The 72,089-nt window shown below is 32.7% G+C and overlaps 6 protein-coding genes and 1 non-coding gene across 8 annotated transcripts; 3 read left to right on the plus strand and 4 right to left on the minus strand.

The window, feature by feature from the left end:
* Window positions 1-2,623: 2,623 nt before the first annotated feature.
* LOC108337903 (uncharacterized) lies at window positions 2,624-3,410 on the plus strand. Its single transcript, XM_017574494.2, has one exon. The coding sequence runs from the start codon at window positions 2,778-2,780 to the stop codon at window positions 3,201-3,203; it is 426 nt and encodes a 141-aa protein (XP_017429983.1). The 5' UTR covers window positions 2,624-2,777; the 3' UTR covers window positions 3,204-3,410.
* A 5,703-nt stretch (window positions 3,411-9,113) lies between these two features.
* Window positions 9,114-13,968, minus strand: LOC108336975 (uncharacterized). The gene is made up of 8 exons (XM_052880629.1): window positions 12,780-13,968; window positions 12,553-12,665; window positions 11,809-12,456; window positions 11,233-11,700; window positions 10,646-11,043; window positions 10,072-10,369; window positions 9,402-9,957; window positions 9,114-9,280 (listed from the first exon to the last, which is right to left on the minus strand). Exons 1-8 carry the CDS (start codon window positions 13,966-13,968, stop codon window positions 9,114-9,116), a joined length of 3,837 nt encoding a protein of 1,278 aa, XP_052736589.1.
* An 11,286-nt stretch (window positions 13,969-25,254) lies between these two features.
* Window positions 25,255-34,298, minus strand: LOC108338126 (trafficking protein particle complex II-specific subunit 120 homolog). The gene is made up of 10 exons (XM_017574848.2): window positions 33,772-34,298; window positions 32,775-32,981; window positions 32,440-32,622; window positions 31,473-31,576; window positions 31,254-31,313; window positions 30,606-30,894; window positions 29,303-29,598; window positions 27,795-28,672; window positions 26,473-27,414; window positions 25,255-25,791 (listed from the first exon to the last, which is right to left on the minus strand). The coding sequence occupies exons 1-10, from the start codon at window positions 34,180-34,182 to the stop codon at window positions 25,571-25,573; spliced, it is 3,591 nt and encodes a 1,196-aa protein (XP_017430337.2). The 5' UTR covers window positions 34,183-34,298; the 3' UTR covers window positions 25,255-25,570.
* A 143-nt stretch (window positions 34,299-34,441) lies between these two features.
* Window positions 34,442-40,416, plus strand: LOC108336349 (aberrant root formation protein 4). 2 transcript variants are annotated; one of them, XM_017572769.2, is made up of 14 exons: window positions 34,448-34,654; window positions 34,898-35,074; window positions 35,739-35,888; window positions 36,397-36,469; window positions 37,448-37,620; window positions 37,727-37,786; window positions 37,917-38,067; window positions 38,161-38,217; window positions 38,311-38,582; window positions 38,707-38,778; window positions 38,901-38,978; window positions 39,074-39,277; window positions 39,662-39,713; window positions 39,993-40,416. In XM_017572769.2, exons 1-14 carry the CDS (start codon window positions 34,565-34,567, stop codon window positions 40,211-40,213), a joined length of 1,830 nt encoding a protein of 609 aa, XP_017428258.1. In that variant the 5' UTR covers window positions 34,448-34,564; the 3' UTR covers window positions 40,214-40,416. The 2 variants fall into 2 exon arrangements, with proteins under 2 accessions (XP_017428261.1, XP_017428258.1); XM_017572772.2 differs by lacking the exon at window positions 39,662-39,713 and having other exon boundaries at window positions 34,442-34,654.
* A 4,602-nt stretch (window positions 40,417-45,018) lies between these two features.
* LOC108338161 (probable receptor-like protein kinase At1g80640) lies at window positions 45,019-49,946 on the plus strand. Its single transcript, XM_017574897.2, has 10 exons — window positions 45,019-45,442; window positions 45,873-46,043; window positions 46,404-46,654; window positions 46,729-46,861; window positions 46,952-47,015; window positions 47,701-47,797; window positions 47,913-48,015; window positions 48,873-48,991; window positions 49,073-49,162; window positions 49,462-49,946. The coding sequence occupies exons 1-10, from the start codon at window positions 45,292-45,294 to the stop codon at window positions 49,636-49,638; spliced, it is 1,356 nt and encodes a 451-aa protein (XP_017430386.1). The 5' UTR covers window positions 45,019-45,291; the 3' UTR covers window positions 49,639-49,946.
* A 495-nt stretch (window positions 49,947-50,441) lies between these two features.
* Window positions 50,442-55,392, minus strand: LOC108338160 (aspartate aminotransferase P2, mitochondrial). The gene is made up of 12 exons (XM_017574896.2): window positions 55,175-55,392; window positions 55,021-55,102; window positions 54,878-54,946; window positions 53,991-54,185; window positions 53,564-53,602; window positions 53,388-53,477; window positions 53,176-53,284; window positions 52,979-53,088; window positions 52,469-52,612; window positions 52,154-52,320; window positions 51,039-51,303; window positions 50,442-50,870 (listed from the first exon to the last, which is right to left on the minus strand). Exons 2-12 carry the CDS (start codon window positions 55,096-55,098, stop codon window positions 50,739-50,741), a joined length of 1,398 nt encoding a protein of 465 aa, XP_017430385.1. The 5' UTR covers window positions 55,099-55,102; window positions 55,175-55,392; the 3' UTR covers window positions 50,442-50,738.
* Window positions 55,393-64,691: 9,299 nt separating this feature from the next.
* TRNAI-UAU (transfer RNA isoleucine (anticodon UAU)) lies at window positions 64,692-64,765 on the minus strand. The gene has a single exon. It is a non-coding gene; the product is annotated as a tRNA-Ile (tRNA).
* Between the last annotated feature and the right edge of the window lie 7,324 nt (window positions 64,766-72,089).

Raw genomic sequence — 72,089 nt, forward strand, 5'->3', positions numbered from 1 at the left:
AATCCTATCAGCTTTGTGTGTCAACATGTCAGAACTATCTAAAATTTACATTTTGTTTCTGCTGAATGGGACTGGGGAAAACTTCTGCTACCTCCGTCCGGAAACACTCCTCCTCGCCCGATCGGTCCTTCTCCTTTCGCTCTTCTCACACTTGTTCTCCACGCAAATGGGTTGACCTGCAGCAAACACTCCGACGCTCAAGTCAGAATGGGCTCTTGCAAGTCTATATAATTATCAAAGAACAGAGAGTTTACCTTCTCCCTTGACTGCTATTTATATGTTTTTTTAGAGAATCTTACCCATTAATTTACCTTTTAATGGCTTTCAATGCACATCTTAAATACTCGACAACGACCGTTACCTCATTAACATACTCGACAACGACCGTTACCTCATTAACCACACATTCATGAGCCTTCAACTGCTGCCTACAGCCCAGTTTTAGAAGTCTGTCCGACCGGACATATCGTACTTGATATATCTGATCGGACATATTGGGTTGAGTTTTCCCGATCGAACATTTCAGCCTTGCTTCTATCCGCTCGAGATTGTCTAAACCTTCCCAATCGGCTACACGCCGTCGGTAGTAACACATTTCAAATTATTCTTTTTTTTATTATTTCTCTAATTCTTATTTAATAAGAAAAATAATACTTTCATATACATAAATTTTTTACATTCATATTCACATGACACTATTCTTTCTTATTTTTTATTTTTTTTAAATATAAAAATTTACTTTTTGTGAATATTTTATTCTTGTTGTACTGTATGTTAAATAAATATAAAAGTGTTTCGGTGTATCATTATTTAATTTAATAGAATATCTAGAGTTTATTAAAAGGTTTAAAAACCTATTACATCTCATTCTTCCGCAAAATGCACACTGATTTGGACGTTGGGAACCTTCGTCTCTTCCATTCTACTTCTTTCCCTCTTTGCATTGACCACTGATTTCATCTATTTGAAAGAAACCATCTTATCTTTCATTTCTTTTATCACCATAGAGAAACATGATCTCATATCTCACAACAAAAAACATAATTTCTGAATCACGTGTGCTTCCGTCACAAACCATATAATTTTTACTGTAATCATCACGAAATTCATTTAAAATGTTTTGTTAATTTGTGATTAGATCCTGCAAAGCATGATTAATTAACATATATATATATATATATACATATATATATATATATATTTTCCTAATACAAGGGTTTTTCTATTTTATTTACTTACAACATTAAAACATGTGTGACGTTGTCGGTCAAACCTTAATCACAACGGGAGAGTAAAATTATGTTTACCAAATTGACTAAGAAAGCTACAAAATTAATTAAGAAATATATTATATGAAAACTTTTCTAAGATACAAATTATATCATATGAGAGAAACTATAAAATAAAAAATTATAGTTTACAAAATTATAAATATAAATTAATTTATGTTCAAATTAAAATAAAAAACTTGAAAAAATTATATAAATAAATTTTATAAACGAGCTTATGAATAAATTAAATTTTGTCCATAAAGAAGTTAATTTTTTATATTCATTTCTAGATTTTCTTACTGAAAAATACTTTCAAGTAAACCATAAATAACTCAGAATTATTAAGATCATTAATGAATCACACCCAAGAGATATATTAGTATAAGTTAAATCAATAGGATGAGTTTTAGTAAAAATAAATATAAAATTATTGTACTAATTTATATTATGCAAGTAAAAATAAATGTAATTTTTTTTTTAATTTCTAATTTAAATTACTTTGTTTATTTTTTTTCTTAATCATATACCCTTTTCTTAATTCTCTTTATAGTTTCTCAAAATATCACCAAAACACTGTGAAATGATTTTGGAGAGAAAAAGAGTACACGAGATAATGACATGCTTTTATTTTTGATTGAAATGAAAAAGGAAGAAAAAGAGGGAAAGGTTAGAGGAGAGAAAAGGGGCAATATTTACATAGAAGAAGTTATTTATGTTTGAGAGAGAACCATTAGAAAAATTGTACCGAAGTCAAATCTTTTGCAAGCTGTAATGATGAATCTAATGTTTGGTTTTAGGCTACCTAACTACGTAATTAAATTACATGAATCACTTGTTTTTTTGTTTCATTCGATTTATTTACAAAGAATAAAAACTATTAACATAAAATAAGAATTTTGTTAGAAAAAGATTACATTAATCTGAGTACAATTTATATAAAAAAATGAACATTACTTTTAACTAAAATTTAGATTTAATTTTTGATTTTGATTTAATGTAAAATTTAAGCTTACAGTTAGAGTGATAGAAGAAAGGATAGTAGAAGACAGTTAATGAGAAAGTAAAAAAAGAAAAACACAGAGCTGTTAAGATACAACGAAATCTTTCACCAGCTTAAGGATCCCCATTGATTATTGAACAGAAACTCAACACCACATCTTTTAGTTTTACGAAAAAAAAGGTTAAAATCGTGAGGGCATAAATTGGCACACATTTACTAAATATAGTAAAAAAAATAAAAGAAGAAAAAGAAAAGAAAAAAAGGTTTGAACAAAAAAATAGGAACCACGTTCATCCCACGGATTCTTCGGACTTTCCGAACACAAACAATTCCGAAGATATATATACCCAAACAATCTCAAAAATCAAAACCCCCCAACACATATATACATCTTTCCATTCCAAAGCAAAAACCAAAAAGAATTTCCCTTTTCTTAAAAAAACTATCTTCTATTTGTGTTTCACCATAATTTTGTTGCTATTGTTATTGTTAACAAAGCAACAATAATGCAAAGTGGAATTAACCGGCAACATTCTCTGAGGGAGAAGTTCAAATCTTCCATATGTTGTTTCTCAGGAACATCGCACAATGATTCCCTAGAACACGGAGAAGGGTTTTACAGCAAATTTCATATACCTAGGACGCCAATTTCTCCGGCTGGCTCCACCTCATCTTTTTCGTGGTTCAAACTAAAGTCACCCACAACCACTGATTTCGGGAATGACCCGCATTCACGTGTGAGGGGACGGAGTCTGAAGTCCCGCATGAGTCGGAAGCTCCTCCATAACCGTCAGTCACAGTCCGCGGACTTTAGCTACGACCCTTCCAGCTACGCCCTCAACTTCGAGAGCGAAAGCCCCGAAGAGTTTCCGTTCAGAAACTTCAGCTCCCGGTTGCCGCCGTCTCCGCCGGTGGAATATTCCGGCCACTGATTAATGATTTAATGTTGTGATTGATTGATTAATTAAACGATTGTTGAATTTAAGGGTGGCGCGGGGATTAGCGAGGTAAAGGTTGGAATGAAAACGGAAAATGTAAATGGTTATGTGGTGAATTGTGAAGGTTGTGGTGTTGTGTGGCGAAATATGGGTGGAGACTACTTCCCCTTGTATACAAGACATTTATTCTTATATATAATTATTTTACAGCTTTTAAATCAACTTCTCATCTTGTAATAATTACTCACTAACGTTTTTATTCATTTCAACAAATCACTCTTTTTCTTCTTTTTTATGCAATTCGTGTTTATTGCTTCCTTTAAATTTGATTAGGGTAAACACCGATCGAGGTTGAAAATTTTAGGTAGATATAATATTGAATTGGTAGATTTTTGAGAGAAATTTTTTGAAGGGATTACTAAAATAACAAAAATACTGTCACATAAAATAATACAATAGATTAATCAACTACTAATGAATTAAAGTATTAACAGTACAGTTATCCAAAATAACCATAAAATTAAAACTTTACAAAAAACGCCTAACAACCAAAAACTATTATCAACTCTTTTCATGACCGATCGATCCTAATCTACACCGTTGGATCCTCTCCGTTCAGCGTCTGCTCCACCGAAACTTCACAATCCTTTGCTCACATCCACCGGATGATCATTGCACAAAAGAAAATATCGAACGGCGACATAACAAAACAAAAAGTAAGGGTAAGCTAATGTAATAATAAAATCATATTATCATACAATTCAAAACACACCAAACAGATAAAATAATTAAACACAAGTAGACAAACATATAACACATATTGATAGACCACTTTAATCGATCGTCCAAACTAGTATGAATATGTAGCTTTGGCCGTTCGTGCACTCGTGGGTGTAGTAACTGGAAACCCATCAACTGCCACACGAGGTTAACCCGTTATTACTCATCGTAGGACCCCCTCCTCGGCTAGGACCTCTTGCTATTCTCACGACATGACTTACTCCTCTCTACTTAAGACTTGGTAATCATCAGAATGTTAGGATGAACGCCGTAGATTTCACTATCTATATTCATATTATACCACCACTCTTGCTTATCCAATCATTGAGACATTCCTCCTTAGAATTCTCTTTTCACACCATTTTAAACATCATACTTTATTTGAATTCCAATACAATAGCTCATACAAGATACATCAAAGCAACTCTAATAATTGAACCGAACCAACCAATGAAATCAACAGTAAAGACCGAATAACATTTCATAGAACTGAACCGACAACATGCAACCTTTGAGTACGACCGAACGGAAAACTCAACATAACCTAGGAATATGACCGAACAGAATAACACTCACAACATGTAATCATGACCGAACGGTCCTTTAACAAGAAATACTCGAATATTATCCTAAAACAATTGAAAAGTCAAAAGCTAGAATAATCGAACACTATTAGCTTAGATCGAACACATAAAACTTAAACCGAAAACTAAGAACTTAGACCGGATACTCAGATAAAACCAATCACTAAAACGTAACCGAATGGTCATTAAGAGGTAAGACCCATAGGATGACAATCATAGTTAATACCGAACACCGGTACAATGTTGAACAATAGCGCGAGGCCAAACACTAGTGAGAGAACAAATTTTATAGATAAATCGTATACTAGTACGAAACGAACTTATAACTAAACCGAATACTACTAAAACCGAACATTAATATAACCCTGACTCCTACACAAATGGAACACGAATACAACACCAAACACTATTAAGACCGAACGAAAATACAAAACATAACCATATTACAAAACCTAGTAATACTAACTCGAACGCTATTATCAAATCAAATACTGCGAAGGCCGAAAATGAACATTAGTACGACGCCGAACGATCCTAAGACCGAATACTACTATGAAAATGAATATTGTTAAGACTGAATACCTAAACTTGACCGAGCGGTCAACAATGAATGCTCAACATTCTGCATAATTCTACAGAATGAAATACACTCTAGAAATTACCAAAACTGAATGTTTTTCAACCCAGAATTCTTTCTGAGATAGATATAATCTACAAGTCAACAATCACAACATTTAACATGTCAAACAAAACAAGTCGATCACTCAAACATTCAACTTCTCCCACATGCAAAACCATCAAACCACATTTTCATACATCATCAATCAAACAAATAAATTAACTAGCTTCTCTTACCTTAGAAATTCTGAACAGCTTAATCCCAAAACTCCCAACTTGAATCTTGCACCGAAAGAAACTCTATGAACACCTATAGATCACTGTTTGGTGAGAAAAGACCAAACATAGGACCAAAAATGAAGTTAGAAACCGGAAAAGAAATCTGATGAACACATGCAACTCGAGACTTGGATTGCATGTAACAGAAACCAGAATTTCTGAGAAGAGGATGAACTTACCAATTCAAAGACTGTTTTTGATTGCTGAAGAAAGAAGCTTCTGTCACCAAGAAAGCTCAGGCATGACCTGATTAATGATCAGAGGAAGAAAAGTGAAAATTTTCTAGAGAGAATTTGTAGAGAGAAAGAAGAGAAAATGAAACTCAAAAACTTGGATATAAGAAGTGCATGCAGAGAAGAGTGGCACGAAATTTTGAAAAGTTTTTTTATATACTACCATCAAAACCGATCGGTCCAATCAACTACGTACACTTGTCTTCCACTCTGAATTTCTGAATCCTTACAATTGGAGACTTTGTTTTTTACTTTCATTCATTTTTTTTCACCCATTTTATACTATATATTTTATATAACATTTTTTAATTATGATACAAAATAAACATACGGTAAGAGCTTTTGTTATTACTATACATTTTTATTGATAAAAATAAATCTATTCATAAATTTAAATACTCAATCATCATTTTAATCTGTGATTAAAATCTATTGGTAATTATTAACAAATATGTTATCAACATATATTTACTAACAAATTTATGATAGTGAGTAATTATTACAAATCGCAAAAATTTGTTTATCTATCAACAAGATAATTTTTTTACCATTAATCATATATTGATAAAATCAAACTATTCACATTTTTTTTTGTTATTATCGACAAATTATATTCGTCAATAATTTTTTATAATGATCATCTTACATAAACTAGATTAAAGTATAAAAAAATAACTATTTAATTATAATAACTAATGAAATTTGCAAAATAAAGACCGTTGATGCTTCGAGCACTTTTATTTTACTTTTGCCGTTGGACTTTCATCTGAAAAGAATATTTTTATTGATTGAAAAAGACATCATGAAAAACTGGCTTAAAAAGTGTATGTCAATATAAAATAAACCATTCATTAGGATCTTTTCATCCTGAGATTATTTTTCTCTGTGTTTTCTTTATATGTACGATATAAATAAATTTACCGTTCTTAAGAAGTTAATTTGTTTTAAATTTTATCAAATAAATAATTTTCTTCATTGATTATCATTAGTTTGTGATGTATTTAAATACGTTTTTTCTTTTCATTTCTCTTTTTGAAGACTATTGGTCGATTAATTGTCTCCAAAATTTTTAGAGACTTATTTGCTAATGATAAATGTAACATCCCAAAATACAGTAATTACCATAAATCAGAATAAATTACAATTAACAGTAATAATGCAGTCTTTAAATACATAACAGAGGTTCCAGAGCCGAACGGCTTCAATACAAATACCGAGCGTACCAAAACAACAGGAAATAAACTGGAACGAACGGTTTTTACAAAAGAATTGACCGAACGTCCGCATAAGCTGACATTTACCATCTATATATCTACGATCGCTCTAAACAAAATGAAAGACGGACGTCCTACTGTTCCGCTTTCACTTCCACTTCAACTAAGTTCTCTTCCTCAATAACGTCCTCCAGGGTAGCCTCGCCTTCTGCTCACATCCACACGGATGATCATTGCAAGACAGGACGAACGTACATAGACAGTATGACAACACAAGGAAAACGAAAGGGTAAGCTTATAATATTTAAATTCATACAATTAACACATACATTTAACATTTTCAATCACACGTACAACATGTAACTTAACATAGAACATCATAGAAATAAATATATATATATATATATATATAAGACAGACCGTCCGGACTGTATGATCTGTGTAGTTACAAGCGTCCTTGCACCCGAGTGATGTAGTAACTGGGATACACCAAACAGCTGCCACTCGAGGTTAGTCCGTTCTTACATCGCCCATGTTAACTTATGGACTAAGGACCTCCTGCCGTTCCCACACATGAACTACCCTCTTCTACGTGAAGACGAGCATCACGGAACATCAGGATGGACAGCGAGTCTTAACTTATCCACAGTCATACTTTACCAAATTTAATATTTAACATATCTGAGACGTTCCTCCTTGGAACGCTCGTTCAAATTCCATAATCGTATAACCATTTAATATAGTGCTCAAACATCTTAACCTTTCATATTTATAACATTTTCATTCTATGTTCCATTCTCTTAAAAAGACGAACGTTTAACTTTCTGAAGGAATAGGACGAACGTTAAAACCAGATTTAGCAGAACCCTTTAACAATCAGAAAGACTCCAAAAGAATAAAACAATTTCAGAATATTTTAAGTACCAAGAGGTAAGATTGACTCAACTTGGACGAAGATACATCAAGAGGAATACTTAATTACATTGGGAACTTTTTGTTTAAAATGGGACGACTGCCAGTCAATGACCGAACGCGCCAATATACAATTACTAGCCATTTAGGACGAACGCTATTTACGTTCGTTAAAAAAAATCAATTATAAGGACGAGCGTTCAATCTAAGACCGAACGCTTCATTAATGCGAACGCTAGGTAGATGACCGAGCCCCAATCATGACGAACGCTTGGTATAAGACCGAGCGCTATTTAGGACGAACGCTTCGGTATAAGACCGAACGATATTTAGGACGAACGTTCAGTATAAGACCGAACGCTACTTAATGCAATATTATTAAATTTAAGGCGTACGACAACTCTGTGTGGAGCCGAACGCTCAAACATAGTAATTCAAATAAAGACGCTCGTTCTCAAACCGAACCCTTCCCAAATGAAAGAATTCAACTCTAAGTCTTTTTCAGGGAAACCGAACGGTGTAAGACCATTCGATGACGATCTTAATTTATCATAGGGAATTTATCAGATCCTGATTTTCTACTAAGTTAACTCACTATTTCTCATGTGATTCTTACTTCGTAATTTTCATATCCAGGATTAATTCTCATACTATACAGATTTCATCAAATTAATAAATTCAACCATACTATAGTCATACATCTTTCATACGAATCCGATTCAACATGCATTTCAACCAACAGAAAATATATTCATACAGCACAACAGGGTTCGTTCATGCAGATCCAGAACAGCACATATACATATATTTCATACAAACAACCCATATCATGCCTTCATGCAATCATACAAGTATAAATTAAATATATAAGCTTCCCTTACCCGGATCGATGAAGGAAACGTCCTAACACAAGATTTTTGGTTCGTCCAGCTAACGGTATTCTACCCTCAATGCCTCTTGACTCTTCTTAAAACAAATCTAACCACAGAAAATGAATCCTTTAGACTACACATTTGTATGCAGCCCACAACCTGGTTTCCAGAAAACCTAAGGACGAGCTACTGAAGGAGAACTTACCAATTCCAGTTCTTGAAACTGTTCGGTCCAATGTGTAGCTCTCGGTTCAGCGAACGTTCCTACGGTGCTGAAACGTGATCGGAGAAAAGCTTGGTGAGTTACAGTAGAGAGAAGTTGGGAGGTTTTAGAGAGAAGTTGGAGAGAAATAAAGGGGTGAGTTCAGAGGTAGAAGATGAGTGCGTGCAGGTGAGAGAGATTTCCGAAAAACTAAAGTTTTGTTAATTTCCACGCCCCACAGACGAGCGTCTCTTCTGCTGACACCTGCACACCCACTTCTGAATTGGAAACTTCTCTCGTGACACGTGGCGTGCGTGCATGTGGTGCAAAGTGCGTTTTTAATGCACTGGACGTGTGGCGCGGTGCATTTAAGGAAGCTGCCAGGTGACTCAGCAGTGCAATAATTACAGATTTGACATTTAATTATGGTTTAAATTTTTGAGATCTCACATTCCACCTATCTACAAAAATTTTCGACCTCGAAAATTAAAGACTCACCCGGAAATAGATTAGGGTATAAGTCCTTCATGGCGCTCTCAACCTCCCACGTTGAATCACCAGTCTTAGCGTCCCACACCATCTTCACCAAACGAACGTCCTTGCCTTTGTAGTACTTGGTGCGGCTATCTTCTATACGGACTGGATGTAGTTCCAACGTTCGGTCGGGACGAAGCTGAATGTCTTCCAACTCCAGTACATGTGATGGATTCGCTATATACTTCCGAAGTTGAGAGACGTGGAAAACGGGGTGAAGGTTTGACAACTGAGGCGGCAATGCAAGCTCGTACGCTACTGGTCCGATCTTTCTTAGAATCTGATATGGTCCAATGAACTTGGGAGACAGCTTCTTTGGACGAACGGCTCGTCCTACACCAGTGACTGGATTGAGTCGAAGGAACACATGATCTCCTGCGGTGAAATCCAACGGTCTTCTCCTCTTATCAGCGTAAGACTTCTGCCTACTCAAAGACGTCTTCAGCCTCTCCTGGATTTGCTTGACTTTCTCGGTCGTTTGTTGGATAAGCTCAGGTCCAGTTAGCACGTTCTCTCCTTCCTTGAACCAACAAAGTGGCGTTCGGCATTTCCTCCCATAGAGTGCTTCAAACGGTGCCATTCCAATGCTCGCCTGGAAACTGTTGTTATACGTGAACTCCACTAGCGGCAGGACCTCATCCCAGGCGCCTAAGTGATCTAGGACGCACGTCCTCAGTAAATCTTCCAGCGTCTGTATGGTCCGTTCAGACTGGCCGTCCGTCTGAGGGTGATAGGCTGAACTCATTTGCAACTTACTACCGAGCTCACTTTGAAGTGACTGCCAAAACCGTGAAGTGAACCTTGTGTCTCGATCGGAAATGATGCTCGAAGGTACTCCATGTAAGCGAACGATCTCCTGGATATACAACTTAGCCAAGTTGGTCATCGACATCTTCAAGTTTACGGCCAGGAAGTGGGCGCTCTTCGTTAGCCTATCCACAATCACCCAGATTGAATCATGATTCCTGACCGTGCGTGGTAGATGAGTCACGAAGTCCATGGATATGCTATCCCACTTCCATTCGGGAATTTCCAGCTGCTGAAGTAATCCGCCAGGTCTTTGGTGTTCAGCCTTTGCACGTTGACAAGTCAAGCATGAAGCCACAAAACGAGCGACATCACCCTTCAATCCAGGCCACCAGAACGAACGTCAAAGGTCTTGATACATCTTAGTCATACCAGGATGTATGCTAAGACGACTATGATGCCCTTCCTCCAAGATAATCCTCTTCAGCTCGCCATCATTAGGAACGCACGTCCGACCCATGTAACGTAACATGTCGTCCGTTCCAGTGTTCAAAAATCTAGCCTGATCTGTACCGAGCGCGCTTAAAATCTTCACCAGTTCTTCATCCTCTCGTTGCTTCATCTTGATACGGTCAAACACGTTACTGGATATCCTAAGGTTACAACATTTGATGATGTTCGGTTCCAACTCGAACTGTAACCTTAAATCTCTAAAGCTTTCCACCAAACTGAGTTCTTTCACCATCATCACCGAGACATGCACTGCCTTCCTGCTTAGAGCGTCTGCTACCACGTTCGCTTTCCCGGGGTGATACAGCAGTTCGAAATCATAGTCTTTCAAAAACTCTAGCCAACGCCTCTGCCTCATGTTCAACTCCTTCTGATCAAATAAATATTTGAGGCTCTTGTGATCACTGAAGACTTGGAACGTGGATCCGTACAAGAAATGCCTCCAAATCTTCAGCGCAAAAACGACCGCTGCCAATTCCAGGTCGTGCGTTGGGTAATTCCTTTCGTGAATCCTCAACTGACGAGACGCATAAGCTACCACTCGCTTCTCTTGCATCAAAACACAACCCAGACCTTGGTGAGAAGCGTCGCAATATACCTCGAACGGTTTAGACGTGTCCGGAATAACTAACACTGGAGCGCTCGTCAATTTCACCTTCAACTCCTGAAAACTGGCCTCACAACGATCGGTCCAAGCGAACGGCTGATCTTTACGAGTCAACTGAGTTAGCGGCGCCACTATCTTAGCAAAACCTTCAATGAAACGTCTGTAGTAGCCCGCCAGTCCAACAAAACTACGCACCTCAGTGACCGAACACGGACTCTCCCATTCCAGTACCGCTCGCACTTTCGCTGGATCTACCGAGATGCCTCCAGCCGACACCACATGACCCAAAAACTGAATCTCCTTCATCCAGAATTCACACTTAGACAACTTGGCATATAACTCCTTCTCCCGCAACACTCCAAGTACAAGTCTAAGATGCTCTTCATGCTCGTCTTCGGTCTTGGAATAGATGAGAATATCATCTATGAAGACGACCACAAACTTATCCAAATAAGGCCTGAATATGCGATTCATATACTCCATGAACACGGCTGGAGCGTTCGTTACTCCAAAAGGCATCACCACGTATTCATAATGCCCATAGCGAGACCTGAATGCTGTCTTCTGAATGTCGTCTTCCTTAACCCTGATTTGATGATACCCGGATCTCAAATCAATCTTCGAGAACACAGCAGCCCCATGTAATTGATCCAGCAGGTCATCTATCCTTGGTAATGGGTACTTGTTCTTGATGGTCAGCTTATTTAATTGCCTGTAGTCTATACATAACCGAGAGCTGCCATCCTTCTTCCTTACTAACAGCACGGGCGCTCCCCAAGGTGATACGCTCGGCCTAATGAATTCCTTCTCTATCAACTCTTCAATCTGTTCTTTAAGTTCAGCTAACTCCGCAGGCGACATTCGATATGGCTGAACCGAGATAGGAGCCGCTGTCGTCACCAAATCAATGGTGAACTCCACTTCACGCTGAGGGGGAAGTCCAGGTATTTCTTCCGGGAAGACGTCCGCAAACTCATCCACAACCGATCGTCCATTGCTGCCACTAGTGGACGATCGTCCCAAATTCGCATTCCTAACTTCTCCGTCTTCATGCGTTATAATGAGAAAACAGTTGGCGCCCTCCATAATGTCTTCTTTCAACTGACCGAGCGTCACTGAAAGAACTTCTTCTTCTTCACCAGGGAAGATCAATTCCTTCGCTCCACAATCAATAAGAATGCGATTGGCAGCCAACCAATCCATTCCTAAAATCACCTCCAAACCTTGAAGAGGTAAGCAGATGAGGCTAACCTTAAACTTACGCCCTTCCACTTCTATAGGACACTTGACGCACATAGTGGACGTCCTAACCTCGCCAGCTGCTGGGGTAGACACCACCAGATCAAACTGCATCTCGCTCACTTCTAATCCCAGCTTTTCAACACACGCCTTCGAGATGAAGGAGTGTGTTGCCCCCGAATCATACAAGGCACAGCACGATCTACCAAACAGCATGCATTCACCAATTATAAGATTACCTGAGCTCGCTGCCTCAACGCTCGTTATAGCATACACTCGCCCACTCGCTTGGGCTCGTCCTCCTCTTGGCTGATTTCTTCCAGCATTGGGCGGCCTCATCACTGCACGCCCACTCATATTGCACTCGTGATCCAAGTGCCCGTTCCTTCCGCAACGGTTGCAGTGCTTTACTCCCACCAACAGAGGGCATGAAGACCTATAATGCGGTCCTCCACACCGAAAACAAACTACACTTCCCTGTCCAGACTGTCCGACTGGGACTACTGCTTGAGATCCGCTCGTCTGAGAAGGCTGGTTTGGACGAGCATAAGGAGGTCTCCTCTGAACAGCTCCTCCCCTGGACACGATCGGTCCCCTACTCACTTGCTGCTGCCTCTTCAGCCGTTCCGCCTCTGCCATATTCTTCTCCAAAACCTTGGCTCGCTCAACCATAGCAGGAAACGACCGGATGCACAAACTGGAAATCAAGACCTTCAAATCACTCCGCAGTCCGTTCTCAAATTTCCTGCACTGCCACTCCTCACTGGTGGCCATCGTGTTGAACCTCAGGAGGTGTTTAAATGTGTTGGTGTACTCCGACACAGACTTTGCTCCTTGCGCTAGTTGAAGAAACTCGACTTCCTTAGCGTAACGAACGTTGTCTGGGAAGTATTCCTCATAAAATTTGCCTCTGAAAACCGCCCAGGTGATGGGATTCTGAGCGTCCGTTAAGATGGCTTTCATACTCGTCCACCAGTGGCTAGCTTCACCAGTCAGTAAGTACTCTGTAAAAGCCAAGCGGCTTTCATCTGGACACCTCTTAGCATTGTAAATACGTTCCATGTCTCTCAGCCACTGGTCCGCCTCATCAGGAAGGCATTTTCCACTGAATTTGGCCGGATGGTGTTGGAGGAAGCTCTCCAAGCTCCACTCGGCAGCAGGTTGGGCAGCGTTGGAAGAGGACGCTCCAGGCGCACCTCTGGTTGCAGCAAGAATTTCCATTAACTGTCGCTGAGTCGTTTCAGAGTTGACTCGAGAAGCCTCCAAACCCTGCATGGCGTTCTGATTCTGTTGCATCAGAGTAGCGTTATGCTCCAGTAAGGTAGTGTTCTGTTGCTGTAACCTATCTATCACCGATTCCAACAACCTGGTGTTGTTGGACGTATCGGGTTCACTTGGTTGTGGTGGAGGAGGGAGTCTAGGCGCCATTAGTTCTCTGTACCAGAGAAAACGAACGTTAATAAGGTTCAAGAGTTAAAAACAATAACTCATTAACCACACAATAAGCACACAGCAAAAACACAGTGCACTCATAACCTACAGTGTCCTTAAAAGAACAAAACTGCTCTGATACCACTAATGTAACATCCCAAAATACAGTAATTACCATAAATCAGAATAAATTACAATTAACAGTAATAATGCAGTCTTTAAATACATAACAGAGGTTCCAGAGCCGAACGGCTTCAATACAAATACCGAGCGTACCAAAACAACAGGAAATAAACTGGAACGAACGGTTTTTACAAAAGAATTGACCGAACGTCCGCATAAGCTGACATTTACCATCTATATATCTACGATCGCTCTAAACAAAATGAAAGACGGACGTCCTACTGTTCCGCTTTCACTTCCACTTCAACTAAGTTCTCTTCCTCAATAACGTCCTCCAGGGTAGCCTCGCCTTCTGCTCACATCCACACGGATGATCATTGCAAGACAGGACGAACGTACATAGACAGTATGACAACACAAGGAAAACGAAAGGGTAAGCTTATAATATTTAAATTCATACAATTAACACATACATTTAACATTTTCAATCACACGTACAACATGTAACTTAACATAGAACATCATAGAAATAAATATATATATATATATATAAGACAGACCGTCCGGACTGTATGATCTGTGTAGTTACAAGCGTCCTTGCACCCGAGTGATGTAGTAACTGGGATACACCAAACAGCTGCCACTCGAGGTTAGTCCGTTCTTACATCGCCCATGTTAACTTATGGACTAAGGACCTCCTGCCGTTCCCACACATGAACTACCCTCTTCTACGTGAAGACGAGCATCACGGAACATCAGGATGGACAGCGAGTCTTAACTTATCCACAGTCATACTTTACCAAATTTAATATTTAACATATCTGAGACGTTCCTCCTTGGAACGCTCGTTCAAATTCCATAATCGTATAACCATTTAATATAGTGCTCAAACATCTTAACCTTTCATATTTATAACATTTTCATTCTATGTTCCATTCTCTTAAAAAGACGAACGTTTAACTTTCTGAAGGAATAGGACGAACATTAAAACCAGATTTAGCAGAACCCTTTAACAATCAGAAAGACTCGAAAAGAATAAAACAATTTCAGAATATTTTAAGTACCAAGAGGTAAGATTGACTCAACTTGGACGAAGATACATCAAGAGGAATACTTAATTACATTGGGAACTTTTTGTTTAAAATGGGACGACTGCCAGTCAATGACCGAACGCGCCAATATACAATTACTAGCCATTTAGGACGAACGCTATTTACGTTCGTTAAAAAAAATCAATTATAAGGACGAGCGTTCAATCTAAGACCGAACGCTTCATTAATGCGAACGCTAGGTAGATGACCGAGCCCCAATCATGACGAACGCTTGGTATAAGACCGAACGCTATTTAGGACGAACGCTTCGGTATAAGACCGAACGATATTTAGGACGAACGTTCAGTATAAGACCGAACGCTACTTAATGCAATATTATTAAATTTAAGGCGTACGACAACTCTATGTGGAGCCGAACGCTCAAACATAGTAATTCAAATAAAGACGCTCGTTCTCAAACCGAACCCTTCCCAAATGAAAGAATTCAACTCTAAGTCTTTTTCAGGGAAACCGAACGGTGTAAGACCATTCGATGACGATCGTAATTTATCATAGGGAATTTATCAGATCCAGATTTTCTACTAAGTTAACTCACTATTTCTCATGTGATTCTTACTTCGTAATTTTCATATCCAGGATTAATTCTCATACTATACAGATTTCATCAAATTAATAAATTCAACCATACTATAGTCATACATCTTTCATACGAATCCGATTCAACATGCATTTCAACCAACAGAAAATATATTCATACAGCACAACAGGGTTCGTTCATGCAGATCCAGAACAGCACATATACATATATTTCATACAAACAACCCATATCATGCCTTCATGCAATCATACAAGTATAAATTAAATATATAAGCTTCCCTTACCCGGATCGATGAAGGAAACGTCCTAACACAAGATTTTTGGTTCGTCCAGCTAACGGTATTCTACCCTCAATGCCTCTTGACTCTTCTTAAAACAAATCTAACCACAGAAAATGAATCCTTTAGACTACACATTTGTATGCAGCCAACAACCTGGTTTCCAGAAAACCTAAGGACGAGCTACTGAAGGAGAACTTACCAATTTCAGTTCTTGAAACTGTTCGGTCCAATGTGTAGCTCTCGGTTCAGCGAACGTTCCTACGGTGCTGAAACGTGATCGGAGAAAAGCTTGGTGAGTTACAGTAGAGAGAAGTTGGGAGGTTTTAGAGAGAAGTTGGAGAGAAATGAAGGGGTGAGTTCAGAGGTAGAAGATGAGTGCGTGCAGGTGAGAGAGATTTCCGAAAAACTAAAGTTTTGTTAATTTCCACGCCCCACAGACGAGCGTCTCTTCTGCTGACACCTGCACACCCACTTCTGAATTGGAAACTTCTCTCGTGACACGTGGCGTGCGTGCATGTGGTGCAAAGTGCGTTTTTAATGCACTGGACGTGTGGCGCGGTGCATTTAAGGAAGCTGCCAGGTGACTCAGCAGTGCAATAATTACAGATTTGACATTTAATTATGGTTTAAATTTTTGAGATCTCACAATAAACATACAACATGATTATAAATTAATTATAATCAAATTTCTTATAAGTTGTAGTATAGGATCTTAGTAGTGATTGAATTTCAAGTATGATGCTGCAGCAAAAAGCACAATCGAAAAGAACGAACGTTATGTGAGAAAAAAAAAAGGAATCAGAAGACAAAATAGTATTAAACATTTATGTCCTCGACCAAATGTTGTTGGTGTAAATTTAAAAAGATGGTCAAAAAGTTTGGCAAAGAAGAATAAATCCTCATTCCTTAAGAAGACCACTTCATTTTTATATCTCAAAATGTACATGAACATACGTGATGAAAATGACAATCCATAGAATACTTATTTTTCATAGAATAAATAATTCATTTATACAATAAATATTTTTATATTTTATTATAGTATTTAAGCGTAATTTATTTTATACAATAAATATTTCGTTATTTTTTTAATTCAATTAATAATTAAAGTAATTAAGCGTATATTTAATATTTATCATTATCACGTATGTTTATTAAAAATTTAAGAAAAACTTTTACTGTTTTTTTTTTGTTTTAGAAATTTTAAAGGTTTAAACCCTCCCTTGATCCTCATTTTTGTATGAAAATCTCAGTTTGATCATCATTTTTTCATCTGTCTCAATTGGGTCATATTTTTTGTAAGGTTTAATCCTTTACTACATCCCTATTTATGTAAGAATTTCTCAATTGGGTCCTCGTTTTTTAAAGTGTATCAAAATGGTTCCTAATTTTGAAAATTGATATCAATTGAGTCCTTTCCGTTAAGTTGGCTGGACGGCGTTAAAAAAATTGATGAGTGGATGCTGAGATGACGAACGAGCGCTCGTCCACCAGCGAACGAACGCTCGTCCAGCAGCGAACGAACGCTCGTCCACCAGAAAACGAACGCTCGTCGACCTCTTACTGTTGGACAACCGTTCGTTCCACACTGGACGACCGTTCGTTCGGTGGTCGACGAGCGTTCGTTCGCTGATGGACGAGCGTTCATTCGCTGGTGGACGAGCGCTCGTTCGTCATCTCAGCATCCCACTCATCAATTTTTTTAACGCCGTCCAGCCAACTTAACGGAAAGGACTCAATTGATATCAATTTTCAAAATTAGGGACCATTTTGATACACTTTAAAAAACTAGGACCCAATTGAGAAATTCGTACATAAATAGGGATGTAGTAAAGGATTAAACCTTTTTGTAAAAATGAACACATTTTATCCTAACCGTTAAATTGTAACAAACGGCGTTAAATTAAAGACACGTGGTGCAGAGAGAATGTGTTGACGTTTGTTCCTCATTTACGTGGAGTGTTTTAATTAAATAAACAATGGTGATTTGAAAGGCCACGTGGTGATGTTTTGACTAGAACCAGATCTTCTCCTCCCTCCCCCTCTGCTTCCTCCCTCATTGTTGCTCCATCGGCGCCACCCACCATCTACAACACAATCACAGACCAAAGAAATGACATTCTTCTCGATTCAGTTGCAGATACACATCCCGAAACCCCTACAGCAGTTAATAAAGAAAGCATACACATAAGAAAAATCACCCAAACAAAAAAAAAAACTCCACCATTTACAATAGAACAACTGAAACTCTCAACCATTTCGAAATTCCACACAATCCATCTGCAAAACACGTAGCATAATGCATCCGCACACCCAACCCAACCGAAACACGAAAATCCCCCAATTCAAAAACAATGCTCACAGTTTAGCACACCAAAAACGAGAATTGGAAACTCGCAACCAATCAAAATCCGCAAGGCAGTGAACTCGTGGTTCGAAACCAATTCAAATTGACAGTCAGCGAGAGAAAGAACCCTAATTGGAAGTGTGCAGAACTCCATTAGAGAAGGCAGAGGGGGGGTTTTCATCCTAATTATTCAATTAGGATTTCAAATTTAATTAATAAAGTTAATTCCTAAAAGAAACCTTATCCCAGATCAATTTCCTTTCCCAGATCAATTAAAAAGATAGCGTATCCATGGCTACCTTAACAATAATCCTACGTTGAAATCCCCATTTTGGGGCTGTCCCTTAATTGGGAGATGGGGCTTCCAGAAAGGGGAAAAATCTCTGACGCTCAAGAAAGGAGATACAAAATCTAAGCCCTAGTAAATTATTTCTCACGCCGCCACGAGCCACCGTAAACGCCATTTGGTTGCGCCATCGCGAGCACTTTCCTTGCCCCAGATAAAAGATCAAAACGAAGAAGAAGAGAACGACCAAAGGTTGCCATGTCATAATCTCTCAAATTAAATAAAAATTTCACGTAATAAAATATTTTGACATCAGCGTATTAATTATGTAACACGTCAGCACCAACTAACGCCGTTTGTTACAATTTAACGATTAGGGTAAAATGTGTTCATTTTTACAAAAAATATGACCCAATTGAGACAGATGAAAAAATGATGACCAAACTGAGATTTTCATACAAAAATAAGGACCAAGGGAGGGTTTAAACCAATTTTAAAATGTTTAGTTGTTTCTTAAAGTTAAATGTATTAACATTAAACTTTTTTAATAAAAATATATAAAAAAAATTGTTAAAAATCAAATACATACTTAATTATATCAACTATTGATAAGATTTAAACAAAATTAACAAAGTTATTGTAATAAAATTTTACCATTTTCAATATAAAAAAATGTGTTAATACTAACATTGATTACCTTTTTTATTTATATATTTTAAGAAAGTTAAAAGGTAACTAGCTCCAAAATTAACATGAGATTAGCCTTTGTTTATATACTTTTAAACTTATTCCAAGCTTATTATATGCAATTCTACTTCTATTTTAATAGACTTCACTTCATACAACAATTCGAATTTTGAGGAGAAGAATCTTTCTCCAATTGTCAATATAGCTTGTTTGTCAAAAGAGTATACAAGTATCATCTTCTATTTATCTTTTTTGTTGAGTTCATACTAGTAAGAGTGTATTCTTATACGTGTGTGTACGTGTGTGTTGTGTGTCTGTGTACATGTGTACGTGTGTGTTGTGTGTGTGTGTGTGTTTATGTGTGTGTGTATGTGTGTGTGTGTGTGTGCGGGTGTGTGTGGGTGTGGGTGTGTGGGTGGGTGAGTGTGTGTGGGTGGGTGTGGGTGTGTGTGTGTGTGTGTGGGTGGGTGTGGGTGTGTGTGTGGGGGGGGGGGGGTGTGGGGGGGGGGGGGGGGGGGGGAGGGTGTGGGTGTGTGTGTGGGTGTGGGTGTATGGGTGTGGGTGTGGGTGTGGGTGTGTGTGTGGTGTGTGTGTGGGGGGTGTGTGTGAGAGAGAGAGAGAGAGAGAGAGATACCACTAACTTTGTTCTTCTCTTGTAGTAGTTCTGTTATTAAATATGAAATTGCAAGTAATCATGTCATAGAAATTCTCTTTGAATGTAATTCTAAGTTTATCACTGATACTTAGAACCTAAATCACTTCACTTCAGTATGATTCGTCAGTGACTGCTTGATTGAATCACTTAATTCTATAGCTAGCTAAAGTCTTAGATCTATTTCTAGCATTTCAAAACAGCAAGATGATTGATTGGACCACAACTTGGAACCAATTCTCATTCAACCCCAAGCCGATAAAATAAGATGAATGATAAGTTCATCCAAATGTTGTTTAAATTATAAAGGATGCATGTGAGAAGACTCTCTAAATCCATCCAAAAGTCCTATAAAATAGAGGAGCAATTATGTTTTTATAAACATTTCTGAGGGTGGCTCCAACTGCAAGGTTTCCTACCAAGGTGGATTTTCTCTGTGGCTCAGGCCTCGTGCTTTTATGTTGGAGCCCTTGAGATAACTTCTAGGAGAAGAATTATTTGTGGCTTCAGCATTAGGTCCAGTGCTTAAGGTTTCCCTCCAAGATAAATTTCTTTATATGGCTTTGGCCATAAATGTCACGCTTTAGCCACACCAAAGTCAATTTGTTATAAATTGCTTAGAATTCCTCTATTTTCTGTATTTTTGTCCTTTGACTCTCTATGTTCATCAAAATTTATAAAACAAGTAAAATTTGGATGATTGCTACAAATAGTTAACAAAATAAAAACAAGACAACTGTCACATTAATATCAAAATTAACTCATATTGTACACTTATCAATCAACAACCTAATCATGAAAGAGTCTATTTTAACCAGTAACTAATTTCAAACTCCCTATGTAACCACTAATTCTACATCCTTCTTATCTAAGGTTATTGTCTTATATCCATCATTAACTATAAGAATGCAATTGACACAGAGTCAATCCATCTGGAAGGTGATATTTAGATCCTTCAAAGTTCAACATCTCAAATTTATTTAGAATTTCTGTCCTAAACAACAACAAAACACTTATAGTTAAAAAACTGTTATACAAACCCCTCACAAGTAAAAACATTTAGAATTAAGACAAGAAACCATTTCAAATTTAATCACAAGTGTGCACCCTCTTCATTCCACCAAAATTCTTCTTTTCTTAATCCTTTTACTTTCCCAAACCATATTTACAATCTAGGCTTAAACACTTAAACACAAAAATGAAACACAACAATCCCACAACCCTTAAGTCATCTTAAAGATGATCAAATATTAACTCCTAAACTATATTATCATTAAGCTGAACATATAACTAACACAACAAAAACACAATACCTCACTTACCATAAATCATCTAATGTTCAACTTGTTCTAATACCATAAATGTAACACCTTAAAATATAAACTATCAAATGTACTACAAACCCATAAAAGAGTTGTACAAAGCTTATATCCATACAAAATACAAATTTAAACTTACTAAAATACCTATAAATAATACAAATATTTAAAAAATATAATTCATGCTCTAATTCAAAAACATTTTTGCTTCCAACATATGAACTGCTAAGAATAAAATACTTCAAGAAGATATGCAAGTACATCCTGAATTACTAAACAGAGCACCTATTTTACATAGATTAGATATATAGACATTCTGACCCATCCTAGTAAAGGGATGCCCTATTTGTTTGCATCGTAACAAAGTACTAAAAAAGAGCTTATTATAGAACGCCTTACTAATATTTACTTTAAATTCATTATTAAAAGGAGTAAAGTAAAGAGAAATTGTAATAAATAAAATTAGTAATAAGGACAGTGACACACGTAGTGGTCTCATTTTTTTATATCTTAACCTTCCTCATTCCACCACATAATGATCCATAAGAATCTAGGTAAATAATGATATATTATTATAATGTAATAAAGCGTAAATTGTGTAAAGTAAAGAAAAAGTAATTGAAATAAATAAAATAAAATAAAATCAGTAATAATGATATTGATGCACATAACGGTCTCATATTTTAATATCTTCACCTATTCCATTCTACCATATAAGGTTACATAATAATAAAATGCTAATCTAGTAAATAATGATGTATTATAATAATGTAATAAAGTGTGTTGAGAAGTATAAATAAAAGAGAGGGAAGGGTTTTCATCTACTCTTCCACATAACACCATTCCTTTATTACGTCATGTCCGTTAAGTTGACAGCAACAGCGTTAAGTTCATGCTGATGTGGTCGTACTTTTTTTCTTTTCTTCTCTCTTCTGTTGTCCAACTTTTTCTCTCTCTTGTTCAGTTTTTTCTTTGATGATTTGTTGAACTTGTTCTTTCTTTGTGGACCTTATTCATATATTTTTCATAACATAGGAACCCAATGTCTTCATTTTTAAAATCGGGTACTAAACAAAAATTCACCTCTTAACATGGGAACAAAGTAAGCATTTAAGCCTTATTTTTTTATACTCTCAAGTTTTCTAGAAGTTGGTAACATATTGAGTAGTTAAAGTGCTTAGGAGTATTTTGCACCAATTAGAAATCCAAGTGAGGGATGCTAGTTTAATTTACTAATTGTCTTGTTTTGAATTTGATAACTTGATTTTGATGGCATGATTATTGGAGTCCTATGTTGAGTTAATTTATGATTAATATGCTGTTAAACTTTTGGGTTTTGTGTTATAATGATAGTTGTAAGGAAAAATAGAAATAATATTTTATGCATGTTTATGTTTATTTGGTATGATATGTTATGTTTTAGATTTTTAAGTTTTTATGTTTTCATATATCTTTTTTTCCTTAGTCAGTACCGCGTGGACTACCACAATATAAATCTGGTCTCTCTTATGTGCTTTGATTGCATATACCTATATTTGGTATTGTCTTGTTTCCATGTTTATGATTTCCCCTGTTTTATGTCTTTTGAACTGTTTTAGTCAAATTTAATTTCTCACTTTGTCAATTGTTAAATTAAGTTAAAATTTTGATATCTAGTTCCTAAAAGATATATCTTCATTAGTCAAATTTAATTTCTCACTTTCTCAACTGTTAAATTAAGTTAAAATTTTGATATCTAGTTCCTAAAAGATATATCTTTATTCTGACTGTTGGATTTATTGGTTTGATGTTTGTATTTAGAGAAATTATTTTCTCTTATTTGAGAGAGATAAACACTATCCTATTTATGTTTTTTAGTTATCTATGTAAAACCTCGTTAATCGTTAAATCATACTGAAATTTTGATATGTAGTTCTTAACATAAATATCTTCATTTTGATAGTTAGGATTATTGTTTGATATTTGTATTTAGAAGAATTAGTTTCGCATATTTGAGAGAGTTGAACACTACCCTATTTCTAATTGAGTTATATGTGTAAAACCTTAATTATAAATTAGTTAAGCGTTAGATCAGACTTAAACTTTGATATATAATTACTAAAACATGGTTCTTTACTTTGATCGTTGGTATTGTCATATAAATGTTTGTTGTTAAAGGAACCAGTTTGAAAGTTTCAAGAGAGATTTGAGTGCCACGTTGTTTCTATGTTTTTGTGCTGTCTTGATAAAACCATGATATCTACTTTATTAAATATTGGATCGATATGAATTTTAATATATAGATCATAAAATATGTATCTTCAATTTGACCGTTGTGATTGTGAAACAGAGGTTTATGGTTAGAAAAATTTATCTCGTAATCTTAAGTAATAATAGCAAAATTATTTTGTTATGGATGATTAGTGTGAAAAAAGGAAAAATTAGAAGTTAGAAATTACATGATTGAATGACCTTGATTCATGAAATATGTTTGTTTGAATAATAGATTGCATGTATAGAATGTTGTGTTCAGTATAAATTGCCATTGATAGTTACTATGATGTATGAAAATGGGATTTGTAAATGAGAAGAAAAATATAAGTTAGGTATTTGATAACTTGAGTTAAGGCTACTTAAACGTTAAAAAGGAAATTTAATGATAAATTTTTAGTATTTAAATTGAAATAAAAAATACATGGTTAATGATATATGATGAGTTGAATTAAGGAAAGATAACTATGTATATTGAGGTGTAATAATTCATATGGTATGTGATATGTAAATTAATGGTGTGAATGTTGTGAATGTAATAACTCCTACGGAAGGAGTACAAAGATGTTGAGTGGTGTTAGACACTATATTGAGAAGGATTTTGAAGAGACTATCCCAACTCTATTAGTAGTGGACTCACATAGAGGAAGAGATTTAGTTATGAGAGTCATAAGAGGTTTTGACCCGTTTGGAAGTTCAATATGATATAAGATCGGATATAGTAGATTGGGAAACTAACCAATGTAATACTCTAGAGGGATTACAATCTCTGTGTAAAGTCTATAGCTATAGCTCTCAAGCAACAAGAATTGGTTATGAGAGGTATAAAGTCTCTAAATTGCTCAATACACTAGTCTTTCAGCAGTGCAATCGAAATAGGTACGGTACATTATGCTTAAGCCAAGGGATTGTGTTATGTTATTTAGTTATGAAGGTTGTGTTGTGTGATAGACATTGGATTCTTGATATAAATTTTGAATTAGACTGGAGTCGTTATAGGTAAATATTATAAACTTTCATGAACATGATCTTATGTAATATATTGATGTTGAATATATTATTTGAGTTTTAACTTGTTAAATTTTTACTAGTTTATTCTTATATTTTTGTGGTCGTGGTTTCAGCTTACACTAATCATGTATGTACTATATTTGAGTAGAGAGTTAAGTAGATCTTGACAAGGATAAGCACAATGAGATTGAGACTCTTTACAAAAAATAATGGATTGCTTATATGTATCTATCATATGTAAGTCTTTTGAAAATGTATTGTTTCTATCTTCTCTTAGTATATTGATATGGAAGATCATAAATAAATTATTGGATAAATGTGAATAATTGCATGCTTTTCACCGCCGGTTACTAATAATGAATGATGTAATGACTAATTAATGATGTATAGACTAGTCAGGCCTCAGGATTGTTTCATAGTTATTTCTTAAATCATGATTAGTTTGATATAATTTTCATATTAACTCCATAAATATATTTTAAATAAACTTAAAATTTTTCTCAATATTTAAAATGGACTGACTTATTCTCATTATTTTCATTATTCTTGAAGAAAGTTATTTATTTCGTATGTAAAAAACGTTAAAGCTTTTAGAACATCTTATGAAGTGTATTTATTTAACTTTTTAATATTTTTTATGAAGAAGAATATCAATTTGTTAACAATGAGAGCTTCATATGGTGTGTAAAATAATGAAGTAAATTATCTACCAAAGCTGTGTTAAGAATTCGTACAACAATCGAAAGAGATGTCTAAGAAAATGAAACAAGTATCAGTATTTGGAAAAATAAACAAAATTCCCAAACCCTCTATCTTATCATAATACATGTCTTCCCATGAACTCTTAATTTGGAAAGTTCATATCAAAGAAATCTCAAGCAGAAGAACCCCACATGCGTCACCTTCTGCAACTTGAGCAACATTTAGATAACCTCATTCTGAGTGTAAATTGTGAATGAAATTTGCAGTTTCAAATTTGATCTACGGAAAAATTTCATGCAGTTCCAAGGACACGAACGTGATAGGGTGGTCCACGACAGAAAATTGGCTCAGAAGCCGAGGTTGTCTTCGCACGAGCACGAAGAATGTCATTTGCATCATCAATCACTGCTGCAGCAAGTAGTGTATACTCTCCAGGGACAAGAAAATGAAGGCAGAACGAGTGTCTAATTTGTTGAAGTGGGGGAATTTCCATAGCAATGTCACTCAGAACACCTGAAAAAGAGCTATTCAGGCAAGCATGTACAATGAGACCAATTCAAATGCATGCTGATTAGAAAAGACAATCATTAACTTAGAAAAGGTTCAATACTTATTAAGTCCCAACAATTTTTTCAAATTCTAATTTTAGTCCTGATTTAGTGTTAAGTGATAACGTGACAGCTACTAATATTTTTTGGATAAATTATGTTTGTAGTCCTTCATCTTTTTAAATAATTCAACTTTAGTCCATTAACTTTTTGTTGACCAATTTTGGTTCCTTATCTCTTCATGAAATTAAATTTTACTGCACAGTCTTAGTCTCAACTATATTTATCATTGATTTTGGATTTCCTACCATCTAAGTTAGGGAATAAGATTGGTAAAAAAATTGTTGAATGAATAAAAGTGAATTTCAGAAAAAGATTAAAGGCGAATTTTTTGAAAAATTAGAGACTGAAATATAATTTACCTAAAATGTGTATGTGTCACGTAAAAAAAATTGATGAGATGGCACCTGACATGGTTGATACCGTGACTATCATGTCATCACTTAACACTAATACTACCGACGGGAACTAAAATGTTAATGGTAGAAAAGTTCATGGACAAAGAACAGTCAATTTTTTGTTCAGGGACTAAAATTAGAATTTTAAAAAAGATTAGGGACTAAAAACTTAATAAAGAAGGAATTACCCGTCCATAGAACAGTCGCTTTGGTACCATCTACACAATTTTCCCCGGCTACATCTCTGCATGTAATATTAAGACTCATTTTGAGCATATCTTTAGTATTATTACGAACCAGAACTTCCATTGCGGTCATTTCATGTGCAATCACGGAACCTTTGGAAGCAGCAGATGCAGATTCTTTATCCGGATCAGCTGTTGTTGATTCAGAACCATCTCTAACAAGCCTGAAGCCAAACGTCAATGGATCTGGAAGTAAAATATCCATGACTGATGTTTGGAGAGCAGCCTGGATAGCTTCTTTAATATTTAACTCCCCAGAGCTATTCCGTCCTGATTGCCATCGAACCTTAATCCTAGATATAAGGTTCTTGATGCAAGCATTTAGTTCAGCTTTGGTGTTCTTCTCTGAGAAGGATGCATTTCTTCCTCCATTCCCATCTAACTGGGTATCCTTCATAAAAAAGGAATCGTCAAGAACAGGTAATTTAAAATGCTCAAGAGGCACTAGAACCCTCGCGGAGCAATCTCTATCAATTCTTGTTTTAGGATAGACATATTCAGTTGCACCCTGATCAGAAAAATGGTTGTTCTCACTGCTTGAGTTCTCCAGTTTGACAGAGACATTGATTTCAAACACAACATCAGTCGGATTAGATAACTCAAGTTCAAGGAATCGAAGCCCCCAACTTCCTCTGAAAGGATCTATTTTCACCAATCTGTCCATTTTTGTCTCTGAGTTAACATGTTCATCAATAGACTTATTATTTACATCATCCAACTTCGGAAGACTTTCACCAACATGAGCAGGAAACTCCATTGAAAGAAGCTGAGCCTTCACAAAGGACAAGCCCTGCAAAACACAAATCTGCAGAGGAACAACAAGCCTTCTGCCAGGGGGCAGAGTAGATCCATTTGTTGGAGTTTCTTCAGAGGTTTGCATCGGACCTGAAATAGATAAACAGCACTGGTTGCATATATAAAGGATTTCACACAGGACAATAATGGTCCTGACAACACATGAAGCTACAAAATGAGAAAATGACACCATAAAAATCATTAAAAAGCATGTATGTGCTCAATACTTAATCCCAGTGCGCCATGAGATGGGAGCTATTGATAATTACAGAATAGCATGCAAGTGAACAATTATATTGGTAAAACAAAAGGGAAAAGGGTGAAGACAGAAAATAAAAAAGGGGATCAAATTTGATTAAATATCAGAATCCAGAAATAAAAAGGGGTTGATCTTAAAGACTGCAGATTGAACAGATAAGTTAATCCAGAGGAAAACAAGAAATACTACTGATTGTAATTGAAGACAATACCGGCATAGTGGATCAACAGCGATGGGCTGCTTCCATCTTTGGAATGCCTCATATTGTTCCCTGAGACAGTCTTCCCTGCACCAGCATCTGCATCCACCAAGCCAACCTGCCAGGCTCTCAAGGTCACAGGGAATGTAACTTCTGCTCCAGGTCTCAGAGGGAGGCAAGATTTCAATGTTTCAGAAGAATATGAAATTACAGAATCTTGATTTTTCCCGGACAATGAAATATGGGCCTGTTCAATTGGAACAGTACCGGCATTAGCCAGGCGAATCCACACATCCCGAATTTCACCTTCATATAAAATGATGGCTCCATCACCTCCAACAACATGTGATACCAATAATGGAAGTGGTGGTACTACAGAAATATTAGGAACAGAGACATTTTTCAACTTTGGAGATCCACAGCATCGAAAAGGGTCAGAAAGGACCAGCCCTTGTGAGGCCCCAAGGAGTAGATTATCAACCTCTTTAAACAGATGTTCAGTAATAACACCAAAACAGTGAACAATGCACCCAGGAATTGAAACTGGTCCCACTGATGTTGGAATACCAGATAAGGTGATCACTTTTGAAGAATTTGGTAGAAGGCTTACACTTACGGGGAAAGCATCAAAATTCCCAGAATGCACGGATAAATAGATGCTATCAACCCTTAAATCAAAGCCACATGGGTTTGCTAATTCCACCAAGACCTCAACAGGTTCTCCAACAATCCAAATAAGCTCATGCTTCTTGGTATTATTAGACTCTCCTTTACTGAATGGTGTATAAATGAAAGGTCCAGAAGGAGCAGCACCAGCCCACCAATCTTCTCTAGCAGAACTGCGCTTTATTATGTCTATTTGTGTTGGATGGAGAGGAAAGGAATGCAGCCTGGAAGCAATTCATAATCAAGTTTCTATTTTTGTTAGTTTTCCGAATTTGTGACTCAAGAAATAAGCATTTGAAAAACTTAATAATGATGCCAAAGCAGAGAAAAAAATGATAAGGATTTCCCACAGGACAAAATTAAATATCTCAGGATTCTGAAAACCCAATTATAGAGATACATTTTTTCTAATGCTATCACAAACTATTTAGTTATTTCATTCAAGAGAACACTTCAATCATTGTCTTTGGTTCTCAAAAATACCTATTTGATATGACAACATAAACAGAAAAATATTAAAACATCTATACAGGAATATTCAACACCATATATCGGATGAGTCAAAATACAGTAAAATGGAATGAAGTTCAAGTTTTGATAGGGACTATTCAGAAAAACGTAGTTATAAGCTGCTATTCTAATAAATGTCAGTCATCATTAACTCTAGCTTCATTTTGCATAAGTACAAATGAGCTGGCATTGAAAGGATTATGACACTACGATTTAGTCATGATATACCCCAACAAATGCTAAATGACTTGGTGGTGGTTGTTGTCAAAATTGTTGTCGTCATTGTGGTATGACTTTAACATGATATGAGTTGTAGGAAAAGAAATCTTTAACCAAGTAAATACCTCACAAAGGGTAAAGCAGGATCAGCACAACGAGTCCCTGGTGGCAGCCTGTCAGCTGAATTTGAAAGTGCATTAGCAAGGCCATTTTGCCCAGCAGGTGTTATTAGAGGATAGTAGGATCTAAGGAGTCGTGCTGCTGCACTCCATGCAGTAAGAGGATCACCAGCACGGACAGCAGAAAGTAGAATTTCTCTTAATACAACCATCTGGAGGGTACTCCATTGAGACTCAAATAGTGAGACTGCTGATTGGTGGTTTGCTTTCCCACTATCAGCATGATTTGATACAATTCCATTCTGCAAAGAAGTAACAACTTAAGTTCTAAATCTATAAATGCAAGTGCTGGTCAATAATAAAAGTCATTTCAACTATCAAATTTGTTTGAGCTCTGATTTTAGTAAATGTTTTTATACTAAACTTAAAACTTTGGATAATTTGTGCCATCCACTAAAAAATCTAAATACTAGATGCTAATAGGCAAACTCAGTGTGCACAAGTTATATGGAAGCACAGATATTCAAATAAAAAACGCTAATGCCATATAGTTGACGAACTAGCTACATAAGATATAAATAATTCAAAATCATATAAATCCTTTCAAGACCAAACATTATAACATCTTTGCATATGTTTCCATTGTGATGATGGACTTTTACTCTTCTAATAATAAATTCCACAAAATAAAGCACCGTATTTTTTGACAACTAATGAGATAGATCAATGCTCAAAATGCTTTTCTATTATTATCCTGACTTCAATTTTTTTTTTCGTTCCTAACCAACACCAGAGCAATACAAGAAAATATTTATGAGCAGTAACAACCTAGACTAGGGGTCAGGTTAGTCAAAGCAACTAGAGAACAGAGCTGGCAACAGTTTAAGCTCTTACAAAATGGTTTAAGCCTAATTCAACATTAGAAAACTAGCTCACAGGTGAAGATTGCAACCATCATATATTGTATTTTGGTACTATCTATACTAGATGTGAGGCTTGGGTTTTTTCTAATACAAAGTGATCTAGATTCAACTCAATATTACAAAACTAGCTTGTAAGGTGAGGATTATCATCACTTATATATTGGGGTTTTCCAAATATAAGCAAGAAAAAACCAAAATCAGATATTAGCACTGGTAATGCAATACCACCATAGCAACTACTAATGTCCTGTTTCAGTGCAAATATGCCAAACCAATCCTAACTTTCTGCCCAATGCATAAATTAATTATATAGCAGGCATATATTTCAAGCATACCAATTGTAAAACAAAATTTGGTGCTCTGAGTGGTTAGGCTTGGTAACTCACACTGTGCAAAGAATGATCAGAGATTGATGATCTACTTTGAACATGATAAGCTTTGGTGGTCATTGCCAAAACTTGCATAGCACTAATTGCAGCCAATCTATTTTCTTGCTGCAGATATAACTGTGCAACCTGCCTTGAGAAAAATGCAGCTTTTCTATGGTATCCCAGACTTCCATACAGACGAGCTATTTCAATATACAATATGAGTCTATCACTTGCGTCAATTAAAGATTTAGCACCATCTGCAGCTGTGGTCAACAACTCCACCACCTCCTTGGCCAGCTCTCTCCTTTTAATTGAGAGAATTTAGATAAATTGAAGTCAAATGATGAAAACAAGAATATTGCTTTATGAAAAACAGCACCTCAAATTCCTTTAAACTTTGTGTATACAATGGGAAAGATAATCAGATTATAATGTCAACTGTTTTGGTTAATCGGACTCATTGCTTTTGCAAATTTAATTTGCGAAGCACAGGCAGATATGTTGATCTAACTTGTAAAAGCCAAAGAAACGAACAGCAAAATTTATGTCAGAATGAACATGGTGCATAATCTTTCTTTAAAAATACTCTAAGCTGTACTTAATATTCATAACACATCAACATAGTTCAGTTATTGCATAGTAAAAGCTCAGAAAAGAATGTACCTGCAAAGAAACCTTGCTAATTTCAAAGTAGCTTCAAGTTCAAAAGTTAGGGGAGAAACTCTGCATGAATAGATTAAAAACAATTAAGATTGACAACCAGTAGTATTTGAAATAAACAGCGAGAGGTATAAATACAAAAGATTAATATAATTAGATAAAGGACAATTATGGAGTGTACTAAGAGATCAGTTAATGAACGCTCAAAGCAGAGCCTTTTACCGCTGAGCATTATCTTGTGACTTCTTGTAATTCACTATCACACTATTATAACGATATCTAACTTCTTCTTCCAGTGCTGAATCTTTTTGGCCCATTCGGTCAATCTGGTACAATGAAATAAATTAATTAAAAGATAGAGATGTGAATGCAGGCAAAAGTCACACTGCCCATCAGGATAAGGTAAATCTGTTCTTTACCTTGCATTGTCACTACCTCATTTTATAAAACTATTAAAATATGAATAGCTACTATGCATACTATGCCATAATAGCTCCAGAAAAAACAGTAGTGCCTAAGTTTACCTTTAGATTCATTAGAACTGAAAGTGTCTAAATAATAAATCAATAACCAAATTATATCAGACGCACATCATTTCCAAGTTCAACTAATTTTAACCTTTAACCTCACCCTTATAATATATATCCATAATCCAGAGAAAACAAATGTCAGAAAGATTCATATGATTGTCTTCCGCACATCTCATTCTTCTGTTTCAAGGATTCAGATAAATACCTTATTTAATTTGAGTGCCAATGAGGACAAAGATATTTTAGTCATTAGTGCCTTTTCTTTGGCACTATGGCCGACTAACTAGTTGAGACTTTATAATTACTTAGACAGTTACAAGATGAATACTTCTGTTCTTCTAACATTGCATGCAACTGCATAAGAAATAAAGCACTAGTAACAAGTAGTTAATTTTTCAAGTAGGTAGATCAATAATATACGATTGCCAAAGTGCATGATCTTCAATCAGTTTTCAAAATAAAAACTAATCATAAAACGAAGTTTTAATTTTCAGACAGATGACATATACAATCAACAAAACAAAGCGCACAAAGTCCATACATTCTCAGTGATACATAAAGTCCCAAAAAAATACACAGCACATAGATTGCATGACCATACAGGCCATAACGTTTAATACCAAATAAAACAATAATGAAAGGAGAAGATGAGAAAATACCAGCAAGGCACAGACACTACCCTCCAATGCTCCAGCATACCAGAAGTAATCACCAGTTAACCTGGAAAGTTCCAATGCAGTAGAATAATGAGCATTGGCATCGACAGGGGACCCTGCCAGCAAACAGTAATCACCAATGGTCTTCTGGGCACGCCCAAGCCTTCTCTTTTTGGCCTTGATAACCTGCATTCCAACAACACACTCGAGCATGAACCTAACCAAACTAAACCACAGCAGAAACAATCAATCTAAAACAAAAGCAAATAGTTTTCACACAACACCACTAAAAATGAAAAAAAAAATAAAATAAAATCAGGACACCTAAACATGAACACCTCCTCTGAGCTGAGACTAGCTTGAGAATCTAAAGGCGTCTTGAGAATGGTTCCGGAAGATTCTGCCTGAAGCACCCATTTCTCAAACTCCATAAGCAGTGACGCAGCAATCTCTTGCATCATAGTGTTCAAGTGGAACTCCAATGTAGGACGATCTGCAGGAGGAAACAACCTCAAATTTCCCCCTTTCTTACTTCCTTCCTCAAGCTACAAAACCAAAAATGAAAAAAAAAAACAAAAAAACTATTAGACAATTTCATTTTGATCGCTTTCTTCGCTAAATAGCAAAACTCAGTGAAATTAAGGAAAACACAAAACTATAAGATTGTTTCTTTTCAAACCATTTATTCACTAAATTGCTAAAACCGGAAAAAACCTACAGAACCATTATTCAGTCCATTCCTTAAATAAAAATGTCAAAAATAGAGAAATAAAACTATAGGACTACTACTTTTAGATCCATTCCTTCACTAAACTACAAAAAAAATAAAACAGAGGAAATGCAAGACAAAAACATACAAGACTTCTCTTCAATCCATTTCTTCAGTAAAAATTGACAAAAGAGAAATATAAACTACATAACTTTTTCTTTGGTCTGTTTCTTCATTAAATTGCAAAAAACAGCGGAAATATAGAGAAAAAACCTACAGAACCTTCATCTTCTTTGATCCATTTCTTTACTAAATTGGCACCACAGGGGAGATTAAAGTAAAAAGAAAAAACGTAACAGTTTTGTTCCGATCCAGTTCTTTACTATATCACCAAAAACAGAGAAAATTACGAAAAAACCTATAACATTGTTTCATCTTGTTTATCGAATTGCCAAAATAAATGAAATTAAAGTTATAAAATCCGGTAAGACAGTTCATTTCTTCTGATCCATTCCCTCAGTGGGAAATTAAACCAAAGAAATATTACGTTATTATTTCGTATTTTACCCATTTCTTCACCAAATCGACACGAAAATAAGAAATTGAACAAGAAAGCGAAGCACGACCTGCGAATCGTTAGGGCAGAAGGCGAAACAGCGATCAACAAGGGAAGAGGGGAAGGACTTGCAGACATTGGTGAAAAGGTCGACGGCAGCGTCGAGATCGGAGGAGGAAGGACAGTGGACGATGCCGACGACGCCGAGAGTTTTGCGGTTCGACTGAAAGTCCTCCCAGGGACTGGGCGGCGCGCCGCCGAGGACAAACTTGAAGCGGAGGGATCCGGAGTCCCAGGGCTGGACTGCGAAGGGGGACTTCTGGTGCTCTGTGTAGAAGGAGCTAATGGCGGAGAGCGGGATCGTGTGCAGCGGGAGCAGCATGGTGTAGTAGTCCCGCAGCACGTTCGACGGCACCGTTCCTACCGGAACAACTGCCACCTGAATCATCGCCGATCCTTCGATGCTCACTTCCGGCTCCATTGCTGTGGTGGTGCTTGGCTACTTCCTCTTTCCAAACCAAGCTTATACCATAACTAACAACATCTCAGAAAACTTGAAATTACTTCTATATCCTCTTAAATTTTCCAATATTCCTTACAATGAAAATTAATAAGTAAAGAGCCTTAATATCAAGAGTTTAAAATAAATTAAAATATTAGAATAGTTATATGCTGGTTAATTGAATAAAAAAGCTGAACGTACTAGAAAATTAAAATAGACGATTTTAAGTTTTTGTATTTTTAATTTTTCTATACTTAGTGTTCCTCACCTTCGAAGTTAATGACTGTTTTGCCCTCATCTTGTTCTTTAAGGGGTTTTTCGTTGTAGTGTCGAAGTTTGTTTTCCTTTAAATTTCACTCTCATGTCGGTCTCTGTAGAGCGCGAAATTGCGTCGTTTCGGGATTCTGAGATTCGAAATAATCTTCGAAGAGTTCTCGAGTCATGCTCTAAAGTATGATCACTCACTCTTTTTTTTTCCGGAAAATTTGATTTTGTGAAATTTATTTATTTCTGTTTGTGTATAATAACGCTTGCAAATATTATTGGTATGGAATTATTGTTTTTGCTGTAAATTTTTCTAATGAAAGCTTCAAACTTTTAAAATGAATGCTTATGTTTGTGATGTTTAGAGTTGAAAGGATACTTGTTTACTAACATGGTGATGATGACTGTCGTGGTATTTTATACTTGGTAGTTGGTTGAGGCTGGAGATTTTCATGACTCTGAAAACACGGTTTCGGAGCTTATCGAGTATCTTGATTCTGTCTATGATGCTGCTGTGTCTGATCCAGATAGTGAACGCGCTGAGAATGAAGCTTTTGAAGCTATATCTGAGATCCACAGATATATTTGTTCTCCTTCCCTTGACCAGGTGGGTGAACTTCAACACTTCAATCATGTTTCGCATTCGGTCTTTTTATGTTTTCTAGTTCTATATCAGCCTCAGCCGACGAATTTCTTTATCAGTTGTAGGAGAAGAAAAGAAAAAATGCGTTAATTTTTTTAAGCTACAACTATTTCACTTTAGCTTTTAGAGAAGTTAAATTAAATGAGCTTCCATGAAGGGTAAGTACATAAGTTGATTTTATCTTATGTGAGAAACTTAATTCATGTTATCTTCTTGTTTTATATAGGTGTGTGTGGAAAGATTTATTCAATTACGTCCTTAGGAAAAATAAAGAAAAAAGGGAAAAATTTAGAGACATGAAAAGCAACTTGGAATCATTAGATGAAGGTCGGCTGACTCGTATTTAAATTTGATATATCGGACCTAAAACATCCATTCCAGATTTGAGTCATTCAATTTCCATCCAATGATTTCTTTACACTGGCTATGTGGAAAAGCTGGCTGCACTGAAGCTGGCACCATGGGAGGCATCTAGTTATACTTTTATTCAAGAACCCTTTTATGGGACTAGAAATGAGAGATTAATGATTCTATGGAAAACATGTCATTTTTTGTATCATACAGTCTTTGGAGCTCACAGTTTATTGTAAAACTAAGAATGTGATGTGATTGTTTGCTGATGTGACAGGAAGTTGTTGATGCCCTTTCCTTTGAACTTCCAAAGGCTGTTTCAAAGTTTGTGGGGATTTCAAGTAGATTTTTGGACATTGCAACTAGCATCATCGATCAGTTTATAGTGAAATGTGGTCCAAGGGATATGCTCTCAATTCTCTGTAATGTGAGTTTGTTTTTATTGTTAGTAAATGTATATTACCACTTCCAAGACACACAATTTCACTTTAATACTCCCTTGCTAGTTAACAATACTATTAGCTATTGGATATTTTGTTGAACAAATTTCAATGGAGAACACCAATTAATCAATAATGCGGAAGACACAGTTACCATCGAAACCTCCACATATTCTGATATTCCTACATCTCATTCCACATGATGTATCGTTTGGCTTGAGATTCATTCCTTCCCTCTTTGTGACACCCCATCACTTAACCCTCACACCTTCTACTCACTTGTATTGCTCACATCCTGCTAGACCTTTGTCCTTACTCAGTTTGAAATATTCACTTTCTATCTAACGATCTTCTATCAAAAAGAAAACTCAAATTTTCTCATAATTACGTCATAGTTTTCATGCAAAGAACTACATGTCAGTGCAGTGTGACATTTAATTGATCTATTTTTTATTAATATTTTGATCATATGCTTCTGTTAATGTAATTGAACAGACATTAGGTTACTCAAGTAAGATCACCAAGGCTGCCAGTTACATTGTCCCTCCTTTATCAGGGATCTCAAAGGGTAATTGTTGCATTGACCTTTTTAATTAATGGATAGAATATAGAACTGTAATCTCTGTTCAAGGAATGAAATATGGAAGCAATTACCTTGTTAATTTTCTTGCAATGTAGAGCATGTGAATAACTTGACACTGGATTCCTTTCATGAAGTTATTTTTTGGTTTTGGTTTTGTTGATTATAAGTTGCTCTGGGCTTGTATGAAGACAACCAACTCCTTAGTCACTAGCCACTCTGACCTTTACATTTATAATCCAGGCTCGATCTTTTGCTCACAGCCTGAGTTGCATCAAAATTATGGCTATATTATGTTTATATTGGGAAAATTGAATATAATATTAATTTTATATTATATGGTTTGTTGAGATCAATTGTAGTTATTAATAAATTATTTATTTTCTTTCATTACTTTTGAAGAAAGTGGTAGGATCAATTTAAAAGAGATGATTTAAAAGGTATGGATGCTGTCTATTGAGTTTTGGTAAATTTATGAAGGATGAAACCAGAAAATCAGTTCCTTTCAGGACAGTATGCTTTTGGTTCAGCATTCTTGTGTGGCAAAATCTTTTGGGTTGAACATAGCTACTTGAATGCAGAGTTTAACAGGACTAATGACAATCAAATCTGACACATTATTTGTTTGGGTGAAGTGCATCATATATTTTATCACTGAACTTTTATATCTAATCTCAAATAAAATTTAATTAAAATAAATATTCTCAATGTCCTAAGCTTCAGCTTGATACTACATCACTTGTCCTGTTAGCTGTCAATTGCATGCAGTTTTTATTGGATTCATTTTATTCGGCAAGATGATCAAGGGAGAATTTGTCGTGCTACTTAAGCAAATATTTAAACTTGGAAAGTATTTTTGTTGATGAAACGCAAAACTTTAATTCTAGCTTTGGCTCACTCTGTTCTGTCAATGATTTTAAGCCACACTATTTGAAGTTTTTTCTCATACTTATTTTGCCTTTTCAGTCATTATTTCCATTAAGAGGCGTCAGTTTGAGCAAGTAAAAGAAGCTGTTCCTATAATACTTAATGTACTGAAAGTCGTGTCTTTGGAGTCAGAAGAAGAAGAAGAACTTGAGGATGTATTTGACAGAGCTGTTGGGATTGCAAATTCTATATGTGAAGTTTGCAATAAATTGGTCAGTCAATTTTAAAACCATGATCTTTTCTTTGTTGAAAAACTTAAATGTCTGATTTATTTTCAATTCTTTTTGCTGATATTTTTCTCTTTTCTCTTTTACCAAGGAGGGGGATGCAAAGCCGAAGCTCCAATCTGTTCTTGGTCTGTATGTCCTGCAATGCATGGTACATGTTTCTGTACTGCACTAAAACTAATTTTTTTAATTTGTATTTCTTCCTAACTAGTTCTTAGTAAAATGGAGATATGATTTTATTGATGTTATAATGATTTGGCATGTTACCACGCACTTTCCAGGCTCTCATTTCTGCTAGTTTAGGGTATAAAGCTTCCAGATGTCATTCGTTTGTATTACAACTGTCACAAATATCTTCATACTGTGGCTTATCATATCTCAGTCTACTAACAACTTACGAAGTTGAGACTGTGGCAAGCTCCATTTTTGGAGGTAGTGCACTTGTTCACCTTGTTTCCATTAATTATTTAAAAGTAAGCACTAAACATCACTATATTTTTGTTAACCTCCTCAATTTTCCTGAAGATAAAGATCTCTGTATGGGTTTCTTATCTCATGTCAAACATGGTGCTGCTCTTTCAGGTTTGTGTTTGAATAATTACTCTGTAATTGAATCCATGCCTTTTCTGTTTTTCCTTTCCCTTTCACTAACCCATCAAACTCTTTTTTTTAAAGTAATTTGGGGACTTGTCTCAGAGGAGGTTGCTTATACTGCAAAAGAGAATTTGACTGCGATCAAGGACGAACTTTGTAATAACCAAACAAAAAGGTGGCAAGCAATAGGAACATTAAAGCAAGTACTTTCCTTTGTAAATCTACCATGGGAATTAAAGAAACATGCTATCGACTTCTTGCTTTGCATCACAGATGGAAGAATCTCTAGAAACTGCAATGAGGAGCATTCTGAATGGTCATCTTATATGCCTAGTCTTTTTTCAGCTTTGCAGGTTGTGTTCACTGCAATTTGTGACTTTTTGTTTATCATTGTTGAATCTTTTACTTTCTCAAATGAAGATGGAGAATGCTGATATGATATATGTTTCTATTATGTTTACACATTTAACCTTTCAGGCTGTAAAAATGGTTATCATGCATGCCCCAGAGCCAGAACTTAGAAAAAAATCCTTTGCTGTGCTAAAAGGAGTGAGTTTCTAATACTAGAGGCACCTCTTTTATAGTTATAAATGCTTGTTGAACTGCTTAATATCTTGGGCAAATTTTTCTTAAGATTTTTATGGTACTGTGCTAATGTTTACTCAAACTAGGTACTTGACGATATTCCAATTTCTCAAAGATTAGACATTTTGAAAGCACTGATTAGAAATACTGACTCTTCCTCAATGGTAATGCTCTACCTAAATTATGATTTGTTTTGCATTTTTCTTTATTTTCAATTAATAGTTAAATCATCTCACGGTGATCTTGCACCCTTTTGAAGATTGCCATTTTCATCGATCTTATCCGGAAGGAAATGCACACAGCAATCTGCAATAGTAGATCAATAGTAAAAGATGCCCCACAGATAGAAAACAAAGCATTTCCAGATACCCCGTTTTGGAACCCTGGGGTCATAGAGTTGGTCGAGTTGGTTCTAAGACCTCCACAGGGTGGACCTCCTTTCCTACCTGAGCAGAGTGATGCGGTATTCTTCCTATTTTTTGCGTTCTTTGTAACTTATGTTAGGTTTAATTGTTCATTCGGTCTCTATACTTACCTACACCAACTTTTTATTTTAGTTCTTATATTTAAAACCCATACTTTTTGTACAAGCATTTTTTTGTCATAATTCGTGTGCCTTGTAGTAATTTTACACTGCCAGAAGATTTTAGGTATAGGAACTAAAATGAAAAGTCAGTGCGGGTAAAGAGACCTAATGATTTACGAAACCTTTGTGTAATCCTGGTTTCTTGAAATGCATTTTTTAGAAGAAGCATTTGGCGTAATTGTCATTTATTTTTTAGCTATGAATATGAACTGATATGAAAAGCCTTTAAGTAATGGCCTTATGTAATATTATGATCCACAGGTGTTGTCAGCCCTCAACCTATACCGATTTGTATTGATGATAGAATCTGCTGGTATGTAGCATCAATTAATTATCACTTATGGAAAAAAAAATTACTGACAAGAAGTCTTGATTAAAAAATTATACTATTTGAAGCAGTGGTTAATGAGTTACAAGTTTTTGAGTTGTAGAAAATTTCAAAATAATCACTAACACTTGTTAAATATGAAATGAGACTTTCAAAATTGGGATTTTCAACAGATTTCAACTAATAATAGAGTGTGTTGGTAGTATTTATCTAATCTAAAAGTTAAGTCTAATTTGGAAGGATTTTCTATTTCATTGGTAACAGAAAAGACAAACTGCACTGGAGTGCTGTCAAAGAACAGTTTACTGAAGGCTTACAATGAATGGCTGCTTCCTTTGCGTACCCTAGTGACTGGTATAATGGCAGAGAGCAAGAGTGACCATGATGACTTTGCAGTTGACACTGTATGCACCTTAAATCCACTTGAGTTGGTGTTGTACCGGTGCATTGAACTTGTAGAAGAGAAGCTAAAGCAATCCACATAGGGTGCCCTTGGCAAGGATTTTTGAAAAAAAATTTAGTGCATGTTATTTTTGAAACATTTACGATTTAAACATCTAAAGTAAGGCTATTGGATGCAATTGAAATTGTAAATCATCCTTTCAGATGCAATGCAATTTCTACCATGTTTGAAATTTCGGATTCTTGATGTGAAAAAAAAAAATGGAAGTTACTTGGATGTTGATCAGGGTTCTGTGTTTGGCTTGAATTGATCTTAGATGTTAAAATCTTCCTCCTTTTATCTACCAGAGAATTTGACATAGAAAAGGAAACCAGCAAAAGTATTTTTATACTTTGGGTGGTATCACTATACAATAACCTTAAAACTAATCATTTTCAGGAAACTAAAATACATTAAAATTGAATTCCTTTCATTTGTTTAATTTTTTTTTTAAGTTTTGTATGTGTAATGATTTAAGTGTATTAATTTTTTTTTTTTGTTTAGATAGAATATCTTGATTATCAATAAATATAAAAATTATTCTAATACTTAGTAATTTAAGATTATTAGATGATGATGTTTTTCAATTTATGTTGGGTGAAATTATTTTTCAATCGACTTAAAAAAAATATTCGATTGATGTTAATAAGAATATTTTTATTAAGATTATTTTTACTTAGCATTGATCATAATAACTATAATTATAATTATTTTGATTGATATTAATGAGTTATTTTTTTTGGAACTCTTTTATTGAGGTTAGTTTTTAATTTTTTAATCGATGTTGGTTAAGAAAGTTAATTTTATTTATATAAATCAGAAAAATTCTAGTCATTATTGATATTTTTTATGCATTGGAAGAAGTTCTAAACGGTGCATGTTGGGAAAAAATTGAATCGATAAAGAAAAAGTAATCATTATAGACTTTTACCAAAATTATGTTATCGGAAAATAATTTGTTGATATTGGTCGAAAAAAATTTGATTATAATGTACATCATGGATAAATAATATATCAACAATATTTATTTATGTCAACTAAAAGAAGCTAACATATTAGTGGAAATTTTTAAGAACTTAAAATGGATTGAAAGTTTCAGTAAAGACAAGGGAGATAAATTCACAAATATATTATTTTAAGTTTTTTTTATTGAAGATAATATTTTGATCTCTTATATAAATTTATATAAATATGTACATTATTTATTAATATCAATCCTATTTGACATATCTCCTCAAAAAACATATAACTAATATCCAGATTCACAAAATTCACTATTCATCCTGGTGATCGGATAAAACCGGTCTATATTTCAAAATATCATTACAAAAGACTTTAATTAAAATAATTTGAACCTAATGAGTCATGGAGAGAATATGAGAAAAGATTAATACAAGAGATAAAAGAGTAAGAAAATTTTCAAATCTTACTTATGAAAATTGGAAATTTTTTAAGTAATAAATTATTTGTATAAATTTTTAAAATTTAACTTTTCAAATTATATTACAATAACATTTTAAATTGTCTTTGTAAATATAGTATCTCCTAAAGTTTCTTCATTTAAATATATGAAATAAAAACATTCAATAAGTCAAATTAATTTTAGTTTATTCTAACAAATAAAAAAGTAACCATAGTTGATCTTATATATAAAACGAGTAATAACCTATTAATTAATTGTATGTTGGGTCCTATAAACATTCTCAAAGAATTATTGATGCTGAATCTATTTCTTGAATATAAGTTGTGGTAAGTTAATCTATATTTCTTACTTTTATGACAATTTGCATCAGTAGCCAGATTTTGTTTACAAAATAGTTTCAAAATCTTAAAAGGGTGAAATTTTATGAGTGAAGTATATGCATAGCCCATGTTTGACATTCCCAAAAAATTATATTATTCGTAAAATATATACTTTTTACAGCACTAACTTTTGTCTTTATATTATTACCTTTTTCTTTCTTTCTTTTAATCTTTTCGACGATAAATAACTCTATTTTGTAAAACTTTATTGTACTAACACGATTATAAAAGATGTTCACACCAATTATTGTACCAAAGAAGCGACAAAGGAATTTGAATGCTACTGGACCCATTTAAAGATTTGCACCCAAATTCAACTTCAACCTTTTACTAGCTATTTAAATACTTAGAATGGAATAATAATAATAATAATATTTCTAGTATTTATTTTCATATCTCTTTGAATATTATTTAATATTTGGGAAGAGTTTCTTTATAACCATTAAGAAAAATAACCTAAAATTAGTTTCGTACAAACTAAAATTAGTTTATAATCATCCATTTTCTTTCAATTCCTATTTTTACACATTGACCAACAAGTCCCAAACTAAAATTTGTATGCTAAGTTTTCTGTTTTACTCTATAAACTTTTGAATATTTCTTACCTATATTGAATAGTATTATTTAGTTGTCTTTATCTTTTTCATGTATCTTTTCCATTATAATAATATGGTATCTTTACGAATTTTCTATTCTTAATTTTTACTTCATGGCTATTATTTTTATCAATCAGTGAGAATTTCATTACTCAAACACCACAATAAATAATGATAATTCTTTTATACAATTAACTTATTTATCTTAAAATTTAAAATATTTTAATTATCTCTAATCAAAATTTATAAAATATCAAATCGATGCATTTTAAAGACATAACATAAAAATAATACAAACAAAAATACAAATTCGGAGTTTTCTTTTTTTTTTCTCATAAACAATCACTACAAGAAGAAGAAAAAAAGAACTTGGTCTTTAAATAAAAGAAATTTAAGTTTATGCAAACAAGCATTACTGAAGATGTTGGAAACAATTCTTTATAACACTCATAAAAATATTATGTATATAAACTTGTACTTTCTCATTTTCTTCATTTATTTATTATAAAACAACCCTAACAAGAAAAGTTAATGGATCCACATAACTAAAGGACAAAATCTTTGAACTTTTGAATACATATATTACTAGAAAAATAATCCTCACGTGTTAGGTCGATTATGGGTAGAATTTTGGTGAAGATGCACGTTACCTACTATTAATCAACTATACATATACATAAGATTATATATACTATATGTATGTCCTTTTCTCTTTTTCTTATCATAAAACTTAATGATTTATGATTTGTTAGTATTGTGCATGTTAATTATTTCTCAGTGACAAGAGACTCAAATACTATTAAGAAAAAAAAATTGTCTCTAATGTTTGTAATGATATAGCATGATTAAGAATAAAGGAACCCTAATAATAATCACTCATTCATTAATAACTTGTTTATACAAAGCTCAAATATGAACCAACAAGTTCTTCAATAACAAACCAAACCTCAACGACCAACCCAGCAATAGCTAAAAGAGGAAAATATTCTTTCAAGAAAATGTATCTAACAAGCTTTTAACACAATTTATTAATGAGAATTCACTTAACTTACTATTAATCAAAATTAATATCGTTTTTAAATAATAACAATATATTTTTCTTATTCTATTTTTTGTATTACTATTTATAATATATATATATATATATATATATATATATATATATATATATATATATATATATATATATATATATATAAGGATAATAACACACAATTATAATACCCGAGGAACCAAAAGGGTAATTAATTTTTTTTTAAGAAAAACTAAAATTAGTTTATACAAACTAATTTATAAAAAAAATCCCCAAAAACTTATTTTTAACACATATATACATAACCTAATTTTAACTTGTAAAAAAATATTATTTTTTATTAATGTTATCTCGAAATTTATTAAAAAAATTGTATAGGACCATAAAGCTTGTAGATTTACGGAATTATTTCAATTTGAATAATACTTCCAAATTTTAAGTATATAACTACCATAAATATTGATGAGAAAAATCTCAGTGTAATGATTGCTCGTACTAAAAACAATAATAGGTTCAGAGTTAGAAAAATATGGTTTAATTTGATTTAACATTTATTTTTAACCAATAATTTTCCATTAGCTACCAATGATTCGACTATGCTTTTAAGATTTTTCTTATCCATGAGCTGTGACAATGACGTTTGTGATTGTAAGTATTAACTATATTAGACTTTCCTACAAAATGAACAAGGAAAAGGGTACTACACAATTAACGTAATTAGTTATATTTTTTTACTCCCTTTGATTATGGCATTTTCGTTTTCAAATGACCCTAAATTAGAACAAATATTTTCACACCAAACCATCTAAATATAGTTATTGTATGTTAATACCAATCAAATTTAACTCACACATGTTTAAAAATTCATATTTTCGTAAACTTACAAAGATTATATACGTAGATTTGTTCAATCTTCCACGTTACATGATTAGGGTTCGTCACATGGGGTCAGATTAAAGAAAAAAAAGGAAAAATTCAAATTGATTGATTTAGGTTTTGTTGGAGGCAATTTTGCCAAAAAACCAAAAATCCAACTTAAGTTATGGTTAGACCATATTAGCTAATGAATTAAGTTTATGAACTACCAGCTAAAAGTTGAATAGTGAAAAATTAGTTTATTGAAATAAAAGTAAATGATAATAACATTAATCTTTTTTCCTTGATGATTTGAATCAAATCTATTAAAAAAATTGGGGTGATGCTCACAAGTTTCTTTTTCCTTCTTTAAAGTTTGGGCTTAAAGATTGTGGGTGAAAGGAGTGTTTGTTTCAAACATTGAAAACAATGCACGAGTGCACATGATTGTCGTGCAGTTGCCCCCACCTTAAAATTAAACCTCATCAGTTCATTGTTGTCCCTTTTTCTTCCATTGAGAAAGCATGAGAAAGACAGTTAAAGAAGGAGATAAAGGAGAAAGATGAGACAGAGAATGCTCAAATAAAAAAAAGGGTTAAAAAAGATAACATAAAGCAAATGTTTTTTTGGAAGTTTAAAAGAAGAGGTCAAGCCTCAAAGATCTCAAAACACACTCTCACTTTCTCTCACTCTGGGAGTGTGGTGGTGTTGCTTTTTGTGTTTGTGTTTGTGTGACACAACAACCCTTTCTTTCTTTCTTTCTTTCTTTTCTTTCTTTTCTTTCACTCACACATCTATTCTATCTTTATCTTCATGTTTTCTTAGAAAGAAACAATGAAAACGAAGCTTCTTCTTTTGCTTCTCATGCCCCTCCTTATGCTCCACAAACCCATTTGGACTCTTGCCTCTCCATACCCTTTTGCTCCCTCACCTCAAGTTCCACACTTTTCTCCATTTCCCAATTCAATGTCTGCTTCCTCTCCAGGTTCTTTCCCTCTCTTTCTCTGTGTGTGTTTTTCTTTGTTATTCGGGGACAATTATGTTCAGATACTAAATGTAGATACTTGTTGCAATTTTATGTTTGTCTGTTGCTGTGTCTGATTCATTACTTATGTTTCTGTTCCATTTTGTCGTCCCTGTCACAATCTGTGTCACTTCTGATGGAGTGGCATTCAACAGTTTCGAATTTGAATTTGAAAATCATGATAGGCACTTAATGCTGATAGGTTGTAGTAACTAATTTTTATTCATTTCTTGACTGGTGCGTTTTATTGTGTGGATTTGGATCCTGCACTACCCTTTTGCTTAAACTCTATTAACTTGTCATTAATGGTTTGAAATTTGAATGAATTGGACATATTTTGCTTCCATGTATTTGATTTGATGCTCACTGCTATATACTGCATATTTGTCAGGAATGGTGATGGGGGCTGAACAGCGGCAAATGGATTCGCACAAGAAAATGGTAATTGCCATTGCCATAGCCAGCACTTCGCTTGGTGCAGTCATTTTGAGTGTGTTGTGCATCTGGATTTATCATACCAAGTATCCTTCAAAATCCAAAGGGAAAAACGTTCAAAGATCAGGTTTTTTCCCCTTTTTTTCACAATTCCATTTCTCAGAATCTCATGAAATGTGGTTTGGTTAAACTTTCTTTTTTTACGTTTTTCTGTTTTTACTTTGTTTCCTATTTTCTGAAGAATGAAAACAGAAAACAATAAATAGTTGTTTTCACTGTTCTCAATGCAAACCTTTAAAATCAAGAACTACAGTTAAGAAAATAAAAGCTTTTCTTTTTTCAAACCAAAAGATCTCTTAGGTTTCTATTTTGCTTCACAGATCACTATTTTTGGGATTTCAAGGAACTTTTGACATTAATTTGCGTTCTTGGTACTGTCTGAGGTTTGTAATTTTTTCCCTTTTTTTTCTGTAATTTGAATTCCAAGATGCCGAGAAAGGGCTAGCTTCAGCACCAACTCTGAGTAAATTCAGCTCTATAAAGCTGGTTGGTAAGAAAGGGTGTGTTCCAATAATTGATTATAAGCAAATAGAAAAAGCCACCGGCAATTACAAGGAAAGTAACATCTTAGGTGAGGGAGGTTTTGGATGTGTTTACAAAGCACAATTGGATGATAATTTGGAAGTTGCCGTTAAGAAATTGCACTGTGAAAATCCGTGTGCTGAACAAGAATTTGAGGTAATCCTTGCTAATAATTTATTCATTTTTCCATCATTATTATATTGAATAGTTGTGCTTCTATGAATTTACAGAACGAGGTGGAATTGTTAAGTAAAATTCAACATCCAAATGTAATTTCTCTGCTGGGATGTAGCAGTAATGAAGCTACAAGGATTATTGTCTATGAATTGATGCACAATGGATCATTGGAAACTCAATTACATGGTAAAACATTTTTTATATGGTTTATTACCTAGTATAAGACACATGATTAAGATATAATGAGGTCGGCTGTAAAATTATTATTATTTGAAGGACCTTCTCATGGCTCAGCATTGACTTGGCATTTGAGGATGAAGATTGCTCTTGACACAGCAAGGTGACCTTCCCTAAACAGTTCTTTATCTATATCATCCTATTTGCTTAGAAGCAATGCTAGTTTCACTGTTTTCCATGCATTTTTTTATTATTCTTGAAATTTATTGGAAGTCACAAAATAATTAGCCATCTTATTCAATTGGTCTTATTTACTCCTTCCATCTCATTGCTAATGTAGTAGTATTAAAAGAAAAAATAAATTCTAAAATTACTGTCATTTTAGTTTTCTAATATAGGGTGAGTTTATTTGTGTTTTTTTCTTAAATATTTTATATATAAAATAAGCATATTGATGTGTTTTTTTTAAAAAAAAATTGCTTATTTTAAAAATAATTAGTAATATGCATGTTTTTAAAAGAAGCAAATTCTACCTTCTTCTTAAATAAGTGATTTGTTTTAAAAATTATTTACTTCAAACACTTTTATGAGTAACCAAACTGATCCATAATAATAATTACTTCTTTTTTTCATTTCTACCACTGATAATCTTTTTTAGAATGCTGGTGTTGTGTTAAATTGTTTCCAACAAAAAACTATGACAGTGAAAGAGTATGTATAGTTTAATTACATTCAATAATTTTCTGTTAATGATGAAGTGTGTTAAAAGTGTGTGAGTGTGTTGTTTGCAATTTTTTATCTGGTTTATTTTGTCTTTGTTGACATGGTATTTGATTAATGCCAACCAGGGGATTAAAATATCTGCATGAACACTGTTATCCTGCAGTGATCCATAGAGATCTGAAATCTTCTAATATTCTTTTAGATGCAAAGTTCAATGCTAAGGTAAAACAAAAAGGCCATGTTCAATTTGCTGCATTTATTATTCTTTTTTTGTACCATTCATTTTTATTGTGTTCACAAAAGCTTCTTTTCGGCGTGTTGTAACTGGTGCATTCAGCTTTCTGATTTTGGCCTTGCAATAACCAATGGGACCCAAAACAAGAATAATATCAAGCTTTCAGGCACGTTGGGTTACGTAGCCCCGGAGTATCTTTTAGATGGTATGAACTGAACTCATATGACATAATTTCATAGCATATGAAATGGTCTGACAAGTTGCTAAATGTTTAAAACTTTCAACATACCAGATCCAAGATAATTGTATTTTTGGACACTTGATGCACTGATGCTTTGAAAGTGTGATCTGTGCAAGAAACATGATTGGATGATTCTAAGCAAATCCTTACATAACTTATAGATTTTGATAGTGTAGTTCTTTTGATTACGTACTGTGCAGATAGACTGTCAAATTTACTTACAGAACTACAGTTATGAAACTAATATTGTGTATAAATTGTTTTTCTTTTGTTAATTCATTTCCGTAAATTAAAAAACCTGATTAAGTGTGATATGAAGATTGATTGAAGGTATGAACACATGATAGTCCTGAGCCATTTAATAGCTTTTAGTTGTGTGTACCTTGTGCTTCTCTTGGGAATGTACGTGCCATCTGATCTGGCAAGTTATATAGATTATTATTAAATTAATGTGTTGTCTGTTACACCTTACAGTCCCATATGCCTAGTTTGCTCCAGCTGCTTCTTGTCCGTGATAAAAAATAATAATGATAATAATAAATGTCCTAAAGATGCGAACTGAAATTTGTTCTCAGCTAGTTCAATTGATTCCTGTCTTAAAGATGAGAAACATCGAAAGTATAATACCTTTTTTATTCAGTTGAAAACTTTAATCATATGGCAAGTTTATTTTTAATTATCATACTGTGAATCAAATTACTACACGTTAATAATGGGATGTTCTTGGATCGCTTTTCCAGGAATGTTCTTGGAATACGGAGAAACAGTTATTGCAAAATTTGAACTTTTATACATTAAGGAAGTTTCATTTTGAATTTCAGGTAAATTGACTGATAAAAGTGATGTATATGCTTTTGGAGTTGTTCTGCTGGAGCTTCTTTTGGGAAAGAAGCCTGTGGAAAAACTAGCACCAGCTCAATGCCAATCCATTGTCACATGGGTACTGTTTGCTCGATGATCATGAAATTTAACTGGGTGGTTGGTATTGGAAATGACATGTAGCTATTTATGACGTTTGCAGGCCATGCCACAGCTCACAGACAGATCTAAGCTTCCAAACATCGTGGATCCTGTAATTAAGGATACAATGGACCCCAAACACTTGTACCAGGTTTGAGTGCCTCGGAAACAGAACTCATATTTTCCAGTTTATTACTACTACCCTTTTTGGCCATTATGAAGATTGTTTCGAATTAAAACTATACTTAACATCATGAAAACATAAAAAATAAAATAAAAAAATTGATGTTTTCTTCATTTTGAAAATAAGATTAATAGAAAGAAATTATATACAACTATTAAGTCAAATTAATTTTAATTTATAGAAAACAATTTTTTTTTTCTTTTACGTGTGTATGAAAAACTTTATCAAATAGACTTTGCTTAATTACAACATTTTGTACTTTGTAGGTTGCTGCAGTGGCCGTGCTGTGCGTGCAACCAGAACCAAGTTACCGTCCCCTAATTGCAGATGTTCTCCACTCACTGATTCCTCTTGTCCCTGTAGAGCTTGGAGGAACACTTAAAGTAGCACAGCTGCCACAGCAAGTATTACCTGCTAACCCACATGAGGATTCTAGTCCATGATCAGTTTGAGACAGCATCACTCACTGATAATCCTTCAATGACATGTTTTGTGATTCTCTACCCAAATAGTGAGGCTTCATCAAGGCTTGATATTACAGAAAGATCCATGACAACTACACTCATTTTGTAATAAACCCAGCCCAGGAGTGTAACTAGAGATAGATTGATGAAAGAGCAGGCCTAAATAGTGTATGAGAGCATTGGATTGTTAATGATAAATGCGAGCAAATTGGTTTCACTTATCTGAAAATATTTGTGTACATGGGATCAGATCATTAAATTGTTCAGAGAGACTCTTATTGTTTTTATTCCCTCTTTCGCCATATCAACAGCAAACCAGACTACAAATAATTCGTACTTCCTAACAACGTCCTTCAATTCACTCTGTCTGCTATTGTATTTCCTAAAATACTTAAGATAATGATACAGTAAAATACAGTATAAAAGAATGTTACATTATTGGATTCTTCTATAAATTTGATCAAGAGAGGTATAAATTTTAAGAACCCCTACTCCTTTTTTCCCTGCATTTCCTTCCAACAACATTGTTTAAAGGAATTTCAACATGGTAACTTGTCCAGATTCTATGCAGATGACGAAGGCATTCTTGCCTTTAAATTTTTGGTTCAAGTAGGAAAACCATGTATATTCAATTTACGTTCTTGGTTCCAAAATACCTCATCACCGTTCACAATAATTGACGCGTGAAATTTCAGGGTATCTCTATCAACAAAAATGATTCGATCACAATGGAAGGAGAATTTAACAAAAGAAAAAAGGTACCCACTAACGACTAGAGGACATTATAGCCAATGAAACTTTGCTATCATGATTTATTCAGTCTCACCCATATGAAATGAGAAACATACACTATGCATCGGTACTGATTCAACAAGCTTTAAGTCAATACTTGTTATGCATCGGTACTGATATAATCCGACTTGTTATGCATCAATACTGAGTCGTTTTGAGATTACAAAATTTCCTAAGGTACTTGGAGGTACATATGTATGACAATTAATGCATACATAAATTATTTTAATGTATCTCACAATCTTTCCGATTGGACACAACAGTTACCGAAAATATTTGATTGAGTTTCAGCTGACATTATGATACGAGTCTATAATAGCATCTGCAAGGTATTCACATTTAGCCAACGACAATCCTGCCAGGGAAATCCTTCCATCCTTTGTCATGTATACATGCCACTTATTTGTCATGTTGTCACTCTGATAAAACAGTGTCTTATTTAAGAACACGGATATATAACAATACCGTAAAATTAAATTACAGATCAATATTGTTTTTGAAAGATTCAACGCAATAGGACTCAAAGTGGTGCATAAAAGACAGAAATTGATCACAGGCAAGAAGTAATAATAACGGGAGTCAATTACCTGTTCTTTGTTCAAGCCGGTGAATGAGAACATGCCTATCTGCTTAAGTATAAATGACCAATCTTTTCCACTGTTGTCTTTTGATGTAATACTATTGTATAGCTGTTGTCTAACATTCTTGATTCTTCCCGCCATCATTTCCATTTCTGCTTTCCATTCATTAAAGAGAACTGGATTTCCAACAACATCGGCAACAATTCGAGCCCCATGTACAGGTGGATTAGAGTACATAGGTCGGGCTAGCCTTTTCAACTGGCTCTTTACCCTGCAATACATAGTTACCACATTGTTCATCAAGATAATACTGATTGGACAAGTGTAAAAAGAGAGCTTAATTTCATTATGCATAACAGAAAGGTATTTACAGAGTGCTTGAACTGAAGGGATAGGTAGTAGGTTCGAGTCTCTCCACTTACAAAAAACATTTGTAGATACAAAAAACAAAAATACAAGAGGTATACATTGCCCCAATCAAGGTGAATCCAAAAATCAAAAACTAACTATTAACCACGTACCAACTAACAGTTCAGACTATATGCCCAAAAACAGAACTTTTACTGAGGCATACAAGGCCCCAATCATGTTGAATCCAAGATGTTGCCTTTCTTAAAACAGAACTGGAGCGTTTTTGTGACAATTTCAGTAAAGAAAGTATTAGTTCATTCGGGTAAAGAACTTAATTAAGAGCTTGTTGAATGATCACTTACCAAATAAGCGCTTGTACATAAGATGTATCTATAATTGAGAGAAAATAGGGTTAAATTGTTTTCATATAAATCGTGAGTTGTTTTTATAATCTACACTGAAGAGTATATTGAAATAAACAGAAAACCGCTTATGAACATCGCATGAGCTAGTTTCATTAACTCTCCCAAAACACTTACGTAAGTGCTTATATCATAACCTAAAATAAACTGGAAATAAGTTCTTCCAAACATCGCTTTAGATTGCAGCTACTTCTTACTACCTTTACTTAATTGATAAAATGATCCCTTTATCGGACTAGAAAAGGGATAGAACTGAACAGGATGGAAATAGAAAGATCCAATCTTTTTCCTAGACATTTCCATTCAACTTCAGATATGAGAAAGAATGGGAGACTTAATTTACCATACCTAGTTGCAGATTCTGGAGATGATGAAATAACATTGATTGCTCCAATCCTTTCAGCATAAAGACCAAGATTTTTACTGTATGACTGAGCCACAAGAACCTCCATACCACGAGCAACAAACAGTCTCACAGAAGCTGCATCTTCATCAAGGCTTCCACTGGCAAAGCCCTAAAATTAATAAGGGGTTCAGCATGTCGCAAATTAGGTTCTAGGTCTCCATAAAAATTTAGACAGAACGCTGAATATGTCAATGGTTTTTGACATGTCCTATCGAGAAATTTATTAAGAACTAGTTAATTTACCCCAAGATTGGTACCTGGTAAGCAACATCAAAAAAGGGAATGTGGTTCTTTTCTTGAATTACATCAGCTATTTTTTCCCATTGTTCAAGGGTTGGATCAATACCAGTTGGGTTATGAGCACATCCATGTAGTACCACAAAAGATCCTTCAGGAGCTGACTGTAAAAATGTAGGAATGTACAGTTATGTGAGTTTAATCATATATTGGATAGGAGGAATCTTCAAATTAAATATGAATTTGTGTTTCTACTTGTGCCTTCCTATAACAAGATGGCAAGTTACAACTACTAGATCAATTGAGTATCAAATACATTACCCAGTAATGGCATGTTAATCAAAACGATTACACTAGTTGTATTTTAAGTAAAAGATATTTTCTAAAACATGTATTTTTACAACAAAGATTAAGAAGGGATAAGTGAATAGATAGAACATTCTTGAACATTGATTTCCAATTCAAAGCAGTTAAATATAACACTGTTCATTGTCCATTTGACTTGCTACGATCTGGATCAGGAACGTAACCTTTATATCTTCAATCATGCCCTCAAAATCCAAGCCAACAGTCTTGGGGTCATAATATCGGTACTCAGACCATGGCACTCTAGCATCATTGAAAATATTCTTGTGATTACCTGCAAGATAATAGGATAACCCAGGTTGAATGAACTCCCAAACAAATATATAACTAATATAAACATAGTAAGCAGTGAAAAGCACACCCCAGGTAGGAGCTGATATCAAAACTTTAGACCCAGCAAAATATCTTTCTATCAGAGCTGCACCTAGCCTCAGAGAACCAGTTCCAGAAAGACCTTGGACAGTGGCAACCTAGATGCAACCGAATAATGTAAGTAAGAAATGTAAAAAAAAATCCTAACCAAGAAATTGCAATGTCCTTCAATACTTCTATATTTTCTAAACAACTACATACTCTTTGTTGTTTGATTGCTGGGTTGTCTGCTCCAAGTAACAACTCTGCCGTTGCCTTGTTAAAGGCAGCCAAACCCTCAATAGGGAGATACTGCACTTGCACGTTAAATCTCAGTCAATCACCTAAGGGCCAATGGTTCCACACAACACAGTCACATATTCTGTAAACAAAGTTACCTCTTTGTTATCCCCCCTCTCCAGCATAAGATTCTCTGCCTAAAAAACAAAGAAGTTCATCTAAATCAACATCAATTAAAAAATAGTCTTAGGTTTGTGAACGTGAAGAAAAATTATGAAAAAATATATGACAGGAAAATTGTGCAAACTATGATATTTATACAAGGTGCAATTATTTGTTGTAGAACCAGAAAGCTTTGAAGAGGCAAATAATGAAGAAGCTTGGGGAAGGCTGTGCAAGAAGAACTTGAAGTAATTGAAAAGAACAAAACACGGGAGCTGATTGAGAAGACAAATGACAAAAAAGCTATTGGTGTGAAATGGGTGTACAAGATAAAGCATAACCCAGATGGCAAAATCCAAAAGAAGAAAGCATGAATTGTTGCAAAGGGCTATTCAGACAGTACACATATAAAGGAACAGATACCTTCTTAACAACATTAAGCACATATGGCTGTAGTTCTTCTGTTCTGTACGCCCCTACTCCAAGATTGAGCTTTACATCACTTGTGTCCGCTTTAAAGGCCTCAGAAACTCCAAGAATTGGGTCAGGAGGAGCCATAGGTATGCCCTCAAACCGAGAAACATTAAGTGCAACAGTCATAGAGACCCGACCACTAGACTGAAACAAAATTGACAGAAATCATATTATATTAGCGCACTTGCACACACAGTTTTTGTGCCCTCACACTCCTTAATCCTCACTAACTACTTTTACACAGCTTTAAAACTGTTCTTCCAACAAGTATGATATGGAGAATGGGAATATAACTAATCACAATACAAATTGAATTTTTATTTTACAAAAAAAGTTTAATTTATACACCCCACTGTAAAACATCCTTACACGGATATCCAGCTGGAATTCATCTTTTCACCGCATCATCATTAGTAAACAGGATTACATGGCAAAGTAGTAAAATCTAATTGAATGTCTGCAAAAGGATGTTCCATACTAGTGATGTATAGAAAATAAACTCTAACAAAAAATTCAACACTGAGGTTAATTTAACAAATACAAAGTGGCTAAAATATTCCTTTGATCTCTCTTGTCATTAATCTGCTAAACTTAAGAAGTTTCATTTGAGTCCATTCAAGTGTCTCTATGCAAGACTAATTCGATTTTTCCGTCAGTTTACAGACATCGACACCCGACAGACCACAAGAGATATCACGTGCAAAAACCAACTTGGTTTCCCAATAGTTCCACCCAATTGATCATAAAGCAATAACGAAATAAAAATGAACCAACCAAAGAAAAACAAAAACAGATGAATACAACTGAAGCACTAAGCTTTCGTTTTTAGAAGATACCCTTGAATTTGGGAAGGAGTTGATTCCATTGTTAAATCTCAAAGCGTTGTCTGCAATCTTGGGCTTCCCCTGTTGGACAGAAACGTTAAATCACAAAAAGGGTAGTAATTAAAACCAATGTGGGAACAATGAGAAAGAGGTACCTTGTGGGTTTGGCGCAGGGAGAGAGAAGAAGAGGCATAGAGAGAATGCGAAGCTGCGGAGAGAACAGAAGAAGCCATCAACCTGCAACAGAAAATGTTAAGCGATTTGCAACGATTTTCGATACGAAATTGTGGAAGAAACAGTTACACTAACTGTGAACAATTGAATGGATTTGAGTGCTGCGGAAGTTGAATAGCGTAGTTAAGACGATGGTGATGAGATGAAGTATATTCGTTTGTGTGTGTGAATCAGTTGAAGAAGTGTAGAGAGATAGAACTGAGGGAAACAGTGGGTGACGGGAAGAAAGAGAAGAAAGTGGAGAAAGGAAGAAAAGTTCTTCCCTTATTGGTTTGTCACGACGAGAACTTCAATCGGATTCAGTTTAGATAAGTATGATTTAAAAATACTTAAAATTAATCAATTTACACTCTTTTTGTCCTTACTATTATTACAAGTATTTATATTTTAACTTTTATAAAATATTATGAGTTTTCTATGCTGTAGTAATAAATAGTGAAAAAAGAATTTTAAAAACCAATATAGGTTAATTTAGTATATTAGCAACATTTTTTAAATTTAACTAAATTAAATTTTTTTATTGATATGGGTAATTATTTAAAGTATTTTATATTAAGCATTAGAAGATATTAATTATTTTTCACTACAACAATAACAACCATTATAATAACAATAATAATTCTTCTCTTACTTTAAAAGTCATATCAAAAATAATTTTCAATGATTACGCGTTCACATAAATTTGAAAATCCTTGTATATTATCAGTTTAAATATGTATTAAGTTAAAAAACATTAATTCTGCAAAATATTTACTGTAATATTTTATTTAACAGCATACAATTATTAAAAAAACATTGTAAAATTTGATAACACAAAATAAATAATTAAAAATAATTAGAAACATATATTAATATAGTTATCAATGTAATAACGTAATAAAATATATATATATATATTATTGCATCTATGTTTTCCATCAAAGAATATCATCACTTACATCATTATTTGTTCATATTTAAAGTAATCATCGCAAATTAATAACAAAAACATAAAATAATAAAGTAAGCTAGTGTGCAAAATAATTATTCTAAACCAATTAAATCATAATAAATATAAGTCAAACATGGATTAAATACAATACAATCATATAAACATACATAAACAATAGATATTAGACTCAATTATTTGGATACATACATTTGACATAGAGTTTCACGGTAAGCATGCACTTGTAGTAGTATTTATGCTCTACAGAGTTGAATGGTTGGTAAAATATCAAGATACCTCATGTAATTCTTTTCACCATCATTCATCTTCATATGAGTTGAATGGTTGATAGAATATCAAGATATCTCTTTAGTGAACTCCCATATGTCAATGAATACACTAAATATCATCACCGCACATAAGTTCTCATTGAAATTCTTTCAACAACAATATCAAACATATCTACAACAAAATCCTCAACTAAATACAAAGTCATATTACTCATAATCATACTTAAAGTTCATTTAAATCAATCTCAAACAGCTAAAGAATAAAATAAATCAAACATACAGACTGACACTCAAAGGTAGAACTCAACGCTAGACTTATAGCAAAAGGTGGCACTCAACGCTAGTCATGGCGCTTAGTGCTTTTCTTCTCGCAAAAAGTCGCACTCAACAACACCTTTCTACCACTCGGCGTCTTGGAAATGAATTGCTCCAAACCTACAATGAGAGATGACGCTCAGTGGTTCCCTACTATTGTTCAACACCACAACATTTCGCATTTTAGGACACCCAACGGTACAAAATGTTGCTCAATGACCTGGAGCTAAAATGCTCTCAGTCCTGCACACTGAACTAACGCTCAATGCCACCCTACCATCGCTTGGGGCTGTATCAAATATTAGTAGATGAATTTCTGTGATTTGGAGAAAATAGAATATGTTCAAAGGGTCAAATTGGTATTCCTTTGTTAGTAAAGTGACTATATTTGTAACATCTCATTTAATAGTATAAATTATTAAATGAAACAATACATAATTAATAAACCAAAGACATATAATCCAAAATCTAGAGTATGCTACTACAATTATTCCAACCCTATAACTATAACAACATATGATATATCTACAACGCAAGGAAATTATGAACAATATACATATAATTGAAAGTTTTTCAAAAAGGCCCTATACAACATGAACTACAGACCTAGAATTACACAATTGCATCACTATCTCCCTCTAAAGGTAGTTTAACTTCTACTTCCTCATCTGCTCACACCAATAAATGTGATTACTGCAAAAGAAGAATACAAACACAAAACATACCAATAACGAGAATAGGGTAAGCTAATATACAAAAGAATTATCATATATATCAATTAAACATGTAGTATTGACAAACTAAATAATCCAAACTGTTTTAAAACACAAGTCACATCAATAATAACTCTTTTAGACTCAATCATCTGGATAAAATGTATTGATGTCAAACTACTTGGAAGTTGAGCACTTATGATGTATAAACTTCACTGACAAGGTTAATCCTATACAGGTCCCTCAGAACTTTAGATTGTTCCTTACACTAGGACATCCTACTACTCCTAACTCTTAATTCATTCTCCTCTACAGGAGTTTGAACGATTAGTAGAGTATAAGAATAACTTCAATTTTTGAATCCCTACTTTAATGCAAACCTAAAGAAACACATCTTTCACAAGGACTTCTCCCCTTGGAAATCCATTCATCCTTTCAATCCATAACTTAACAAATTTCAAACATTCATAACATTGATACACAAGCATCTATACATATATATACCTCAAACAAAACCATTATGAAGTTTATAAAATATATTTAAAGTCACCCAACTACCAACCAATGCTAGTCATTATTGCATAGCACAACTCAAACAGAGAAGATCTTGGACAAGTTGCGCTCAATTACAACTAGGTGGTGCCCAATAAGCTTAGTGGTTGTCCAACGAGAGGACCCCTGAAGCTCTCAAGATTTAATTTTATTTTATGGTGCCCAACAGTACTAATTAACGCCCAACGACACTCAGTGAGTGATGACAAAAGATTCAAGCGAGAGGATTGAAGATGCATTATTGGCCTACTATATACTCCTATAAGACTCTTTTGTGGATGTATTCCTATATGATTTCTTTTGGTAAATCATATTATCTACTGATGGAGATTTAGCACATGACTTACTAGGTAGCTAAGAAATGCAACGTTTATTCAAGAAAGTAAGGTTATATAAAAAAAACTCTAATTTAGTAATCAAAAGAAATTCAAATGAAAGCTTATACAAACTTCTACATGTACAAAGGAGAAATAAACTTCATTATGATGATAAGATTTTTCTTTGGAAAGAAATCTTTATTGTCTAAAAAGTGTTTCTCTACAATTTTTGAATAAAAATCTTTTTTATAATCTTTATTGTAGATGACTTGGTCCTTCCATTGTGACCAAAAAATTATTTTTAATTATTGCAAATTTTAGAGTATGAGATTGATAAAACTTTTAGTGAATGATCATCACTCGAAATTATTTCACGAGGGCATACCCAATAAGATCATAGAAAAGATCCACTTATGAAGGAGTTTTTACAAATTATACACTACTTAGAAAAATCTTTGCTACTTAGAAAAATCTTTGTGCCCTTGATTTTTATATTCCATTACATTTAAGATAAAGTAATTTGTAAGTATGAATCAATTAGGAAATCTTAGACAAACAATTTTACATTTTACATTTTCATCTCTCTTTTATTTTTACATTTGTTTTAACCTTATATTTTCATCAATGAATTAGAAATTGTTGAATTTAGGACGTAATTATTTATGGAACAAAGGACCATCATAATTGAATTTTATTTTTTTCTCTTGTATGGTTGGAGTAAAGTTTGAATTTTTTTTTATTATCTTATTTAATCTTATAAAATTAACTTATAAAATAAAATATTGTTTATATATTATAATTTGATTACTTTTAGTTATGTGACATTTTGACTTCTCCAATTACTCTCTTCTCAACTTTTTTTTTTATCAAATTTTTACATCCTTTTGTTTTTATTAAGTGTTTTGTTTGTATTAAGTGTTGGTATTTGTAAAATTAGAAATTTGTTCGAAATGTGCGAAGTATGTGTAACAATTTAAAACAAGAAAGCACTAACAAAGGACTTCAAATATATAAATGTGAAAGTAGATACTCATCAACAAGTAAACTAGTACTCAAAATATACCAATGTAAAAAAGCATTTAAGACTATTCAATCGCAAAATGCATTTCAAATTGATTGATCTAGAGATACATTTATTAGGATAAATCAATCCCAAAATAAATTTCACAACTTTTTTTATTTGAAATATGTTTTTGGAAATCTTATCTACAACACTTGTAAATAATGTGCTTTCCCAACCTAGTATTAATGTCAAAAGATTTCAAGACATAAAACTTCATTATATCATTACTCATATTTTTCCTAGAATACTTTCCAATTTGTCGAACATAGCTTTTTATACTTTGCATCGCAGCTTGCAAAGAAATTATATCATGAAATCTGTCATAATTCTGTCTTCTTCATATCATCCAAACAGTAAAAGTCAATTATGCTAAATGGATCAATTGTAATAAAATATTGATTAGACTCGAATTGTGCTCTAAATAAAGAGCATATACAACATAAAATCACTTCTATTATGCACTTTCACAATATTTATTTAAAACTTTAATAATAATTTTATTTATGTTATATTATTCAATTCAGTATATGTTTTTGAAATATATCACAGTTCAAAACACTTAATCTAAAATAGTTGTTGATAATATTTAAACGGAAACTACATAAAAGCTCAAAAGCTTACTTATTCAACAGTGACAAATGATACAGAACAATAGACGACGACATTTTTTTTCTGAAGAGCACTTTCATTTTTCTAAACCTTTCATTGGGTATAAAGGAAAATTATAGGGGTGTAAAAAGAATAAGCCTTAAAATTAATTGAAGAGTAGGGATAAGTTCAAGTGTTTTAATCGGGGGGATTATTAAATACACCAACTTTTCTTTTAAGTATACCCTACTTATTAGTTTATTTTTTCGACAAAAAATACAAGATGTATTTCTATTGATTAAGAAAATACTACGGAAACATGTTTGCATTTAGCATAGAGGTATGCATTCCCCATATAAAAAAAATGAGAAAAATATGTAGTGTGCGAAAGAAAATATAAAGTAACTACACAATAATTTTAACATAAAGAATTACAAATACATTTTATATCATTAATTATAACAAATAGAAATTGTTATATTTTTCAAGGTTAAAAAAACTGAACTAAAAAAACAGCACTTCTAATTAAATTAAAAAACACACTAAATTGATTAACAAATAAGATTTCCATAATTTGAAGAGAGAAAAAAATGTATGTCAGAATGCAGCTTTAATTGTTAAAATTAGGCATGAATTAGTACTTTTTAGCTTTAACTTTTAATAGTTTTTAGACTTGTAAACGATATTGGAGACCACATTTGAAAGTGATGTAATCCCACTATTGTAGGACACTGAAATATAGGGTTATGGTAACTTTTGGTTTGGGCCGGTGTTGGTCCTCCAGAGATGGGGATGAGGGGAACTCGTCCGATATGATTAGATGGACTCAAAATGTTTTATTTTAATACATACATAAATATTTAATGTTATAAATATTTTTTAAGTTATTAATTAATTAATTAATATTTTTAATGAATAAAATAAAATGATTATTTCTTTTCTTGTTAAATTATTTTATTATAATTCATAATTAAAATTTAATCTGTAAAGGCTAATAATTTACGTTATAATATTGTTGTTTCCTATTTATATAAAAAGGTTAATTTTCAAATTATTTTTAACTTTTAAAAACAATAGGTTGACGGATAAAAGTGTTGATAAATTGAAAACATTTTCGCAATCCTTAACCCACTTTGTCGTAACTATTAAAACAAGAGTTAAATTCATCTAACACAATATGTAATAAAAATAAAACAAAATTCAGAATGTCTCAATTTTTTATTAAAACCACTATAAATTGTTCCTATAATAAATAATTTTTCAATTTTTTAGTCTGTTTAAAATACTTGATGAATGAATCTGTTAAAAATTTAAATATGAAGTTGAATACGTTGAGAAGAAATAAAAGAGTTATATAAGAAAAAGCTTCACAAATTTTTGGAAGTAGATTATAATATGTTGATTTTTTTTTTCATGATTAATTAGTGTTTAATCTTTCCAATATCACTTCTTCAAAATAAAGAAGTTTCATTTAACAAGTAATAAGATAACAAAATTGGTTAATATAATGCATTTGTCATCGTACCTCCATCAATTATTTGTCATTACTTAAAATATTACTAAAAGAAAAAAGAAAAAAAAATGAATACAAAACATGAGAGGTCACACCAAATTCATGATAAAAAAAATTACACACCATAAAATATATAGACAAACTATATCTATTATGAAAAAAAAAGTAAATAAATAGATAAAGGTAAAACATTAAATTACTTGTATAGTTATTTTAGAAATAAAAGTCAAATTAACTAACTTATAAGCACAATTATTTCCCTCATAAAAAATATGAGAAATTTTAAACAATGTATGCTCACAAAAATGCAAACATCGACACATCTCCCTCTAAGATTCTCCAAAAAGTCAATCGTTGATTTAAAAAATTGTGACAAACTAAAGTAGAATCACTCTCTAACCCTCTAAAAGTCCTCCTTCTCAGCTTGTATTCCAGAGCATAAATGGTACAATAAATTCAACATAAATAAAAATTTGCACCCTTAAAAAAGTTGAAAACTACCTATGTATTCACCCTAAATTTCCCTAAAAATACCATCACATGTAGCTAAACTAGAATAACCACTAGTTGAACCATCAATATTCACCTTAACTAAATGGAACTCTCTATATTACATCCGTAAATGAAACCATTATATCCTCCCTAGTTTGAATATTAAAAAATTTCAACGCCAAAAAATTAGGAATAATATTACTTATATGCTTTTATTAGAAAAATAACAAAAGTAAAAGCAATTGGAACCTGAAATCCACTATAGTTTCTCATCCTCTAAACCATCTCAATAACTACAATAATGAAAGTCAATTTAATCACTTTAAGCAAAGGACTACAAGAAGACTTCATAAAATGAACAATCAAATCCAAAGAGGAAAACTGCAAATACTGAAAAACATTTTTCAACTATCCTCAAACTGCATAACAATAGAAAGTGAAAAAAAATGAGAGAGAGAGATTCAACGTTATTTCCATATAAAGAACACATAAAACATAAAATCACACCTCTTTTGAACCTCAAAATTAATAGTTAAACAATCATACAATAACTTCCAAAGAATTACACTTTTAGCTAGTGGCATGACATCCAACAAAATCAAATTTCCCCAATCCCTCCATTTCATACCAGAAGAATAATACTTCTTAGGAACTTTTTGAGAAAACACACCAATATCATTTATTGCAAAAAGAGTCTTGAAGAATAAAAATTTTGTGAAGCTTAAAGATTGATGAAGATTGAAAATTTATGCGTAAATTTGACTTAGGATAGAAGTCTTAGTGTGTGTCTTACAATTATTTTATTTGTTAAAATGGTATTTAACAGGTTAAGTGGCTAATGCATATAGTTATATGAATAACATATCAAATCAACCAGCTGATTTCACTTAAGTGTGTGAAATCAATTGATTGAGAATTGCTTTCAATTGATTCAATATGTCACTTTACATACTATATAAGCTTCTTTTTTTATGTAAGATTATGAGAGATTTGGAAAATGTGAAAACACTTTTAAAAATTTGCTTAATCTTATTCTCTTAGAGAAATATTACGTTGTTGTTTGTTAATCATTCAAGATGTGTTGGAGCTATGATTGCTCCTTGTTTGACAAGTAGAAGAAGGTTTTTGATTAATTAGGGAGGGTTAATCTTGAGGTTTGATATTTCTTGTGTCTTTACCTGTGTTTGTGTGGTGTTCCTAATGTGAGTCAAAGTTTGGGAGAGTGATTCTTGTTGTGTTTTGATTTTTTCTTGTGTGATTTAAGAAACTTGTCTTGTGTATTGTTTCTTTTTCAAAAGTTCAATTGTCAAGATAATGTAATATCTTGAATTAGTGAAAAGTCAAGCTAAGATTTTCTTGACTAACTGAATGTAGCTTAATTAGAGTGAATTAGTATAAAATTTGTGCCTGTTGATTTTATTCTTTCTACAATTTATTATTCTTGGTTGATTTCATAAAAAAAACTAATTTGTTGTATCTTTCATAGCATAATTGATGCAATTGTATAATCAATTAACAAATCAGTATATTGGATAAATTTAGGATAATTTTTTAATATTAAATCAATCAAATCAGACATATAATTGTTGTGTGAAAATATTAAGGCTTATTATTTGAATTTTAATCTGTTCATTTTGAATTTTAGTCCATTAAAATGTTTGGTCCAAGAATATCTCGTGGTCAATATGCTTTGAGAAAACCTTTGTCATAAAATTTCAAATCAAACAATTTTTGAATGGCCAATTCATCCCATTCTTGATATAAAAGAAGGAAAGTTTCAATGAGTACATGTTCAAGTCAAGCTAATAAGAGAGTATAACCTTACTCTGTCAAAACAAAAAATTATAGCCGATTTAGATATGCAAATGTCAAAACACCAACAATCATTTTAAAGATTAATGCAATCACCTTTACCTAATGTTAAAAAAGTATTTTCAAGAACAACATTATATGCATCCTTAATACCATGCTAAATTGACAATGAGTTAAAGAACTTATATTTCTTATATATAGACTTAAGAAATATAATATGCATGAGTTCCACTCAAGTCATTTTTACATAACCAAACTCTCAAGCTAAACATAGCATATATGTTTTATTTTCTAACTAAATATAATAATATGCAAACCATCATTCACATTAGAACCACACGAGATAAAAGATTTATCCGTGAGCAGTTTTCATTTTTGTACCAAACAAAAATTTGAATCTATTATTTCATATAAAAAAAAATTTAATAGGTTATTTATAAACTCAGAAAGCTATAACACAAGTTAACAATTTTTAAATTTACTAGTTGAATTCTTCTCATCATATTAAACAACATTCTTTTTTAGGAAACAAGCTTCTTACGAATCTCGTCAATCAAAAATTGAAAAATTGTGACTTAGAAGCCTTCGTAAAAATTGACACATCCATGAAGATGTTGAAAACTACATGGTTCTTAATATTTCCGTTCTTCAAATAATATATATAAAAAAATTATTTTAACTTTTTAATTAAAAGAATGAAGAGATAGTAGTGTTTTGAGTGTTTATTTGTGGCTTATGTTAAACAAGAGACATCCTGGATTTTTTTTTTCTCAATTGAACTTGTTTTCTTCATCTTCTCAATGTCAACTCATTACTTCCCACGTTTCCTTTAAATTAAAACAAGACAAAGTTGTTTTTCATTTACACAATACATTAAAGAAAAAAGTCTTTACAATTTAGTTTTGAATAAAATTGTAGATTTAAATATTATAGATAATAAAATGTAACTATGAAAAATAGCATACTACAAGTCTTTTTTTATCAAAAGTTCATGAAGCAATTTTGGCAATGGTTCCGGCGGGGCTCGAACCCGCGACCTTCGGCAAATAAGACCAACGCTCTAACCAACTGAGCTACGGAACCATTACGTGCATTGCAAATTCAAAATAAAACTGTTTTATCAACATTAAGTTATCAAGATAAATATTTAGTATGAATACAATTAATAAAAGAAAAACAGTACTATTCATAATTATATGTGACAATTTGACTCGCATGGCACAAAAGACGCGTATCTATCCGTGCACAACAAACAAAGCTATGTTTTTTCACAAGATTTGGTTTTGCTTAATTATCGCATTTAGTTAGTCCTAATTCCAAACTTTCATCCCCGTAGTCGCTTAATGACAGGTTGCAAGAGCATTTGGTGCATTCATTACAAAATCATATTTATATGGCTTAATATTTCTTTTGATCTCTCGAAAGAGGTAAATTGTTCAAAGTAATTTTATCTTCTTTAAAAAAGTCTCAACTTATGAAAAATCGGACCAAGTTAATCTCTTTTAGTTATGACGTCATAATTTTAACAGTGCAACTGTTTCTTTGGCCAAAACTTAATGAGTTGTTCTCTTTTTCCTCCTTCATCTACCATTGCAACGAAACCAGAAAATCACCATCATCTTCTCCGCCAGACTTTAAAAAGAAACTCAGAAACAAAAAGACGAGCTCCTCCACCAATCTCCTCCTTCAAAACCTGCAAGAAACCGTAGAGACCTAAAGAAACCCAAATCAAGCCTCATCTATAGCCACCGAGAACCTGTGAAAACCAAATTCCAGATGAACACTAATCACAGGACAAAAAACCCCAAATTAGGAACCCTAATCACGAATTTATCGCGAATAAAAAATTGTCCAACCCTTTTGTGAAAATCAGCCAACCGGGGTCTTTGAATGTTAAAGCTAGGGTTAAGGAGACTCCAAATTCAATTTTGATATTAACTACAGAAGCGTCAGAGTCACTCAGAATCAAAATTAGGAGAAAGCAGCATCATATCAAGATTCTAGCAGTACTTGAAAATCAACACTGCCCAACCCAGCTCGCGATACAAGGAAGCAGCGAAATTTCTAATATCGGAAGGGAAAAGGCTCTCTCTAGAATCCCAAAGCATAGATTTTGTAGAAGGGAAGCCTCTGGTTCTTCTAAAATGGGAGGGCACTTGCACTGTTAAAATTTTGACGTCGTAACAAAAAAGGATTAACTTGACCCGATTTTTCACAAATTGGAACCGCTTCAAACTTTTTAAAAAAGGTATGAACACTTTGAACAATCCTCCTCTTTGGAGGAACCAAAAGAAGTATTAAGCTTATTTATTTTTAAATTGAGTTTTAAGTATTTAATAAATTTAGATATTGTTATTTATTAAATTTTTTTATAATTGAGTACTTTATAAGTTTTAAATGAGTAATTATCTTTCAATTTTTCTTATATATAAGTGATGTGAATGTTTTCTATCTGTTATATTCTTTGTGAATGCTATTTTGTTGCAAGATATTCTAATGTCCAGTATCTTCCTCTAATTTTTGAAAACTAAACGTAGCAAAGTTATGAAAATAGTTTGAAAGTTGTAAAATTAAAAAAATTATAATTTTTTTGTAATTTTATGATTTTACAATTTTTTTATTTTACAATTTTAAGTAACTTTATAAATTATTTCCATATATCTTTACACCTAGTATTGACTACAATTGATGTTAGAAGAATATTGATAATTTGAGTCTATTGCAATAAAATAACAATTGAAAGTGACTAATTTTTATCATTGAAAAGCTGAAATAATACATTCAAAATTTATATATTTAATCATTATCACTAATATAAGAAAAAAATAAAGAATTGGATCATTAGCATAATAAAAAATTGATTTTTTTTTTGTATTTTCATTTTCATATGTTTCTTTCCTTCTACTACGTTTAAAAAATGAATTTAATTTTTTGTTCTTTATAAGCATACCTATTTTAAAAAAAATTCAATACTAAACAATAAACTATTAAAATTTAATTAAATATTAAAGGATATAATTAATAAAAGATATTTTTTATGATAATAAAGTCAGAGTTAAAAATAGGTTATGAAAAACATATAATATAGTTAATTGTTTTTTTATGTTTTACACTTTTTTTTCTTCATAATGAAACAAAAATGTGAAAAATAGGAACATAAGAGTTTGTGTTTAACTTTTTTATTTCTTCAAAAAAAAAATGACATGCGAAAGAGTGGAATATGAAAAAAATGATAAGTAAATCAAGAGACAAAAAGAGAAAAAAAATCTTAATAAGTTTTCTATATTTTATTATATTTAATTTTATATTTTACTATTCATTAACATTAAATGATTTTTTTTATAAAAAAAATAAAATTTTTTACTTAATTTAATTTTCATAAATTTTTATTATATATATACAGAATTTTAAAATTTTAGAGAATATAACATTCCAATTTTCAAGAAGATCCATCTTCACTACAGTCTTCACTACAGGTAAGGAGAGAATAATAATAATCACATCATGAGTTAATACAGGGATTCAATTAAAAATGCTCAATTTTATCACATTCTTTAAACATATTTAAATCTTACATTCTTTTTTGAGAGTTATCTTTTTCAATTTTTATCTAACTGCCTGTTTAAAATTCCAAAAAACATTATTTGCTTTCTCCTCTATTTTATAATATTAATTTAAGTTGTTTTTTTTCAAATAAACATAGGAAAATGTTCTTTTTTTTTAATATAATTTTTCAAGTGAGTTATACATTATACCTATATAGTTTCTTATTTCATATATATATATATATATATATATATATATATATATATATATATATATATATATATATAGTTGTATTTCTTTTAACTAATTTTCCCTCTTATTAGTTAAATTGAAAAAATTAGAAAAAAATTGTTATCATAAAATTTAAAAAATATAAAGAAACTTGAATAGATGTTTTTATTGAAAAAGTGGACGATTAAAAAGGAAATATTTTTTGCCATTTATACTCTATCTTTCACCTAAATTTTAGTTATCTTACTTTGTGAGGTAGAAATGTGAAAAGTGAAACAAAAAACATGATAAAAAGGGTAGAAAGAAACTAAGCTTCATAAGACTCATAAATTAATAAGTTTGAATGAAATTTCAAACACATTTCTTCATGCACGTGTTTCACCTATGTAGCACTCATAACTATGGCATTTGGATGCAAAATTACGTCCATAGAACCTTCAATAGTCTCCATTGCTTTCAATAAAATTGCAATATGAGTATACTTAGTTCAACATTTTTTTGTTGAAAGTCGCACATCGACTAGAGATAAGAACAAATTATAATATATAAGTGTGGTGCAAACCTATCTTACAAGCCAGTTTTGTGAGATTAAGTTAGGCTTAAAACCACTTTCTTTTAATCAATAAATAATATTTCAAAATTATATTCTAAAATAAAAAAACGATAACTGTCGTAAAATGATCAAAATGACACAAATTTAAAAGATATAATGACTAAAATGTTTTTTTAAATAAAATAATAGTTTGAATAGTTTTAAAGACAAATTGAATTTTAGGAATAAGATAAAAGACTAAAACTATAAGTTTGCTAATATGTGAAATTGCATCCCGTCCTCTCTTTTGATTTTTGACAAGTGTTTAATGGATTTTTTTTAGATGTAATTAAAATTGAATTAAAAGAAGCTTTGAAAAAGTTTTATATTATGAAATGTCATACAAGGATAGGGTCAATCAAAACAAAACTTAGCCATTGATGAATGAGATAGCTAAAGAGGAGTGTGTTGGTGAAGAACAATGGTGAAAAGTATTGCGTTTAGTGACAAAGATTGTTGTAAAGGAGAGGTATCCAATCAAAGTTGAAGTTGCATCAACGAAACCATTAAAATTGCGATATAAACCTCTTAAAAAAAAGTTAAAATATTTATCATTATTAGCTTTGAGACAATTAACCAATATTAGTTTGTGGGAATTTTTATAAATTTCGTAAAATAATCTTTATTAAATATTTTTTTATAGCTAAATTAGAATTCCTAAATAGTGAATTGGGTATATAAGTTTGTTTATATGTTATTTTATACAACTTAAAAATTAGTTTGTTTGTAACAATAAGGTTCATCCATGCAAAAGTCTACTGATGAGTTTATCATAAAAGTGAAAATGAAAAACAATCTAATATACATTTAATAGGGTATGATAAATGAGGAAGCTTTTAAACTATGTCATGAGAAACAAAACTTACAAAGAGATGAAGATAGTGATATCTACGTGTTCTATGGAAACAGAAAATTACACGAGCATCACAGGAAGAGTTCTAGGAAAAGAAGTGCAATTTTCCCTTATACAAGAGAAATGGTATTTGCATAGTATTTTTTTTTTTTAAAAAAAAGATAGAAAAAAATGGAATGCAGTAAATGATTAGATAAAAAATATTACAAAACAAAAATTCTATTTTATAACTATGTTATTGATTAACTTTATTGAAGAAACTCAGATTTTCCTTTTAGTTCTCTTTAATATTACCTTTTTTTGTCCACAAAATTATAACATGAACTTTATTTAAAGGTACAATTATAATACAAACTAATACAATGACAAAAGAAACAATCACATGGTAGTTGCATTGCATTTATCCTTTTTGAATGAGGTTAGGATTACAAGAAACTTGTTTGGGTAGTCAATAGCATTAATTAGATTGCATATAATTCAAAAATTGACTGGGCAGACAAGGTTGGGAGCAGTCCCTTTATATGCTCCTGGTCATAGAAAATGACTTTTCTGGAAACATATGCAGTGTTTTATCTCACCATATTTTGTACTACACTAATTAATCTCGTACTAAATGTAGTTATATATTTAAATATGAAAAGTACATTTCTTTCCGAGAAACTAATTATGATTTAAATTTGAAAAATATGTTTCAAGTTATAGTTCAATATAAATTCTTTGCTATATAAATAATGGGTTTGTTAGGTAAATTTAAACCTAATTCTTTGGAATCTATCTAATAAATTATTTCTCTATGGACAACTATGGATTAAATGTCATTTCCAAGTCAAACAACTTATTTCAAATAGTTGATACAAGTGATGATGATTAAAGTGTGATTGAACATTTCTTACATGAAGGAGTTTTTTAGGGTTTAATTTGGCAAGCGAATGGAGGCTAACGTTATGAGTTTGATAGTCTCTAAAACATATGTTGTTAATGAATCTTGCAATGAATTGACTTGCATAATAACGTAAGAGACCAACAAACTATGGTAACGTGTCATATATTTTCTCACAAACATTAGTTGCTGGAATTAGGTATTCAATGTTGATGCCAAAATATTTGAACGTGTGATGCCTTGTACAGAGAGTTCCAACATTAGGGCATGAAATTCAATGTGAGAGTGATACATGTTAGAAGTGAATTTTAAGCCTAACTCAACTTTAAAAAAATCAGTTTGTAAAATGAAATTTGTATCCACTTATAAATTATGAATTAGTCTTATTTCTAGTCGATGTGAGACTTCCAATAGTAAGATTGAACTATAAATTTCTTCTTGAGAGAGGTATTGTTCACATCAAACCTTAAGGTAACACCCACGTAGCTTCCCTTGTTAATAATTGAATTGATGTTTCTTCCAACGTGGGACAAGTGAGCTTTCGGATTTTCAGCGCACAGGTTATTGCAAGTTTTTGTTATTCTCTTCAAAGTTCACGAAGATCCGCATAATAAAGACAATATTTGTACATGAAAAGTGAAAACCATCTTTTTTCTTTTTTGTAAAGTTTAGTATCGATCGTTTTTCATTTTGTAAATTCTAGTTTTTCTCTAGAATTGCTTTAAGATTTATAAATATGATTTCTTTACTTTCCGATATATTAAGTAAGGATTTAAACATTAAATTCATAGTAGATATATTATATAATATTACGAAACCTACAACATAATATATATATATATATATATATATATATATATATATATATATATATATATATATATATATATATATATTTAAGTCAATTTTTTGTCTTGTATTCATGTAGTCATATGTAAGTGCTACGTATATGATTAGTTGAGAAAAAATATTTTTTTTATTGATCTAAGTCCATACTAATGTATTTTTTAATCTTGAAAATATTTGGGATCCTCTCGACTCATTCTCTTTTTTATGAGTAGAGGTTCTTTAAAAAGTAAATTGTTTATAGGTAAATGAAGCTATTAACATTTGAATTAGGATACAATAGTAAAGAATACATAAATAGAAAGGGTAGACATAAAGTTAATTTAAATGTTGATATCTTTGTTGAATATTGTTTAAATTGTATGTTAGATTTGAATTGTGAATGACTTAACCATTTGAATTGATGTAACTGAACTATATTTAGATTTAATATTTGTGGTGATGATGAATATATAAAAATTTATTTTAGTTATAAAAGCTTTTAAGGGTTCAATGCTTTAGATAAGTTTAATAACTTTATACCAATTATATCAAATTGAAATTGCTTTGGAGTATAATTAATTTATGGAAATGTTTGGAATTGAAAAAATTATTTTTGAATTCTTTTGAAAAAAAAATAGTATATTGTTTTTCGTAAATGTTTCTATCGTGGCTGGTTGTTTTTTAAAAATATTTTTAGTTATAAGTTTATCGCTAAAGTAATATGTTGGTTTCTGAAGTCTTGTAGTCATAATTGAATTATCTTATAATATTTTCCTTCTCAAATTATAAAGTAAATTGTAAGTTGCCTTAGAGATAGTTCATTATTATTGAAAGAAGAATTATATCAATTCTTTTTTATATAAGAAGAGTGTAGCTCATGGGTTTGAAAGTCACTTAAGTAAAGAGTATTGTTAGAAGTCTTACATCAACTAGTGATAAGATCAATTTATAATATATAAGTGGGTGTAAATTTTACTTTATTGTTTTTTTTGTGGGGTTGAGTTAAACTTAAAGTCCACTTATAAAAAATATTTTATATATTTTGACGTGATAAAAATGTGTTAGGTCTTCCAGTCCACTTATACTTTTAAATGTTTTAAAATAAGTTGTTAGAAGTGGACAACCCCTTACACAGAGGTATATAGCAAACAACAAATATTGCTCTAATTTCATGTTAGAAGTGGACTTTAGGCCTAACTCAACCCCACAAAATCGGCTTATAGGGTGAGGTTTGCACCCACTTATAAATTATGAATTGGCCTTATCTCTAGTCGATATGAGACTTCCAACATAAGTTTCAATTATCTATGTTTGTTTGGTTATTTATCATGTGCAATATGTGATTATATGATGAGACGTTCTTTATTGAATCAAGTTGTTATGCTATGATATAAAGAGTTAATAGTTACTAAAAAAGGTAATTAAGATTATCAAAACGAATGGCTCAATCTAATTTGATCATCTAACCTAATTTATA

The sequence above is a fragment of the Vigna angularis genome, chromosome 7 (genome assembly GCF_016808095.1).
Source record: "Vigna angularis cultivar LongXiaoDou No.4 chromosome 7, ASM1680809v1, whole genome shotgun sequence".
NCBI lineage: Eukaryota > Viridiplantae > Streptophyta > Magnoliopsida > Fabales > Fabaceae > Vigna > Vigna angularis.

What these genes read in the sequence shown, in the direction of transcription:
- LOC108337903 (XM_017574494.2), top strand. Translation starts at nt 2,778, where the DNA reads ATGCAAAGTGGAATTAACCGGCAACATTCTCTGAGGGAGAAGTTCAAA.
- LOC108336975 (XM_052880629.1), bottom strand. Translation starts at nt 13,968, where the DNA reads ATGGCGCCTAGACTCCCTCCTCCACCACAACCAAGTGAACCCGATACG. An exon ending in ACGTGGTGATGCCTTTTGGA is followed by an intron (nt 11,701 to 11,808) that starts GTAACGAACGCT and finishes ATCTATTCCAAG; the next exon opens with ACCGAAGACGAGCATGAAGA. An exon ending in ATACCCTAATCTATTTCCGG is followed by an intron (nt 9,281 to 9,401) that starts GTGAGTCTTTAA and finishes GTCACCTGGCAG; the next exon opens with CTTCCTTAAATGCACCGCGC.
- LOC108338126 (XM_017574848.2), bottom strand. Translation starts at nt 34,182, where the DNA reads ATGGAGCCGGAAGTGAGCATCGAAGGATCGGCGATGATTCAGGTGGCA. An exon ending in TTAGCAAGGTTTCTTTGCAG is followed by an intron (nt 30,895 to 31,253) that starts GTACATTCTTTT and finishes CTCAATTAAAAG; the next exon opens with GAGAGAGCTGGCCAAGGAGG. An exon ending in GCTGTTGATCCACTATGCCG is followed by an intron (nt 27,415 to 27,794) that starts GTATTGTCTTCA and finishes TATCTATTTCAG; the next exon opens with GTCCGATGCAAACCTCTGAA.
- LOC108336349 (XM_017572769.2), top strand. Translation starts at nt 34,565, where the DNA reads ATGTCGGTCTCTGTAGAGCGCGAAATTGCGTCGTTTCGGGATTCTGAG. An exon ending in ACATGGTGCTGCTCTTTCAG is followed by an intron (nt 38,218 to 38,310) that starts GTTTGTGTTTGA and finishes TTTTTTTTAAAG; the next exon opens with TAATTTGGGGACTTGTCTCA. An exon ending in TACCTGAGCAGAGTGATGCG is followed by an intron (nt 39,278 to 39,661) that starts GTATTCTTCCTA and finishes TATGATCCACAG; the next exon opens with GTGTTGTCAGCCCTCAACCT.
- LOC108338161 (XM_017574897.2), top strand. Translation starts at nt 45,292, where the DNA reads ATGAAAACGAAGCTTCTTCTTTTGCTTCTCATGCCCCTCCTTATGCTC. An exon ending in ATTGGAAACTCAATTACATG is followed by an intron (nt 46,862 to 46,951) that starts GTAAAACATTTT and finishes TATTATTTGAAG; the next exon opens with GACCTTCTCATGGCTCAGCA. An exon ending in CCCGGAGTATCTTTTAGATG is followed by an intron (nt 48,016 to 48,872) that starts GTATGAACTGAA and finishes TTTGAATTTCAG; the next exon opens with GTAAATTGACTGATAAAAGT.
- LOC108338160 (XM_017574896.2), bottom strand. Translation starts at nt 55,098, where the DNA reads ATGGCTTCTTCTGTTCTCTCCGCAGCTTCGCATTCTCTCTATGCCTCT. An exon ending in AGAGGGGGGATAACAAAGAG is followed by an intron (nt 53,478 to 53,563) that starts GTAACTTTGTTT and finishes GTGCAAGTGCAG; the next exon opens with TATCTCCCTATTGAGGGTTT. An exon ending in CCGGCTTGAACAAAGAACAG is followed by an intron (nt 50,871 to 51,038) that starts GTAATTGACTCC and finishes CTGTTTTATCAG; the next exon opens with AGTGACAACATGACAAATAA.